Raw genomic sequence first — 58152 nt, 5'->3', positions numbered from 1 at the left:
TAATATAAAGGCATTTAGCACATGTTGGCAAAGTGTCTGTGTCTGGTCTGTCCTTTATGTATTTTGACTACAGAATTAGGAGAAGATCCAATTACTTTTTAATTCTTCATGAATAGTTCCTGATAGTCGACGTGCATATATGTTACTATGATATTATTTATTAAACATTTAACATTAAACATGACCTTTGTTTTCGTTTGATATTTTCCTGGTTGTGAATGTGGTGCTTAGTTGTGTATGATATTTTTCTAAGATTTTTTTTTATGTTTTAATCATTAAAAAGACTTCAGAAACAACCTAAAGGCAGACAAACTTTCTAGCACACGGTGGCGCTAGAGACACATCTCTGATTTGCTTTGCCTTCCCTTCAGGCGGCAGAGAGGAGTACAAGGACACAAGGTACAGACAAATTGTTCTTGTGGACGTTTTGGAGAGAAAAAAACAAGAAAGGGACAAGTATAGTTTAAAGTTAAAACACCATCTATTGTTTCTGATTTACCAATATTGTGATATATTTTGATATAGTGTTTTGAATGTTTCCACGCTGGTTTGCCTACAGTGTCAGTAAAAACGCAAAACACTGAAAAACAGACACTCGAATCAAACTATAAGATCTACTGCTTGATCATTCTACATGTTTTAAATTCAACAAGTTGTAACTGGTCTACGTTCATTTACTTGCATATGTACAATATACCAGAAAAACAGCTTTATCACTCCATAGAGCCTCTTAGAAACTATTTATTCCTATCAGATTATTTTGCTATTTGCTACTTTTGTATTTGGGCCATTATGATGTATGCATTTTGAAGAAAGTGCATGCGTTGAAAGTAATAGACCTTTAGATGATGTAAGTGACCCGGCCTTCTTTGCCATGAATGTGAATCTGTAATGGATGGAGAGACCAGACGAGTAGGCTAATAAAAGAAATATGTTACAGTAATCTAATATACATGAACAAGTTAGTGCTGAAGGGCCACATTTTCCTTTTGTTATGCTACAACATGAAACAGATGTTGCAGTTTGATTCAGAATGGACAATTCTTCTTTGTGACGCATGCTACTTGTTTCCTCTCCAAAAGGCTCAGGAGAATTGCTTGAGTAGTGTAAATTTAATTAAATAAAATGTGGAGTAACTGTGACAGGATTATTGACAGGATCATTGACAGGCTGATTTGATTTGGAAGGATAACTGGGTGAAGTAAAGCATGCACCAGGTGACTGCTGTAAATAATGGTTGGCTCAAATCTCAGCAGCTAGCAGTGGTGCTTAAATGCCCAGGGGAGGTTTCATAATAATGGCAATGGAATTGAGAGGACAAAAGGACAGGTCTTTGTCTGATGTGAAGAAATGAAAATAATTTGACCTGTATAAGATCAATTTATAGAAGCGCAATTTTGTTCAATGCCCAAAGCTATTCAATCTATATTACTAAACACACTGGGGAACCTGCTCTGTTAACACGGAATCAACTCACATGAAATCAACACTTCCATAATCTAACATGTTTACAAATGAAACAGGATATATATCAGGAACAGTGCTGGGCAGATTACTTATAAATTGTAGTTTTGTAATCTAAATTACTAATTGTAATGTATTCTCTGACTATTCTTAATTACTTTAGTCATTACTAGTTTATCACATTGTTTTGAATAGGATAATCTTGTACCATATTGATGAAAAAAATACAAAGAGAAAGAAAATATATTCCATTCTTTGTTTTCAACAGCATGAAGTGCATTAAATATTACATTACGTCAGGGTTTCCCAGACTGCGGTCCGTGATGTAACTGCAGGGTAACTGAGTTTAATGAAAAGCTATTAGGTATTTAAATCATGAAAAAAAATTATTAAATAATTTTCAAATAAAAAAAATACTCAAAAAGATTTTAACAAATTGTTTACCTACATATCTGTAATATGACCATTAACCGACATCAGAGAACTGTGAACTTTATTTTATTATTATTTGTTATTATTATTGACATGATTTTATTATTGACCTAACTTATTAACTTAAAATCTAAGGGCTTAAGAGAGGGTTCAACTAAAAAAAAAAAAAAAAAGGAATGCCTGCATTGCATGTAAATATGAAAAGATGGGAATTTGTACATTTTAATGTGTTTAAAGACAAAAGCCTTCCAAAGACAGTAATACATGGTTATAGGACTCACTGAGTGATAATTAAAATAAAATTTAATGTGTTCGTCAGGAGCTGATTAGATATGCAATGTTGAGAAAAACACTTGTTAAAAGTGAAATAATTTGTGTGAATCTAGTGATCAAAAGCTGTGGGTCTCAGTGTTCAGTGATATAGGCTCATGACTAGTGGCGGGTCTGAATGTGCAGTTCCACAAACCTAGAAGAACTTCTGAATGAATAAGGAGTAGACTAGACTTTTATAGAAAGGAAAATTTAAAACATAACAAAGAAGTAGAATCAATGAGTTGTAATAATCAATGAGGTCTAATTACAAGAATTACATTTTTGTAATCTGATTACGCAATCCAGATTACATGTAATCAGTTACTACCCAGCACTGATCAAGAAATGTTAGATACCAGAATGGAACCAGGTGTTTGGAGGGAAGGGTATGACAGGTTTTCATAGGCCAAAAAAGGAAAAGTATTTTTGGAGGTGGAGCAAGGTATTAACAAGTTAGTAAGACAACCATGTTTATTTGGTATAACATACGCCAATGAATCATGCACAATGAGACCAAGAGTGTGCACAATGTGCACTCTTGTAAATTTGAATTACCTGTGGGTTTTAATATGCTTTTTTCATTTAATTTACATTTATTTTGACCACAATAGTCATCAAAGCAGAACAACTTATGTCTAAGAGGACACATTCAGTCGCAGTACATATCTTAAGCAGCTAATGCTTGTTCTCCACTTGCTTCCTATGCGTGTGTCTCTGCATTGAAATTCTATTAGTTTGTTTCTGTTTTATTAGCTGTTACTTTCCCCTTATCCTCTTATCTCTGTCTCCTTGTCCCAGTTATTGATCTCACAACTCTGGTTAATTGATCAACCAGCCTTGGGTTTGTCGAATTGTTACAGTCAGTCAAGGACTTATGGATTTATTACTGTTATTAATGAGTGGATTGTCGAGGATGATGAGATGGTCTAAAACCAGTCACTCTGTAAATTACCAACCAGCCCTCGTATTGAATGCAGAAAGGATCTTGATCACTCAGCCTTCTCACATCACCGTGGCAACATGGTTCAGTTTAACCCAGGAGAGGCTCAGAGGGCAGATTGGATGACACACACACAGACACACGACTCGGTCGCTTCAAGCAGTGATTTGTAAAACATGTAGCAACCCTCAGCCCGTTCACAGGTTATTTGATTGCTTGTTGAATAGAGAACACTTTCTCATATAATTTCACCGCTTCTTTCTGTAAATTAAAAACAGAGAAATAGGGCTGTCAATGGACCTGATTTTGTTAATCAGACTTCATTATTGTCTGAATGGAGCTACACTCATATTTTGAATCAAGATTGTGTCCATACGTGCTTGTGAGAGACGTGTACATTATGGAGGGAGATTTCAAGTGGAAGTTTGTTCACATTATTAGTTTTTAAACTGATGTTTATACAGTACATGCAGTGAAGTCTAATTGACCATTAGGGAAAAAAATCAATTTTGAATTTAATTGAACACCCTTTTTCTTTCTTTTTTTACCAAATATTGAATTAAAAAATGTACATGAATTACTTGGTAGTTGGTATGGCAGCAGCACTCAAGCTGACATTATCATGTTATCCAGCATGGTTTAAAATCTAGATCTTGTTCTGAATATCAACAGGGCTGTGAATTGGTGGAGGGAGTCACTTGTTTCATTCTTGAAACAACCTTGTGTTTTTTTTTTTTACATTGTTACTGCATCCCAGTTTGCCTGATTATACCATGTCCAAAAAGTATGCACTGTTGTTGTGAAGAAAAGGCAGATGAGAGTGTAGCAGAAGAGTATGCAAGCTTTTTTATGTCATACAATTGCACTGCCACATCTTTACATGCATTCTGTCACTGTAAATCAGCCTGTCAATGATCCTGTCACAGTATACATTCTCATATACACACTCCACATTTTATTTAATTAAATGTATACTACTCAAGCAATTCTCCCTAGCCTATTGGAGAGAAAACAAGTAGCATGAGTCATAAAGATGAATTGTTCATTTTGATTTCATGCCATGGTGATTTTAAGAGTGTTTGTGTGCGTTCAGGATGTTCTGCTCCTCTCCCTCCGTCTCGTTTGTTCCGGCTGATGCCATACAAAGACAAAGGAGAGAAAGAGACAGATGAGATGATATAAAGCAGGTAGCTTCATGCAGTAGCTTTTTCTCTCCTTGTTTTGTCTTACAGCAATGCTCATGCCTGCCTCACTCCGCTCAGCATCAGAAAGGAATATTTTTCTAGGGCATCTTTTCCCTCCATCTATATTTCATGTGTTGTTGTTTTTGGGAAGAACCTCTCCCGGTGTGATAAGGGATTTCAGACGGATTTGTTCAAAGCCGTGTTATGTTCGATGTGAATGAGGACAGCGTTTTTTTTTGTGCTGTCCATGCTGGGCAAAGAAAATAATGAGCTTTAATTTTGCGTTCAGTTTTCACATATAAAACCATAATGAGAACTTTAATGAGATCTCTCTCTCTCTCTCTCTCTCTCTCTCTCTCTCTCTCTCTCTCTCTGAATAAATTTTAGATATGCGTTGTGTAGGAAACACGTCATTCTCACCACTTTATCACTTGATCAGAAACATTTTTCAGTTGCAAAACATACTTATGAATTCACTAGCGATTTTATTTAATCTGAAGAGCCCGTTGCTCGGTTCTTCTGAAATAAGGCAATTTCTTTTCATTCTGTTTCTCATTCATATTGTGTTTAAACATGCTTGCTAATGACCGCAAGCTTAAAGTAATTTATCATGTGACGTGTAGTGTGTTCACATATTCATTCACTCACACACACACACAGCTCCTCCAGGGAGAGCGAGCCAGCACAATCATTTTTAGCTCTGGCAGGGCAATATCTAGCAGGTGGGAGTTTTTTTGTTTTTTTATCAGTGGGATTATGCAAGTAGCTCATCAGTGATGCATTGCAGTTACTGCTGGTATCCTGTGCCATTTTCAAGGCTGCCGAGCAGACAGACAGACACTGGACCTGTCCATTCTGATTATACAGACATAATAAGACTGGGTACTGTGGTAAAAGAAAGATGACTTTAATATGCTCTTATCAAGTACACTCTCTATTTTGTTTTCCATTTTCTCTCTCTCTCTCTCTCTCTCTCTCTCTCTCTCTCTCTCTCTCTCTCATACATTCATCAGTGTGTGTTCATTTGGTGTGGTTTGTGGGAGGTGCTGTTGGCCTGGATATCTGTCACTTCCTTGCTTGCTCTTGCTTATCTATGTGTCATCTATCATGTCTGACCATGCCTAAAATAGATCCATCAAATCTCTGAAGCAAACACATGAGAAATAGCACATTTTGAGAAGAGTTTTTATTTCACTCCAACATAAGGTTATTTGTTTCAAGCATATCTGTGGGTTAAAAAATAGAAATACATTTTTGTCTGTATGAAATCAAGAGTGTTACGCAGCAAGTCATACAGATGGATCAGATTTCAGTGATTAACAGTGATCCCTCTTTTGTAAATGATGTAAATCCGATAACGATTGCACCAAAAAGATGACGGACGGGCAATTTGAGATGTACAACAAACATATACAGCTGAGTGATTTGATTTGCCATGTGGTTGAATGACTACTGTGTTGGTTTTAGCACAAAATATGCATTCCTTCCAAGAAGCTTAAAATGTGATGCATGCAATTTGTTTTAGTGGCATTTGGATGCATTGGTTAGTGAAGCAGTTGTGGTTAGTATTTGTGTTTAAGAGGCCTAAAAATTTCTGTTATTAACGTCAGTTGTTAGGCATGTAATCTGTAGAATGTGCACTCCTGGTAAAACACAAATACATTTCTGGAATAAAACAGGGCAATAGAAGATATTTTGAAGAATATGGGTAACCAAACAGTTGATGGGCCTGATTAACTTCCATAGTATTTTTTTTCTCGATACTATGGAAGTCAGTGGGGCCCATCAACTGTTTGGTTACCCATATTCTTCAAAATATCTTCTTTTGTGTTTTTGTGAAAGAAATTTATACAGGTTTGGAACAACATGAGGGTGAGTAAATGATGACAGAATTTTCATTTTTGGGTGAACTATCCCTTTAATGAGACAAAATGTCAACATTTTACAACATCAGGATCTGTAGCCCGATAAGTGAAATAATAGTATAGATTTCCTGCTATTTATATATATTTAAATAAAAAAAAAAATAATAATAATAATATAGGCCTATATATATATATATATATATATATATATATATATATATATATATATATAATTAGAAGACAGTGATACATTTACATTTATTTCTGTATGCGTGCATCTTGAGAAGAGCAAAGCTGCCGTATTGAGACCCTGTATATTTATTTAATTAGTGCGTTACTACTGTAAATATACTAGCCACAATCTACAGTTAGTGAGCATGGCTCCATCATTCCAGCTGTGACAGTGGGACGAAGAGGATCCATAATAACAGGAAAACAAAAATGTTTGATATTAATCTTAAAAATGAAATATGTTTGAATGTTTTGGTGTCTCTCTAAGTGTTCCAACCACATTAGACTAATTTCAGGATGGCTCCAACTCGGACCAGTTTAAAACAGCATTGAGTATTTTAAACACACATTAATAACAACACCAAAGTTAAATGCAGCACTGCTTACATTAAAATACTCTAAACTACTGTGTAACAAGTAGTTTAGCCTTTACCTGCAGAGAAGTTAGTTTCATATTACGAAATGATAACAGCTGGGTTCATTCATTAAATCTACTTAAATATTTAGTATATTGGAGAACTACATATTTTTGCACAGGAATAGAGTACTATTGTAAAAACCCAAGGACATTGCGTATAGGTGGTGGTTTGGAGAATATTAACATTCTTAGGTGTATAGAGGATGCCACATTGCAATTTGCTTGCGTGGATTATCTAGCATCTGATTCCAGTGCTGTAGGCCGGTGCCGGAGGTGTGGAGCCCCAGCATGCAGCGGCCCAGGGGGTGCAGGGTCCCGGGACTGGCCAGGTTCAGTACCTCCAAATCCACGCTGGATTTAGCCAGTAGCTCACTGGGTAGCTCCAACATCATCATCTCGTTCCAGACCGGATTCATCTTGTGCTTCACTCTCCGCGTCTGCTTCTTCTTCAGCTTGGCATTTTGATGTTTCAAGGTCAACTTTACTGATAGATCTATCAGAGAACATACAGGTACAGTACTCTCTTTATTACACCTAAAATATTGACATTAATATTGTACTGTATGGATTTATTTAGGACAAGCGGTTTGGAAAATTGATGGATATATTTAATGTGTGTACATGCACACTACCGGTCAAACGTTTGGAATAAGAAAGAATGTTTTTGCATTTATTTTTTATCAAACATTCAGTAAAATCAGTTATATTGTGAAACATTATTACAATTTAAAAGAACTGCTATATGGATATATTTTATCCATATAATTTATCCATATAATATAATCCATGTAATTTCCTGTGATGGCAAAGTTTTCAGCAGCCTTAAGTGGAAGTTCTATTAATTTGTAATAATGTTTCACAATATTACTGATTTTACTGTATTTTTGATTAAATAAATGCAGCCTTGGTGACTTTCAAAAACATTCAAAATTATTAATCCAAATATTGACCAGTAGTTTATTATTGAACTGCTGAATCTCTTTTTCACATCCATCTTAATAGTTGATTTGGAATAAATTTTATTTTTCACATTGATTTGAGTGTCGTTATGATGGTATGTTTGTGGTAAATACCTATGTTGTCTTTCAGTTTGTCTGACTGAAGTCCTCTAGCCTTCATTACTACCACCCCAAGTCTATTGGCTGCTGGCAGATAACTGAGCGACAATAGTAGCTCTCCAGCTGATGATGTCACTTCCTGCTGAAAAAGAAAACTTTGGGTTGAAAGTCTTGAAATGCTTCTTGGGTAAAAGTTTTTGAATAAAATAATTAACGTTAAAATACATTTTTGTGTCAGGCAATTTTACTTTTTAACTCTGTGTTCACATAAAAAGAGATTTTAGAATTTGCACAATCATAATTTCTTCTTGCAGGGTTAATGAACTTGACTTTTGATTGCATAAAGAATCATTTCATGCAAATGTTTTAGTAATTTATGAAGCAGACTGAATGTGACCAGTTCCTCTCTCAGGGCAAAAGGTGGTCATTTTAAATTGTCAATTTGTCAGCAAAGCCCTCTGATTAAACACTCTGAATTATGGTATTTCATAACCATCATGACCTTTTTCAAATCTGCCTCTGCCTTCAGTTAGCCCCACTTAATCAGCTGCATGAGCAGAACATGACATTTTACTGAAATATAATCTGGTGCTTTTGATTCAGGTCTGACAAGATTGGATTAATCAAACCGTTGTGTTTGATATTACTCCAGTGCAGTGGCGATGAACACAGTGACAAATAATACTGATAAATATTATTCAACCGAACAACATGGAAAGCTTTAAGGTATGCAATCATTATTCATAGTCATATTAGCATCTTAGGCATCATAAACCAAAGCCCTATCCTGAATAATCAAACATGAATCATGATAAATAAGAGTACACACAATAATAAAGTGTGAACATCTTGTCGTATCTGAACAAATACATTATGTGTGTGAGTGCTCATTGCCCAGTTCAACCTGCGTCATCCTCTTCATCCCTGACACGTTACATACTGTACATGCAAACAAACACACACACACAAATACCTCTAGGCCCGCTCAGGCATTACTACCGCTCTCTCTCCCTTTCTCCCTCTCTTTCATCCTCTCTGCAGTCCAATGGTAGTTAGTAATTCCTGGCATGTCTGTGTGTGTGTATCTGTTAGAAGCAGATCTCCTCTGGGAGGTGTGATGACGCAGATAAAGATCTCCTGCTCTGGAGGTCTATGACATCAACAGATAGCACAGCAGTGGGGGTGGAATGCATGCGTGTGTTTGTTTATGTGTGTGTTTAAATCTATGAGTTGGGACCCACGAGACTGATTTTAAACAAACAAGGTATGGAGGGAGTACAGTATCCTAAAATACACTCAGATCTATTCTCCTACCACCTCTTATGCGCAGTAACCTGCACATATGTGGAAGTCCAAAAGAAATGTCTGAGCTCTTTCTAAACTGTCAATATGTGCTCCTGTAGAAATACAAACACAGTAAGCATCCCATAATAAAATCTTCATCTCACACCAAGTGTGTGACCATGACAATTGAAAAGTGTGTCAAAAGTATATTACCTCTATTGCTGTACTGTATATGTTTTAGTGTTTATATGTTTTAATATGTTTTCACTCATCAGTAACATTCCAACACAGAACTCCAGCATGATTGCCTGGCTGACTTTTTTCAACTCTCTGCCTACAAATATATGTCATACACTTGCACACAAGTTCTCAGTCAGGAATAGGATGAACACTTTTTAAAGTCCAATAAATATAAATCAGTTATAATTATGTACACTCATAGTCATTGTCCACACTAATGTGATTTAATTATTTATGTTTAAATTCCTATTTATTACATAGCCCTCTGAAATACTCTATTCTGGTTGGTCAAATGGGATTTAGCGGGTACATATTTGGGTCATTCTTGCAAAGTGTCTACTTTGCAACAGTTGAAATAAACTTTAAATACCAATAAATCATAAAATGTTTGCATATGTGTATTATGTTTGCTTTGGCAACGTCCGGATTTTACATATTTTAATCTATATTTTGATAAATAAAGTCTTATTTCCAAAATGTCCCATGCTCTTTAAACTATCATGATGACAGACTCCATTTTACAAAAGGCTGGATTTGTACTAATTTGTCTGTGGTGTTACTGCCTCTCTTGGTGGAAATAGTGGTAACACCACAGCACAGAAATAAATAGTTACAAGTGCGTATTGTGTTTAATTAAAATTAATTAAATTTATCAAAATGTCCTTAAGCTTCATTTTTACTGAATATATATTAAACATTTTAAATACATACCAATAAATGTTATTTAATATATATATACTGTACATTACAAATTCTGCCTCTCATTTGCCACTCTAATTAAAGAATGACTCACACTGATGAGGTTTATTTTGTGATAATGACCAGCTGACAAAGTTCATATTGACTGTATCATGAAGCCGAATTTCAAAGTTCTAAATGTGCAATGGCCATATTATGCTCTTTTACAAAGTCTTGAATTTGTTTTTGGGGTCTACTAGAATAGTTTTTCATGCTTGAATGTTCAAAAAACAAAAAATGCAACTCTGAATCTGAGTGGCTCCCATCCAGCGCCTGTGAGATGATGGCAGCTCTGGCTGCTAAGCCTCACAGTGCCGCTGGATAGACCGTCTCCACCTTGCATGCAATGGCCATCCTGCAGGCCAAAGCGCTCAATGGATGAGGGTAGTTCTGAGCCGGGGTTCTGCATGCCATTTTTATTCCAGGCAAGCTGAATCGTGCGGCTGACGTGCTCTCACTACAGCTCACGTTCCCGGGAGAATGGAGACTCCATCCACAGGTGGTCCAGCTGATTTGGAGGTGCTTCGGGACCGCACAGGTAGATCTATTTGCCCCCCCCCCCCGGACACGTCCCACTGCCAGTTGATCTATTCCCTGACCGAGGGTACCCTTGGAACTGATGCGTTTGCGTTTCCCCCAGTGAGCCTTCTTGCACAAACGCGGTGAAAGGTCAAGGAGGACGAATAGCAGGTGTTGTTAGTTGCACCGTACTGGCCCAACCTGACCTGGTTCCCAGAACTGATGTTCCTCGCGACAGTCCCTCCCTGGTGGATTCCCCTGAGGAAGGACCTGCTTTCTCAGGGACGGGGCACCATATGACAGAGGTCTTAAGTGACCTACCTCCAGCGGTAGTTTACACGATCATTTCAGCTAGAGCCCCCTCTACGAGGCACGCTTATGCTTTGAAGTGGAGTGGAGTCTGTTCACTAAGTGGTGTTCTTCCAGGCGGGAAGACCCCAAGAAATGCTTGATCGGCTCTGTGCTTTCCTTCCTTCAACAGGGCTTTCAGAGGAGGCTATCCTTCTCCACCTTGAAGGTGTATGTCGCCGCCATCGCAGCACATCACAATGCTGTTGATGGCAGGTCACTGGGAAAGCACGACCTGGTCATCAAGTTCCTGAGAGGCGCCAGGAGGTTAAATCATCCCAGGTAGGGGTGTGACGGTTAGTATATAACCGTGAGACCGACGGTTATAGTTGAACACCGTCATTAGCTGAACTCTATTACTCTATTACACCGTCATTAGCTGAACGTCATAAGCATGAACTCTATAACCGCCAAAACCGTGTTATTAAAATATTTTTTACAAACATTTTTTATCATAGAGAATGTTTAAATACTAATTAAAAACAATTGTTAACAGTCTGTGTTATTAATGGTCTACGTCGTTTCCAACTGTATTTGATTCTTTGCCAAGTACCCCCTGACCGACCGCCAATCATTTGAGATAGAAATAGAAGCTATGATATAGTGATGTGCCATCATTATGAGATTTATTAAACTAATGAAAAACATTTGCAATAATAAACATTAGCAATGAACATTTGAAGTCGGGAGACATGGTTTTTACCACTTAATGAAGTTTTGTTTTGTAAATCGTCAGACATGATTTTACCACTTCATTAAGTTTTGCTTTGTAGAAAATCTTTCTTTAAAGTGAATTTCGTTTTGTACAAATATAGGAGACAATATAACCGTGACATGGAGGCTCCGATGCGCCGCATTATTCACTTGCATTGTGAAGTTGAACTAGAGCGCATATCATCGTAAATTAATGAAACTCAGCGTAGGTCTATGCCTCATACATTAGCATTAAATATCTTTGCTGCATCCATTCTAGAACAGACAAGGACTTTCTTGCGGCTCGCATCAGCAGAGCATTGCATCGTCCATAGACCACAAAACACTCAGCGGATGGCGGGCGGGTGCGGCTTTGAAATCTGGTCAAAAAACGTTGGTGCGGATGATGAGTTTTGTGATGCGGTTGCGGATGAACTAATACCCCATCCGCGTATCTCTATTGATAACAACATTGAACACTACACAAATATTAATTTTATTCAAACTAAGTTGTCCTATAACAGACGAACGTCGGCGTTCCCTTCCTTTGGGTTTGGGCATGGTTCCCCAGCATTTTGGTCATGGCTGAAAAAACGGAAATTGAGTTCCGAAGCACTCTTCCCTGGGGTAGGAACAGCAGCTTCGACCGCCCCCACAGTAAACCCTGTCCCTTCCATCCCGCTTGGTATGGAGGACTATCCTTTGGGCTTACATGATGGTGTGCTGGGTAGGTTACGACTTTGTGAGAGCAGTTTGCCAAAAGGGCACGCGGCAGCTTGCCAGCATCTGCGTCTCCAACACTTGTAACACAGTTCAGTGGCCATGGCGCTTTCCATAGGGACCCCATGACGTCAGTCCGACGTAACGTCTCCGTTCCCTCCTTCAGGGGGGTTACATTAGTAACCTAGACGTTTTTCGCCGACTATATAGTAGGGAAGTATGCAATTTCAATCTGTGAAACCCCTGCTTCCGAAAAGCTCAATGTGGTCTGATTGGTCAACTGCTTCCAGCATGTTTTGGAAATGCCACGCCCTTACCATAACTGTGAGTTTCAACACGCTATTAAAGCAAAATCAGGCTTCGCCCCCTTTTTTTGCATATGCCTTGGGCAGGAAATATTTGAATGAGGAATACTGTGACGTAAATTCCTGGAAGAAAACTACAATCGAGGTGTTTCAGGGAGTTCAGAAACAGTGCTTACTGATATAGAGAATAACTCCCGTTGGAGTGGACTTTGTTCTTTGTTACTTTGCAGACCTTTTTCATGCTCAAACAGCAACATTACACATAGTTGAAAATGTAAAAAAAAAAAACATAATAGGTCCTCATTAAGATTTAACTTGTGCACATTTGTAAGCAATGTTCCTCACCTGTTTGGGTGGCTGTAAGTCAACCCAGCAGTCAGCGTCCAACATCATGCTCACATCAGCCAGCTTAAAGCGCATCGTGCCCAGAGTAGAATTATGGGAGAATCGATCACAGCAGTGAAGGGAGAGGGCCACTTCTCCATCTAGACCATCCATGTCTTCTGTGCCCTCCACAGGGAGGGCGAACACCAGCTCCTCTTCCCACTGCACATGTGCTGCGAGCTTGTGGACTGCTGTCTGCGCGTGCTTCTGCTCTTCAGAGACACTCACACACCCTGAAATATAACCCTCACATCCTGCATCCACTGATATATTCTCCGCTGCGGAAAAAAGGAGAATATGAGTCATATTATAACAAGGAACAGGATGACAAATTGAGCCACATGAAGCTGCTCCAAACCTCAGCGGCACCAAGCATATCTCTTTTTCATAACTCCTCACTTTTCATTCCTTTCTACATCTCAACCAGCATGACTGATCATCTCTCTCTTTCCTCTTTGGATGTGCAGAATAGAGGTTTTGAGTTTAAAGCAGATTTACTCTCATTACAGATAATGATGCATATCAATCATGGCTGCAACTATTGAAATGGTAATTATGTGACTAAGAGGCTTTAAGCTGCCTGAAAGAGGCTTTTATTTCTCTCAAACATCGGTTTAATCACAGAGAGTTTTGAATATCAAATCCTCCCTCTGGTCCAGCCTCAAAAGCAGACCAAAAACGCTGTACAGTGACACTAAAAACACAACACACCTGTCTGAGCCATAAGAGGATTACAATTACAACACCAAAGCCTGCTTTTTACAGATATCTGCTCATGTTCTGTGACCTTCTGGTGACCTTAAAACTGCTCCTCTTAGAGCTTCAGGTGATGTGTTTGGTAAGGCTTCTTTTTTTTTTTTTTTTTTTTTTTTTTTTTCAAAGGCAGAGTCAGTCTTCAGATTTTGGCTAGTTGTAGTTCTAAGAATATGGCATAGTGTATAATGGTCATATTCTCTGACTTTAACTAGTTTTAAAATCTTACCTGGTCGACTGACATTTGTTAAGACATCTGCTTTAAACATTAGTCCTCATGATAACTTTCATTAACTTTACATTAAGTAAATCCACTTCAAAAGCTATTGGACAGCAATGCCATAGAAATATACAGAGCGACCGCAAAAACGGAAGTTAAAAGACAATATTCTAAAGATGGCTGCACCCTTGTTTCTCTGGCGCATAAGGTCTATAGTATTTATAAAAAAAATATAATTTTTTTTATATTTTTATTTTTTATATTTTCAGCTTTCATTTTAATTGTAGTAATTTGGTTATGTGCGTTTCTTATTTTCATACATTTTTAAAAAATATATATTTATATTTAGTTTATTTTTATTTGAGTTTTAGTTTTGGTCATTTTAGTACTTCAACTTCAAAAACTTTATTTTTTAAGATAAATTTAAAGTTTAAAGTTTTTCATCTAATATGCTTATTTTATTTTATTTCAGCTTTATTTCAATTAACAATCCTTTTTAATAGTTTTAGTCAATACCAACACTAATTTGTTCTTCACGCAAAGATATAGTATGGCGACAAAAGTTATCATACAATCAAAGTTATCATAAATGATCATCACCAAAGGGATGCTACACAATATCCTGAGATTCACCTGCGATCCACAGGTGCCCCACTATCTTTCTAGAAACAGTAGAGTAGATGCATGTTTGTTACCTTCTACAATGCTGATGTGTAGCTCTCCACTCTCTTTGTGTAGACTAATGGAGAAGTGCAGTTTAGGATATAGGATAGAGCTACTTGTCGTCATGGCACCGGTTTGCTCAGATGTGCAGGGCGTTTCATCTGTGGAAGCTGATGTAAAGGAAATAAATGGGAGTGTAGATTCAGTTCTGAGTAAATAAAGACTATTTTAGGAGAAGGGTTCTTACTAAAATCCAGTACAACATGATGGACCATAGTTAGTTCTGATCCTCCTGGGAATTTCTCTTTTTGTATGCATTATTGGTGGGGATTTTTCAGTGACTCTTTCTGTAGGTTACATTTGTAAGTAATTATTTGAAAGTGACAGCTTTTCTAAAGAGAGTCATGGAATCATTTACTCATCTGATTCAATTAATATCATCGATTCGTTTATGATTCATTTGTTAGAAGCTTGAAGACATGTAGTTTCTGGAACTGTTTTTCATTGGTAGATCAAAAATAGACAATGTAAATGGGAATAGTGTGACCAAAAATGTAAAAATCCATAAAAGCAATAAACTCGGCACATGCAGCACGACATTCAGAACAACAGCAAACATGTTGTTAAATTCTTTGAGATAGATAGCACTCACTTCTCTTTATCTCTTTCTTTCTCTGCATCATAGTGGGTGGATAAAATTAAGTCTTTCTCATAAAGGAGGGCCTTGATCATGAATTATAATGTTGTATGTAACCTTTACTTATCGTGATAGATGCTGCACTATGAGTCAGACCAATGTGTGCGTATGAAAGTATAACGATAGCCTCCGGGCAAAATCTGTACAGATTTTAACAGCATCAAAAATGTTAATGGCCGAAATTTCAGTTAGGGGTGAAATTCATTAAGGGGTGAAATGACTAATAGTTCACAATTCAAAATTTTCAAGTGGACTGGAATGCACAGAGAAACCAGGCAGTCACACACACACACACACACACACAAAGCCTCCACCAGTGATATTTTAGCTGTCATATGCTTACCTTGCCACGGGAGGGAGAAGACCTCACGTTCTGTTGCCTGGTTACAGGTGTCGAGCTCGGCAGCAGACATGTCGTTGGCAGCTCCATGTTCTTTGTAGTTTATCACCTCTTGAGAAGTCACAGAAGGTTTGGGCCGGTAGATTTTAGGGAACTTCAAAGATGCTTGAGGCTGGATGGGTTCGGTGCACTTCTGCACACTGAACTAAAACATGTACATGAAGAAGAGAGAGAAAATAAAAATGATGAGCTACAGGGAAATAATATGATTGGCCGAAATTTCTTAAAATTATAATGGGATATTCGGAAAATATTGATCATGCCAAGTAATAACATTCCAGTAATACTTGATCTTAACCAAAAAGTATATTCAATAAAACTAGACTGACCCAATAAAAAAAAAAAAAAAAAAAAATCCCAGAGGAACTGAAGATAACAAAAAATAAATTCCAATCATTCTACCATACTTAAACCTTACATTATACAGTACTCTGCTTTGATTTTAACCACCATCCAATGTCATAGATATGAGACAGGGGCATTTCACTAAAGGGCTTAGAGTATGAAAAAACATGCATGAATGAAAACTCAACACCAGAATACTCCATTTCCCCCAGGTGGACAGTTAACATGCTGAAATAGTGCACAGAGAAAGGAGCGAGAGAGGATATTCTTATCTTCCCCTGCCCCCTCATCATTAATAATAAATACTGGTGCAATGAGACTGTGCTCGCCTATTTTACAATTCGATATGAAACTGACCTTAATACTAAATATATACTGATACATGCACACACAGTCATATGATCCTTAGATACTTAAATTCTGTCTTCATTGTGGTGGTCTTTTAGACAAAATCAGAAAACGAGTTAAGGATCAGTTTTTGCTCATGCATTTGCCACTGATGCTCTTGTCTGCCCCAGCTTACATTTTAATTGGGTATATCTTTAAAAGAGGTTCAAAGACTTAAGATGGAAATCTACAGTATCCAGTCATAAAAATTGAATTTACTGTGTAATGCGGAATGTCACGGAATCAAATAGCGAAAGGGATTTGTGCCACTGTTCTAATGGTTTGATGTGGGTGTAACGTTGTCTGTGGCTGTTGCGCACAACGCAGGAGATTCAAAGAAACAAACAATGTTACAGAAGACTGAACCTCAGAAATTATTTGTTGCCACCTATTCTTGTTTTAAAATGGACTTACCAGCAGTTTGTTTCCATAGTTACTGATTAGTTTCACCTGCATTTCATTTAGCTCCCTTTGTTTGCCCTGTGTATATATAGCCCATAGTTCCCTTGGTTCTTTGTCTAGTATTGTCTTGTATTGTTTATGTACGAGCTGTCCTGTTTTACCTGGATTGTGTCATTTATTTGGAAGAAAAGACTGCAGCAAATCCCTTCTTCTGTTCATCATTCTCTTGAATGTGACTGTGTGGCCCTTTTATGATATTTTGTTATTTGACATTTATTTAATTCACACATACATATTCTGGCCTGTATATGAAGATTTGTATTTTTTTTTTTTTTTTTTTTTTTGGAACTTAACAATGTGATGATTCATGAATTTTGTATTTTGTTTTGACAACATCGTGATGACCAAATGTCCCCAAAAGGATAGTAAAATTTGAAATTATGCACATTAACACCTTCATTTTATGAACACCTTCAATATATAATATTTCAGTAAGGGAGATAGGAAATATCATTAGCTCAAAATAAATCCAATTCAAGTCCATGGAAAGCCCCCGGCATGACAGAGGAATGATCATTTGTGTATGTGCAGCTATGTGAGTCGTGACTCTAGACTGTTTCAGGGAAAGCTTAGCAGATACCGAACAACACCAGTGTGTGAGTATGTGTGTGCACAAGCATCTCTGTCTGTGTTTTTGTGTATGAATGACAGTACACATCATTTCTAAACTAATTACCTCTTATAAAAGCACTCTGGAGAAGATTCTAATAATAACATGCTTGTCCCTCACCAGTCCTAAACCTGCCTGCTACTGGATGAATTTAATGTTCTTTGACACAATCAGAGATTTAAGAATACTGATGGCTGATTTTCATCCTTCTCTTTTAATTTGCAGCTCTGCTTATGTTAATATTTCTTCCTCGAAGAGATAGAAATTATATTCTATTTTTTATGACCACATAAGATGCAGATTCAGAAGAAAATGGGCTGTAAAAAGAGACAGTTTGGCTCTGGTTTCTCTCTTTCTCTTTGTATCTTAAAGAAACATCTTTTGCTCCTCATTAGGAAAGTATCAAGCATTCCTCAGAATGAACTTTATTTACAATACATATATATCATGAAAACTGTAATTAAAACACCATCCACAAATCATCTCACCCCAGTTTTTCTGATCCTACCATGCACCAGTAAATAAGGTGTCATGTAGACAGATACAGTGGCCATTACATTTGATTTACTATGTAATATATAGTATATTTGCATCATAATGTTTCCTGTGGATCATTCAGAGATCAGAGTTCTTTTGATACATGCAAATAAATCCTTTTTAGTAGCCTACAGTAGGCTATCACTGTTTCTGCCTCAGAGAGCTAACCTGTGTTATGTAAGCACCACTTCCATCCTTCCATCCAGGTGAGTCAGAACATTTCATCTCTCATCTCTGTTAGTGTTTTTTTTTTTGTTCTTTTAATAATCTCTTTCTTTTGTATGTATTTAAATGTCAAATCTGATAGCTGGTCCATGGCTGTGTGTGAGTGAGTCAGTCTTACCTGTGTCAGAGTATGCAGGATACTGGGTTTGGCTTTCTCTGGATCAGTCTCGTCCCCTTTCTCAAGTTTTCCCTTCTTACAGCTCTTACAAAGCAGGGAGAGACCACACAGTGTCAACACTCCAGACACGGTACCCAGCGTAGCCCCCAACAGCGCTGTCGCAGACACGATCATTCCCACCAATAAACAGACACCCAAACACACCGAAGGAAGTGCAGAGGAGAGAAGAGGAGAAAACAGGAGGAACAATCCACTCTTCAGTGATGTGCCTCCATGGTGAGAGAGGAGGAGAGAGGAGGAGAGTGGAGAGATACTAGAGACATAGGGTGGCACATGTGTGATGCACTGTCTGAAACCAACTCAGCCAGGCAGACGGAGCAAAAGGGAGAGAGAGGAGGAAAGAGAGGCAGACATAGACAGAAGGGATGTAATCAAAGGGGAGGGGCTTAGATGTCTGGCAACCCCTCCTCAATAAGAAGAAGTCTGTCACTGCAGCCCACCCCCTTCATCACCAAAGTGGCTGCACGTCAGCCTTTACGTCAGAGCTGCATGAACTCACCTTCACACACTGGGTGTGCTGTAGCAGAGCTTCATATTCACACACAATATAGAAAGATTCTTAAAATAATGATGAATGAAACGTGGGAGTGTTGTTATGTATAAGACAGGCTATTTTATTTATGCATTTGGCAGGCGCCTTAATCCAAATCAACCTGTACCTATTGCATTTTATCAGTTTATGCATTCCCTGGGAATCAAGCCCATGACTTTGGCGTTAACTTATTAAATTTTCATATTTGATATCTAGGCCTGTATACATTTTTGTGATGCTGCTTGGTACCACCACAGGAGCTGCATGCGCACTAGTTTTGGGAATACACTTTACTCTCTTGTGTGCAAATATGTGTGCATTATGTTGAAAAAAATTTAATATAACATTCATATTGAAACATTGGTTTGTTCTACACTTTTACACATTTTGTGACTTATAATAACAGAAAAAAAGCCTCTTCTCTGATGCTTTCACTACAAATACTTTGGACAGATGCCTAGGCTATAGGTATTTGTCATTGTGAAACATCAATGAAAAAAGAAAGAAAGATGAGGAGAAAGACATTCTCTGTACAGACTAGGACTGTGTTAGGCCTATGCCTACAAATAATTTAAAGCATGACATACTGATTGAACATTAATATAATTTCACGAGGCAAGGTCTTACTTACGACTGCTTTTGGGAATATTTGTAAGACTTCTCCACTCATGCCTAAAGATGGAGCCGTCTGTAATCGAAATGCATGAAGCTGCAATGTTTGATCGCTTTGACCTTGAGAACGCCAGAGAGAAAATGGATCTGTGACGCCATCTTGAGGTGATGTAAAAGGTAAACGCCTCATTGCAGCCTAATAACGCAAATGCCTACCTGAATAAATGGTAACATAAAACAACCCTTGCTATTAAAGGACATATATCTTATTCTACCGCTTGATGTATTAGTAAGTTTAAAAAGCAGTTCCTTTAAAAAAGACGAGAACTTAATGGTTTCGTTAACGCTTGTCGAATGTGCATTCCGCCGGAATACGCAGACGCCGGATCACCTTATTAACCCTAGGATACGTATGTCATCTCTTTATAGGAGGCATGAGAAATATTTTTTCTTTTTTAGTTATCATTATCAGAGTTGAGTCTGTTTGGAGTTAAAGTATGTGGGTCACATGACTTTTTTCAAATGTTCTGTGCTTGTTTTGTAAGTTTGACCTAAAGCCAACACATCCACCCATGGTACAGGACATTCTGACTTTGTAGAAAGTAGTAGGCATGTATTAATCTTACTTTTATTAAGCCAAAAAAAAAAAAAAAAAGGTAAAAAATAGGCCTACTTAAGATGTTGAAAAAGAACTGTCATATTTTGCTCATGCTGTTATTTCCCGCATTTTTAAAAGTCTGTATCCCCTAAGATATGTTGCCACATTAGGGTAAGAAAAAAGGATTATTCACATTGCTGACAATGAGTGATGTCTCAAGGTAAACTGCCAGTAGAAGCCTCTGGGCCCCCTGTACACAGTCCCCCTTCTCAATCTATTTTATGTTAAAAATTGAAACACATGAAAAATCTAACCAAAGTCTTCAGGATTACTTAGAAAATTGCATGTTGTAGCCTATCATCAGTTACATTTTATGATGTATTAGGGATGGAGCTAAACCCTGCAGGAGAGGTTGAAGACGAGTCAGTTAAGCAGTGTAAAAATACAATAAATGTGTATGCCTCAATTTTAGGACACTTAGACATGTCATACATGCAGTGTATTTCGCATATTATTATTATTATTATTATTTATTTCATTTATTATTATTATCATTAAAAAGCCAAGTCTGTAAACACATTGTTTACATTGTGTTAAATGTAGGCTATTACTGTTTTTATATAGCCTACAGACAGGCTATTGGATTTTTTGTTTCAAATATTTTTTCCACAAAAGAATAAAAAGGAAATAAAACTTAAGGAACCGGAATCGTAGAGAAATCGAAAACAGAATCTTTAAATAGCCTACCTTACTAGACCATACATTTTCACTTGATTAACAGTGTGGCGACATGTGCGCAATATTTGATAACAGAGCAGCGTGCGGACACGCCTTCTTGTCATCGCAGTGAAGGGGGCGGGGCTTCGCGTCTGCATTCGCTACCAAGATGGCAACGTCCATAGCGCTCAGCCTGGATAACTTACCGTCTGATCCCTTATTGCTGGTGCTGTCATTTCTGGACTTCCGAGATCTGACCAGGTAGACATTTTTCTTGAACCATGCCGTTAGTCCGTGCAATTGCAAAGATGTTTTAAGCATGTTTGTTCCTTGAATGAGCTTGAAAAATAATATCCGCTCCACAATTAGCTGGCAATGCTAACAGGATAGCTTATGATATTACTCAAGCAAGTTCTTTTGATAGACAGTCACGATTTTACCACAATAATGTCCGTTTTCAATCATTAAATAAAGACACTAATCTGTGTGAGCTGTTACACCCGATCATCTCATGCATCTTATGCTTGAAGATAGAAGTGCATGACTTAATGTAAGTTGACAGTATGGTGCAATAAGTGGAGACAGGCAACACAAAAGCATTATTTCTGCTGCAATCGCACGCTGATGGTAGCTGTTCGTGTTTTGTGGATCGTAAGTTGAGTTGTGCTTTGATGATAAATATTTTGGTCTGGGAAATGAGCAGGGAGGATCACGTGACGCTGGTCAGCTGGAAGTTTGCGTAACACCGCCGGTGCAACTAAGTTTTCCTCATTGTTTATAGAAGCTACTGTAAAGACAGAAGCTTTACGTGCGCCTTTTAAGACTGTTCTTAACTGAGTAATCCACTATAGCTTTTAGGCCTATGTTATGTAAAGTTTGCATCCTCAGGAGACTGAATGTTTAGGGGTGATTATTCAGTTTTTCAGGAATTTTTCTGTTCCTTTACGGTGGTGGTAATAATAATAATAATACAATTATTCAAATACTCAATCATCACTTGTCATCAAGTTTTAAAATATACATAATAAAATTTACATTTATTCATTTGGTAGATACCGGTACTTTAATTGTGACTTACATTGCACTCAAGGTCTCCTAACAATATTTTTTTGTTTGTTTTTTTGCCCCCACCTGGCACTTTTATTATGTTCACACATATGTGATGTGTGCTTGCAGAGAGAAAGGCCTCGGACCTTTGCATGTGTGGATAAATGTACACACACACACACACACACACACACACACATGTGCACAACCAAACTTTTTTGAGTATTTCAGGCTTTCTTATTTACAGAGGTGAACTTTCTCCTCAGATCAATGAGGCCTACAATCAATGAGTTTCAAAAATCAATACAAAACCTGCCCTAATTGAAAGAAAACAAGTTGACAAAAAGATTGAATCCAATATTTGGTGATAATATAGCATAACAAGAAATTTATAAGCTATTTTTTTTGTATGCCGGTCATTTTTGATTGGGGAACAAGTGTGGCGTTGTTCCATTTTGTACAAAATAAAAGCATTTCTATGGAAGTAAAATAATGTCAAATGTTTTTGAAATAAAAAGCCTATTGAATTGCACTACTTGAAAAAAAATAGGCATTGCATTAACCATGCTTGCATTTTAATGCATTGTATTTTTAGGGCTTGCATTTTTATGGGCTGAAATTCAACATGGTTGAATATTTAAGCTGTGAATATTTCAATTAAAAACATTTCAAACACCTTTTCATTATTAAAAATTCAATAATCCATATTCACCTTTCATATTTCACTTCCAAAATATTCAAACTGTTTAAAAATACAACCAATAATATTCAACAGGCAATTTTCGGGCCATTTTATTTCGCTTTGCAAAATTCGCTTCCACAAATTCAGTGGTTCAAATTCGACAGTAAATTCAACATTGACGTCCAGGAACTGCAGGAAAAGCAATAGATTACCGAGCATACTCTCCATCTGCTGTTAGTCAACCTCACCATCAGATGGTGCAAAAGCGCTTGTTGTTGACGAAGACATTCATTCATAAAATGGAAATGATTATCTGTGTCAGTATGTGCGGAAAAGATGATAAACACACAAAAGCTGTGTGTTTATGTTTCATTCAATAACTTCATTGTTACTTTCCCTGTGTATTCTACATGTCATCAGCTTTCTCTACCATGAACAGGATTATAATCGGTTTCCCTCAATACCTCATACTCAAGGATTCCCCTTCAGTTGGGACAAAACGCTTAACGTAGCTTAATGTACTAATACAGTGATATGAAAGATCAATCTTGCACCTTATTGGGGAAGTAGGCTGTAGGCTACTATATAGGCTACAGAGAAGCATGGACTCAGAATATGAACTTGACGCGCAAAGTTTCATGCTGAGCGTTTCGTGATATACTGGCGATATACATATAAGCCTACTGGTGATATACATATACTGATATACTATATATAGTATGCCTACGTGTATTGCATTAGCTTAAACTGTCATAGCACTTGCATATTGTTGTCCTATTGTTAATTTAACTGTAAATCACTTTGGTAAAGCGTCTGCTAAATGACTAAATGTAAAATTGGCTTGACATTGGACATTCGCACATTTAGGGACCGTCTCTAAAGTTGCATACAACATTGGCATACATGTTTCTAACTTCAATAGCAAACTTAAATTTATTTGAATAAATATCAAAAATCCAAAGGGTGCGCATTATGCCTGACACTACATGAACACTTTACAGTTGGTTTTATGACTGCAAGTCGTTCTATTAAAATGCTATCGGAGTTAGAAACGTGTATACCAAAGTCGTATACACTTTAGAGACGGTCCCTAAATGTGCGAATGTCCAACATCAAGCCATCTTTATGCCAGTCTATCACTGGGAAACGCTCAGCTTTGCGTGTTATTCTGAGTCCATCTGCTTGCCTGCGAGTTTGGTCTTTTACATCACTGTAGTCCATTAATCTACGTTAAGCGTTGTATATGTCCAGAAGTATTGAGGGAAACCCTAATAGCCTGCATGCAGCACATCGCCACAATATAAAGTTAAGGCAACTAAACAACCAAGAGAAATATGTCAACCTCAAAAATGTAACATTGGATCTGTACATCCGCATCGGGGAATAACATTATAATCTCGTTCACAGTAGAGAAAGATGCATGTAGGCTACACAGGAAAAGTAACCGTGAAGGCACTGAATTTAACATAAAACAGCCGTCATAATAATCACAAATACACTTACATTGCTGTAAATGAGTTTTATGAATGAATGACTTGCTCTAATTTTGCTGGTCTTCGTCAACAACAAGCGCTTTTGCACCATCTGATGGTGAGGTCGACTAACAGCAGATGGAGAGTATGCTCGGTAATCTATTGCTTTTCCTGCAGTTCCTGGACGTCAATGTTGAATTTACTGTCGAATTTGAACCACTGAATTTGTGGAAGCGAATTTGCAAAGCGAAATAAAATGGACCGAAAATTGCCTGTTGAATATTATTGGTTGTATTTTTAAACAGTTTGAATATTTTGGAAGTGAAATATGAAAGGTGAATATGGATTATTGAATTTTTAATAATGAAAAGGTGTTTGAAATGTTTTTAATTGAAATATTCAAAGCTTAAATATTCAACCATGCTGAATTTCAGCCCATAAAAATGCAAGCCCTAAAAATACAATGCATTAAAATGCAAGCATGGTTAATGCAATGCCTATTTTTTTCAAGTAGTGCAATTCAACAGGCTTTTTATTTCAAAAACATTTGACATTATTTTACTTCCATACATTTCAAAGCAAACTTCCTGGTTAAACATTAAAGCACACTAGTGTGATAAACAGTGCAAATTATTTCCATATTTTGTTGACTATTGACAAATTTATCGACAAATAATAATGCATTTTTTCATTCAAAAACTGAGGTACATAAGCTCAGATCAATAAGGCCTATGATCAATCAGATCCAAAAGGAAATATAAAACCTGTCCTAATTGAAAGAAGTTAGCAAAAAGATATAACGAGCCATTTACACACAATTTCCGGCCATTTATGACTGGGAACATCAAAGGTGCTCCCGGTCAAACACAGCAAAAGGGTCAGTAGATGAAGCATAGTCTGAACTGAATATGTTTACATTTTTTCAAGATCTCAAGTAGTCGAAAGTTCCTGTTGTACCGAATCTGGTGTGTTCTTTTCTCAGCTGCAGTTTTGTAAGTCGTCGACTCAGTGAGCTGACAGGTCATAACCCCCTATGGAAGAGACTTTGTCAGAAGCACTGGCTCCTTACTGAGTAAGCGGACTCAAAATGCCCTCAGAATAATTTCACTAATTTATGACACATGCATTTTTCATCTTTTTAAAATATTTTTTTTGTAATTAAAATATGGTGTTGACTTTTTAAGGGCAGACAAAACCCACAGAGGCCTGTCCTGGAAGGAGCTGTTTCGGGAGTATTATGCTGATCTGGGCCGTTACATTGACTATTACAGCACTCTCAAGAAAGCTTGGGATAGCCTGAAAAACTACCTGAATCAGAAATGTCCTCGAATGATAGCTTCACTTAAAGGTCTGTCTGTTACCAATCCAGTCATATTTTGAGAAACTATGGGTTTTAATTTTGTTTTCCTTTCTCTGAGAAGAGGGAGTAAAGGAGGAAGAGCTAGAGGCCATTGAGGCCCAGATTGGCTGCAAACTCCCTAATGACTACCGTTGCTCCTATAGGATACACAATGGACAAAAACTGGTGGTCCCTGGGTAAGACTTCTGAGAATTTACTGAATTTACTTTTCAACTCTTAAAAGATTATTAGAATTTATTTAAATGCTCATAAATTATCTGAATAGCATTTATACACGCAAGCAGACAAACTTCTCTTGCTCTTCTGCTCCTCTCCACAGGCTGATGGGCAGCATGGCTTTGTCCAATCACTACCGCTCAGAAGACCTGTTGGACATTGAGACAGCGGCAGGGGGATTTCAGCAGAGGAAGGGGATGCGGCAGTGTCTTCCACTCACGTTTTGCTTCCATACCGGCCTTAGCCAGTACATGGCGCTGGAGAGCACAGAGGGACGAACACGCAGTGAGATCTTCTATCAGTGCCCGGTTAGATCACTACCCTCAGACCACAACAAACTACCATGCATGAACACACACTCATGCAAGGCTAGTGAACCATTCTGAAAGTGCAGATCATCTTTTAAGGAGGCAGCCAGTGGTTATATAGTAGCTAAAGACCAGATGGTAAATGTTAAGAGCCTCCCGACCGCTCCGTGACTCCTGACTGATAGGAGCTGAAGCAGTTCACCACATCAGATACGATTCTGCTTGTGCATGTGGAGGTCTCCGCTAGATAAGAGAGGAATTTTTCTTGCATCGTTGCACTTTGACCAGTGAGGGGTGCTCTTGTCGTCTTGTCTAATGCAGCCCTTCTTGCTCATTCTGTTTTACGCTTTTTCTTCACAGGATCAATTGGCACAAGATCCCTCTGCGATTGACATGTTCATTACAGGTAACATAGAACAAAAGGCTGCATTAATGGATTGCCGTTTTATGGACCGATTCAGATTGTATGAACTCTTCTCTCTCCTTCGTTCTTTTTATCAGGTTCTGACTTTACTGAGTGGTTTACCTCCTATGTTGACAATGTTGTAACAGGAGAATACCCCATCATCAGAGACCAGATCTTCAGGTGGTCCACCTTTTGTTATCTTACACTTAGTAAAGAAATCACAACAGCCTGTTATAATGCCTCTTTACATTTTACCCCCTTTATTTTTGCTCAGATATGTTCATGACAAACGCTGTGTGGCAACCACTGGTGACATTACCGTATCAGTCTCTACCTCCTTCCTGCCAGAGCTCAGTTCAGTCCATCCGCCACACTTTTTCTTCACTTATAGAATCAGGTACTACATAAATGCACACACATGTTAATTTGGCTTTGGTAATCTAAATCAGGCTATTTGTGTTTAGGTTGATTAAAAAAAATCGTTAAAAAAAACAAAACAAATATATTTGCAGAAAAATGATTCTTTTCAGAATTTTTTCAGAATTTCACCAATAAATTGTGACTCTTTTACAAAACAATTGATCTATCTCTAAATATAGCAAAAAAAATTTACAGCAAAAGCAAATGCTATCATTTTGGCATTGGACTACATAAAGACTATTAAACAGAGAAATATTCTCATAATTACAGATTTGAAGTCATGTCCCCAAGCAATGTCATCCCTTAAAAATGATCACCTTGCTCTTGTAATGATTTTTTATAAACTGCTTGAACTAGAGGATCATCAGTTTAATATCTGTTTTTGTTGGGTACCTGGACACTGTGGAATCAAAGGAAATGAGGAAGCAGACTCTGTCAAAATTTGCACAGTTCCTCCTATGGATCTAAAATCAATAATTAATTTCTATATTAATAACAAATGGTAAACAGAATATGATTTATATACTATGAACAAACTTCATGAAATCAGCCCCAATGTTGGAAGAAGTTTCTATCAAATCTCAATCCAACATGTTCTCTCTGTCAAAACTCGTTATCATTGAAGCATGTTTTATTAGATTTAGCTGGTTTTAACCCTTTGAGAGAATTTTTTATAAATTAATAAATAAATTGTAAACACCTGATATAGTTTTACCATCAATTTATCTCACCATGAAAATAGCCCCAGAAGCTGGCATGGCGTTAAAAACAAACAAACAAACAAAACAATTGAGGTCAAATGCTCTGAACAAACATATAATCCTCTGACGTGATCCTGCCTGCCATTAAAAATAAATGTGCTTGTTCTTCTGAAGTCTGTACAGAGACGCAAACAAGCTATTTAAACAGGATGCTTCAAAGTGAATGTTCATTTGTCTTGATGTCAGCAGACTTGAGCGCACCAGAAAATAAACAGTGCATCTGTATACTGTATCCAGCGTAGACAGCATCAGTGATTATAATGGATTCTATTTGCTTTTGATGTGACTTAACATTCGTGTCCGATGTAGACAGGTGTCAGGGTTGTTCAAACGGCGTAAACTCATTAAACTAATTAGTTCAAAATGCAGTGAAGCCCTTCAATGTTTTGCTCTGAGATGCAAAAATAGTTATGCAGTGAAAATTTGCATTCATTTGAAATGTTTTGTTGCTGATATAAAACAAAAAAGGACAATATTGATGGCATTGACAGTAAAATGACTAAAATGTAACTCACAATGTTAACTTAGGGTTTATTTAACTGTTTTTTAAGTCAATATGACATTTGCAATCATGATGATATTCAGGAATAAATATAAGATAAATATAAGTACATTTGGTGTACAACCCCAAATGAAGAAAAGTTGGGACATTTTGTAAAATGCATTAAAATCAAGAATCTGTAATTTTGTTTCAACTTTATTTAACTGAAAAAGTACAAAGAAAAGATTTCCAATGTTTTCACTGAACAACTTAATTGTATTTTTTTTGTAAATAAAAACACATTTTGATTTTGATGGCTGCAACACACTACAAAAAAGTTGTGACAGAGGTAAAATAAAAGTGAAAAAATGATAGAATATCGAAGTTAAACTCTTTTGAAACAGCCCACAATAAGTAGGTGAATTGGTAATAGGTGAGGGTATCGTGATTTGGTCATCTGAAGGAGCATCTCAGTATTTCCAAGCAAAGAGCTTGGGTCATGGGTCACCACTTTGTGCCAAATGTCATGAGATAATTGTCAGACAATTCAAAAATAAAATTTCTCAATGCAAGATTGCAAAGAATTTAGGTCTTTCACCATCTACCATACATAATATTGTGAAAAGATTCAGGGAATTGTAGTGGATTTTTTCTAAACCCGACTATCTAACGTCTACAAATCGACACTTAATAAATAAAACTGTTGCGTCTACTCATCGACACAGAGCGTCTACAAATCGACACTTAATAACCTTTATACTCTAGCTCTTTGCGTCTTCAGTCGACAACTGGCCGAGTCTCTTACCCTAACTTACTTGCTTCCCTAAACTGACCTGCTGCGCAGCAGAAATGAACAGACAGACATCAGCAAATGTCCTCCAAATGCTTTATTAACGGCCGGGAGAGTCTTCGAGCAGTTCTCAGAGAAACTCTCCCAAGAAGAATCAAGGCTGGAGGATCACAGACAAATTCCATTGAGAAAATCCCACCGTAAACAAGAATACAACAGTTTTTATAGTATAGCGGTATGGCATAAATGTATGCTGCATTACATAATTTCCCCACTATTTGATTGGTTCTTCATATGCAAACCCCTCTGTTACTAGGTAAAGCAAACTTTGTTTTAATGATGACTTCATCTGTTAATCACAAGATTCTAACAGACTGTTTAGTTTCATTTCCCAAACTATGTTATTTTTACATACATACGCACACAGTCAAAGTAAAAAGTTTTCCATTGGTTTCGTCACAGTACATCCTGTTCCCATGTTAGATGTTAAATAAGGTTAGATGTTAGAAACATGGTTAGTTTAATACACAGTTTAAAATTTATACGACAGAATCCAGAGAAATCTTTGTACATGTAGGGCAAGGCAGGAAACCTCTGTTTAATGTGCGTGACCTTCGAGCCCTCAGATGGCACTGCATGAGAAACCGTCATGCTACTGTGTTAAATACAGCCACGTGGGCTCAGGAGTACTTTAAAAAACCGTTGTCTGCTGCTTGCATCAAGGAATGCCACTTGAATCTCTGTTACACAAGGAGAAAGCTATACATCCGTTCTATGTGTCCAGTGATGTGGAGGCGTATATTGGGATTGTACAGAGACATTTAATGGCATCAAGATGACATCTTTCCTGGGAAGCAAGACAATGCCAGGCCTCATTCAGCATGTGCTGCAACAGAGTGGTTTTGTAGAGTCTACACATAGGGTGGATGTGCTTGACTGACCTGTCTGCAGTCCAGATCTGTCTCCTTCTGAAAATGTATGAACCATCATGAAAAGGAGAATCAGACAACAATGACCATGGACTGTTAAGCAGATGTCTTGTATCAGGCGAACAAAACTGCAACAATGAGTTCCCTCAATTCCCAAACATTTAAAAAGTGTAATTAAAAAGAAAGGTTATGTGACACAGTGGTAAACATGTCTGTCCCAATTTTTTGGAGTGTTACAGCCATTAAAAAAAAGAATAAAAATTTACAAAATACAATTAAGTTGGTCTTTTAAGACAAAAACTCATGGGGGGAAATGGCCCTGTATATCTTGCATTTAGGCAGCATTCTACTTGCATTAAATATCACATAATGATATCACTTTCAGTCTCAAGGCATGTCTTTGTTTGGATTTTGCAAAGCAAGTGACATAATAATGGCAACTTGCGTTTTGTTAAAACGCTAGTAATGATATTATCATAGACGATTCATACTGCCACGCCTCATCCATTTCTTCTCCCAGTGCTGCTGTCTAACCAGAAAGTAGAGGTGTCAGTGTGGAATTTGTAAATAAAGATCAAGCTGCTTTCTGCTGTAACTTGCTGTAATGCAACGCAGCTGTACTAAGACTTGACATAGGATGATACAATGAGCTGAACCTATGACCTCTGAGCTGTGCCATGCAACAGGATTGAGATGGCAAAGTCGGCCCTGCCAGAGAATGCATGCCAGCTAGACAGTCGGTACTGGAAGATCACGAATGCAAACGGAAATGTGGAGGAGGTCCGAGGCCCTGGCGTCGTGGGTAAGAGCCCATCCCTGTAACTAGTAAACTAGAACAGTTCGCACTGGTAACAGATATGTTGAATTATCACGATGAGACATTCTGACAGTATCTTTCTGACCATATAATGTGACAATTGCGCTACTTTTTAAAGAATGCCCTGCATCTCTTTGTTTTTTGCGTGTGATGTACGATGCAGGCGAGTTTCCAGTGATGTCACCCGGTAAGGTTCACGAGTACGCCAGCTGTACCACGTTTTCCACCACTTCCGAGTACATGGAAGGCCACTACACATTCCACCGGCTCAAGAACAAAGAGGAAGTGTTTGACGTATCAATCCCACGATTCCACATGGTGTGCCCACCATTCCGTGAGTCAATGGTGCGGTCGGTAAGACGCTATTTATGTCTTTCTGTTTCATCCAAGAAAAATGAATATCCAAGGTGCTAATGTGTGTACATTTGCCATTTTAGATCCCTCATTCTGTGTTTTTCTCTCTCATTTAGAGCTCAGTCAGTGAGGTGTCTGCTCCTTATGATGACGACAATTCATCAGACACAGATGACTATGAGGAGGGAGAAATGCGTGGCATGAACATGGCTGACCCAGGAGGGCGCTGCCCTCGGCACATCTGATTCACTTTTTCATGCCCCCCGGCCAACACCCGCCCACAGATACTGATGCACAGACACTCTCGCACAAACAGGAGAGCAGGACAAACGGAGCTTTTAGGCATCCATTGTTTATTGTGATCGCCTTTGTGCCTGTCACCTCTTTTTCCAGTTTGTGAGGGCATGTGTCTGGTTGTGGCGTGGTTGTGTCTGTGCGCGCCTGTGGACGTGTGAGATCATTGTATGCGTGTTTGAGTCTGCAAGTGTGTTTTGTGACTGAGTGGGAGTGAGGGAGTTTATTGAATGTGTGTGAGATTCTGTGAGATTGGTTCTTCTTGCCTAGGATTCACAGTGACCTGCCACTTACATAAAGGGACAGTTAAGCCAAAAAACTGTATTTACTCACCCTTATGTCGTTCCAAACCTGTATGTCTTTCTGTCTCCTGTCAAACACAAAAAGAATATATATATTTTTTGTCCATGCAATGAAAGTCATTGGGGTCCTGTGTTGTTTTGGACCCCGTTGGTTTTTATTGTATGGATAAAAACAGTTCTTCAAAATATTTTCTTTCATTTTCCACAAAAGTAAGTAAGTAATACAGGTTTGGAACGACATGAGGTTGAGTAAATAATGACAGAATTTTCATTCTTTTTGAACTATCCCTTTTAAGACCATAAGTTGCATTAAGAGCATGAGAAGAAAGTATGACACTACTGTTAGCATAAAAGTACACACACACTGAATTGGGAATATATATTGCATTCTTCACAGAAAGGCAAAATGGAATCAATCCCATTCATTTCCTTCACAAGGCCTCAGGTATTGTGTAGCGTGTATGTGCTTGTGTATATATGTTTCTGCTTGTGTCGTCTGTACAGAGGGTTTCGGGGTCAGGCTGAGTTGTGAAGTGAAACTGATTTATTCAAAGATGAGTAAAAAGCACATAGACCCAAACCAGCCAGTTCACGCAAACATCAGCTAACCTGCGCAGTCATTACTTTCTCTAGTGCTCTGTGTCGGTTAGCTGTTCTGAGGTGCTGATGTCCTGTTCTCAGAAACGTACGGATGCATTTAAACAGAAGGTCAGTTAGAGCACATTGGTGTAAAGGAGAATCGTTTTAGATCATCTTAAGGGCTGGAGGTTACACAGACTCCTGTGAATAGCAAGATAAGAATTTTATAAGTTTATGGCATTATGACCTTTTCCCTTAAAATCCTGTGTAAGAGGTAAACGATCAGAAAAATGTCTTTGTTGTAATTTACAGCTCAGTTTTTCAGACTGAAATATTGGCAGACTAAAGAATTTCTCAGCTTTTTTCTCCCTTCCTGATAATGGCAATGTAAGTTAATCTTGCCTAAAGATATGTATGATTTTGATTTTCATGTTTATGACTGCAATTTTACGTTATCATCTTTGTAAAATAATGCTGTGCAGTGGGATTTTTCAACAGTTTGCTATTATGTTCTCTGGTTAGCCCTATCGAACCTCTCAGATTAGTAAATAACTCTTGTTTTTTATTTTGTATGAGGTTTTTTTTTATTTGGTGTAAATAAAAAAAGTAATGGTGTATCAATACCGTGTTTCACTATCACATTATTTGTTAACATTCGCCTCAGGATACTTTCTATATCCAAATACAAATGCGCTGTTGATCAGAATATTTTTCTCCAGCCAGCCACAGTACTATTGTCTCATGCTCTGGAAAACCTCTGTTTGAAAACACTTATTGTTCTCACAACACAAAACATAGAGTCATTTCTCTCACTCTGACCCTAACCCAAACCCAAACCCTCCCTCTTAGTGTCAGTTGTCATGGCAACATGTTGAAGAGCCCTTATTGTAGTCAGACTGATGTTTCTTTGTTAAACCTTTTTTTTGTGGCCCTTATCTCCCATCTCTTTACTCATTCATTCTGAACTATTCTGAAAGGAAGAAACTGCGACATTTCTGTAACTTATCTCAAGTACTTTCACAAACAATAGTTTTGCTTAATTCCCTCAAGTGACCACACTAGGATACATCAGACATATAGAGCTTATGTAGCTCCACCCCTTTTCAGTGCTGCATTCGTTGTGTTCTGTCTTCCGGTTTGAATTTGCACAGCATGAAGATAAGAACTTAGAGTTTTATGAATGATCCACTCGTTTTAAAATCTTCCCGGTTGACTGATATTTGTTATGACATCTGCCTCAAACATTACAGAGCTCATGTTAACTTTTGTTAACTCTACAATAAGTAAATCCACTTCACCAGCTAAATACTCTTTGACAGCGATGCAATAGAAATATACTGAAGTTCAAAGACAAAAATCAAAAAATGGCTGCACACCAGTATTGCCTGTGTGCTGAGTAATTTTGATCATGTCTGTTCATGCAATGAAAGTATAACAAAAACATCTCTTCAAAATATATTTTATGTTCCACAGAAGTAAGACAGACATACAGGTTTGTAATGACATGAGGGTGAGTAAATGATGACAATTTTAATTTGTGAACTATCCCTTTAAGACCTTACAACTGAAAGAAAATGCAAAATTTCTATTGTGACAGCCTCACATTCTACATCTGTTCTTGCGCCACAGAAGAACGAATCCTTATGTGACCCCATGTCCAGTAATTCAGTAAGCCATGTCTTCTGAGGCATGACCTAGATGTGTGGTCAAGGGGTTGTGGAAGAATTAGTTTGTATATTGCATAATTAATTATATTATAGAAGATTGCTTATACATAAGAACATTTTATGCCGATTCAGCATTTTTTAAGAAGGGAAATAAAAGTTTAGGAAGAATAAGAGACTGATGTTATGTGTGTATAATAAAGTCAGTGCTGAATCAACAGGGAAGCGTCAACAGATAATCAGAAAAAGTTAAACACAAGAATTGTTACAAGAGAGAAGAATAAAGTAAGTGAACCAATGAGAAAGACATTCTTTGTGTTTTGTTTATGCAAGTAAGAATACAAACATTGTGCAAGTATGTTGAAGGGACAGATTTTGGCTCATGGCTGATTAAACTAAGGGATGGAAAATTTCATTGTACAAGAGTGAAAAAGATTAACATTCAGCTTTTGACTACAGGAATTGAACAGTTAAAGAAATCCCAATGCTGTAGGCTACTATCAATATTATACTACTGAATAACTGTTTCAGGGTGACTGTCCCTACTGCTAGTACATTACTTTGTGATTAATCAATTATTTATGAATTCTTATAGGATGTTATTTCTTTATATTCAATTTAAATATTTTAGGACAGTATGTAATAAAAAGGACACAAAAGACTCGTTGAAGAGCATTGTGGGCGTGTTTAAAGAAGAGTGATCGGGCTCAAGCTCTCCAGTTTTCAGACGGGTTTGGATGTCTCTGTGGTTGGATTCCTTCTTCACACTGAGGTAAGACTACAGAAGAGGAACTGGTCAAGATAACAGCATTCTGCTTAAGGACATTCTTTGCTTGCGGCCCGGGCTGATTTATATCGCAATGTGCATTAAACGCATTTAGTCTTTCCATAGACGTTTTTTTTTAAGGTTATGGTAGACAGTTATGATAAAATGTGTGACATTTTATTTATTTAAAATAGCCTATTGGTTTATGTTTCATACAACTATATTAAATGTGTAAGAGATATGTTAATACTATACATTTTTACTAAACTCTGGAAAGAAAATCAGTTAATTCAAAATTTTATAAAAGTGAGACAAGCTGTCATTGGGTCAGTGACTCTAAACACAAAATCTTCATTTTTTAAATTGGGATTTTGGTGTGAATCCTATCCAAATTCAAATTTAAATGAAATTGTTAGTTAAACTATTGAAAAATAAAACACTGGCATACAGTAAGAGCAGGATCAAGTATTTGTGAAGGTCAACTTTACATTTTATTGAAATGTGTTCTCATTCATAAATGTCACGTCGTACTAAGTGTATAATGCCATAAATATAAATATGTTAAAAAAAAAAATTGTTATATGCATTGTTAATTATTATATTAGGATGTTCATTCAAGGCTGAATGAATTTCAAAGGACAAATAATATACTAGGATATTATAATAATGTATAAAGCTAAAATATAAAATATCAAAAATAATATAAATAATAGGTGTAGTTGCAGTAATAATGGAAGTAGTTATAATATAGGTCAGATCATTGGCCAAAACAGTTTTAGAGACTAAATTGACTTCCATTGTATGGACAAAAACAACAACATATCTCAAAATATCTTAATTTATGTTACACGAAAGAAAGTCATACAGGTTTGGAACAAAATTGGGGAGTAAATGACATTCTTGGTTCAAATATACCGTTAAGCATCTTACTGAAGCAACTGCAGGTGAACCTGTAACAAGTCGAAACACTATTTGAGTAGCTTTATCCCCTTTAAGGTTTAATCATATTCTGAATGTGAGGGCTTGAGACCATGTTGGCAAGTTTAGGATAATTTTTTTTAAATCTAAATTTATGATGAGCATTCAATGACATCAGTAACATTCAGACAATCTCCCCCTCTCTCTTTCTCTCTCTCTCTCTCTCTCTCTCTGCCACGATTAGACTGGTAAACTGAAGGCATTATGAAAGCTTCTGTTGGAGTGTGTGTGGTGTTCGTTCTGGCTCTGCTGGGGTTTGGTATGTATTGCCATTGATCCTTTTTTCACAGTGTGTTTTTGTCCTATTTTGGAGTCTTATTCTTGCAAAGAATAAAGTTCTCTCTGTCCATGTGTCTCTTTAGGCTCTGCAATTAAATGTTACCATTGTAAGGACTACTCGGGCACATGCTCTAAAATTCGAAACTGCTACTATGATGATGCCTGCGTGTCCGTCTACGAAAGAGGTGTCAGCTCACTCATACTTAAAAAAAAGTCTTTCTGTAATCCATTCCCATGACCCTTTGACTTTTCATGTTTTATTTTTTTAAGGTGGCGACACATACCGGCAGTGTATAAAGTACTCTGAATGTCAACACAGCGTCATCGCTGAGAAATTTCCCAAACTTTCCAGCTTCAAGTACTCCTGCTGTACCTCTGACCTGTGTAACGCAGCTCCAGTGTCGGTGTCCAGCCGCTCTGTGGTGGGAATACTGCTCTCACTAGCTCTCTTCTGGTGGGGTGTCCTCTAAAACATCACAAACACTAGGGCTTCTGCATTGTTCCTTGTAAAGTTGGTAGTGGTATCATGCAGTGAGAATGCAGAGATCTTCTATATCTTGAGTTAAGTGGTCAAAGAAGCATTCACAGCTTACATCTCAGCTGTATGTTAAAACTGTGTGTGCTCAACGCTAAAGCTTGTAAGCTAAAGCTTGTAATTTTATTTTTCATTTTGCACTTAATAGTGAAAGGGAAACTGTGAGTATAATTTATTGTGTTAAAATATTGCTCTCATTGTGTACGTGTACTCTTTCACAGCTAATCCTTTTATCCAGAAAAGTGGTAGGCCTACAACTGAGTGGGTTGTGAGGATTCTGATGCTGAGATTTCAAAGGGTTAATGTGTCATATCACTGTCATTTGCATAAATGCCCTTTATACTACCTGCTTTTCCTCTTTATGAATGTCTATTTTAAAACTTAAAATCTCTTGAAAAACATTGTGTGATGTAGACATGCAGTCTTTTCAGTGTACTGATTAGCTTCTTGTTACCACTATAGCCAGCAAAACTTACTGAACCTTTATGCGACCAATAAAAGGAACATGCGGTTTTATGCTAATTGAGAGTTTGAGAATTCTGTTAAATATTTATGATTCCACGTGTATCTCGTTGTTTCTAATTTATCTGCAGTGCTATAAAGAACGCACGCACGCACACACACACTTTATCTACAGTGTTCCTGATTCGTGAAAAGTCCCAGTCTGCTAATATTGTGAAAAAAAAAAAAAAAAAAAAAAAAACAATAAATATACATCATATAATCTTTAACGTTCTTTCTTTCTCGGAATTCCAAATCGATGATTCTACCACAAGTGAAAATCAACAAGACAACAAGTGTAGCCCACACTTTTCACATGTAACTCGATTTTGACCTGTTTTGTCATTTTTTGAGAGTCTTGTTAGTGTAATAGGCAATGACCCTTTCCTGCCCTCTGGTTGTAGTGTGGATCACATCTTCCAAACTGGCATAGGATAATGTACCCAAATACCTGACTTCCACAACAATCTGACTTATATTCTCCATCTCTGTCATCACCCTCACTGCTTCTATATCCTCCTTGATCTTCAACTTCTTCCTTTCTTACTACGACCTCATTTTCTGATGCACTGCAGTCACAATAGCCTACTTTCTGGAAAAGGTACAGCTTTTCCACTCTGTCTTTTATTAAACTTACAAACAGGCTATACTGCCTACCAATTCTGAACAATAGTGCAGCTACACAGAAAATAGGTGTCCCCTTAAAGGACTTTGCCATTTATGCATGACGCACAGATTTTTTGGTCTTTGAGTTATTGTTTTTACAAAATGTGCATTAAATAACCAAAAACCTTAGAAAAAAACATTTGGATGTACAACTTTTTTTAAATTTGATTTAATTTATATAGGCTACTGTATATTTTCTAGTCTAAAATGAACTCACTATGGAGCTTTGACATGTGACCTAACATGTGCTAATGTCTCCTTCACTTTCTTTGTTGCCAAAAATGTAAATAGATTTGAATTTCATTGGTGAAAGGGGATGTCATATGATATAATTATTTCTTTACTTTTTGGCTGAACATTAGGCTATATTTTTGTATTTTAAATGAAATGGCAGAGGGTTAAATTAAACACATCCGATTCACACATGATCATTGCACTGCACATTGAAAAAGATTGCACTGCCATAATAATAATAATACAATTCATGTCATAAATGTGTTTCAAAATAGACATGAATTGGTTATTGAGGTTAGTTTTTTCTATAAATCCAAGGTGGAGGATTTTTGCAAATCCACTGTAAAATAAAAAATTTGGATCTCTCAAATCTGTGGATGTGGATGTGGATGTCTTCAGTCCATTTATTCAGTAATTTGCTGTACTGCCTTTGATGTTCAAATGAGTTGCACCCCCCACAGATCATTTTTCCCACTTTCCTTTTCCTGGAACACAAAAGGAGATATATCACGAAATGCCCTGCTTTTTGGCCATTCAGCAAAAGTGCATTTTTATTAATAGCTATAAGCGCTCAATAGCAATTTTGCTTGCAATAAATGAAAAGGAAAGCTAGGCTAACAAGTAATGATCCGTTTCTTAAATAATTCTTAAATTATTGTTAGTTTATCCTGTTTTCCTAACATGTTTTGCCTGGGGTATGACAATTTATAGTTTGACCCACTGCTTTTGGATCAGAGTGTGTTTAACTCATGTCATACATATGACCTCGTGACTTCTTTTAGACCCTTACTGTTTGTACAGCTGAGATCAATCAGAGGCAAGAGAGGAAAACCAGTGAATGTCTTTCTGGCACTGAAAGGCTAGTGTGAAAATGTGTATTCTACATAGGCTATGGCATGCAGTAGCTAATCAAGGCTGTCACTTAAAATCACTGGGCGTGAGATAAAATTTATAGGGTGGGCCTCCTATTGACTCAATGTTTTTTGTTTTATTGAGTAATTGGTACACTATAGTTCAAGTGGAGGTGCAAAAAAAAACAACATTTTATCTGTAAAACTGCTAATAAAACTCTCTATGAGCAACTTCTGCACATATTAGGGCTTTTCACACATGAAATAGTTAACCCTGGGTCATTCTAAACCCCGGATAAACGGAATCCTGGGTTATCTTGCTTCACGTTTCACACTGTATATACCCAGGGTTAACAGTTAATCCTGGGTATTCATAAACTGCCGTTTTACACTACACATTCCTAAACCCCGGGTTAAAGTCCTTATTTGCATATTTGCGGTGTCAGTGTTACTGACTGGACAAACCCAGTAAAGGCTCTATCATTGCACGTCATCAAATTACACATTGCTGACTGTAATATCAAGTTTTTTCTAAGTGAATTATAAAGGTAAAAGAATGACGGTCTCTTCACTCCAATTATCGCCTTTTCCATCGCCATTTGACATTTTTCCTATTTTTCCGCAGAAAAACCTGGGGTTAAGCGCAGTGTGAAAAGCCCTATTCAACTTAGTTTGAGAAAACACAATTGCATTTTTAAATATTTGCAGTGTGTCATTGTGTTGCCTCATAAATCGCTGTCCTGTTGACCTGACAAGATTTTCTTCAAGACAAAAGACTTTCCCTTTTTTTCCTTCTTATTGAGACTCTCAACATGCAAAAACACACAAATCCCACATTAGGGAATCCTAAATGTGGAAGTGTCTAAACAACACTCAGACCGTTCAAACTGTTCAAACAGACCCTCAGACATGCAGCTGAGCTCACATAGAACCAACACAATCAATGTATTGGTTAAACAGAGGCAGGTGAACAGTTCACATGAATGTATATCAGGTTATGTGAGACTGATTGATAATGAGATTTGTTTCCATTCATTTTAACATTGTATTTCACATTAATTTGCTGTGTTTATTTCACATTAATAATGGCATGTTTATTGTTTATTTTCTGAAATTCACCAAATCAAATTCTTATTCTCATATTCTTGGAAAATTTCTTACATTTACCTGTCAACCACTCTCTGTGCCAGAACATTATAAAATACAGCAAGTTCATGTGATTGTATTCTCTGAAATTAACAGGAAAGAATTGTTGAGAAATTGTTACTTTAGAAAGTACATATGTTGATAAATGTAAAATGTTTTTTTTAAGCTATTAACGTGTTTCAAACTCTTAAGGAATGTGCTGATATGCAAATGTGCAAATAAACAGGTCTAACTCTCACTTGTCTTGGTATAAAATCACCCTCCAGTTTGATTCAGTGAACACAGTCTGTACAACAATGGGCCACACATAATGTCTTTGATTTACTGATCTTCCAATGTTTTAGGTAACCCATTGTTTGTAAGAATGCATATTATATTTGCTAATACAACCTCGTGTCTGTATTGGCCGGAGGTTTTCTGTTTGCTACGGTAAAAGACATTGTCATGTGTATAAAGCTTCTTTCAAGCCTGAGGTGTTCTGAGTTTGCTTAGTCTGTTTAAGAGCAGGAGGACTGTTTGGATATCTCACAAAACTGCTGCGGGGTGGTCCTGTGAGAGAGGAGGAGGACAGAACAGAAACGGGAATGGACACAAAGAGGAGAAGGTCTTTAAAGAGCACTTCCCCTGTATGTGAGAAAGAGAAGGAAGCATTCAATTCTGGGAGAGGAAAAAGTTAAGAGAGAGAGAGATCATGAGAAAACCATGGATACAGAGTGACATATGTTCTTCCTTCAACAACACAATCTGAAAACACAGAGAGACTAATCGCAACAAGGAACTGGGCACATTTAATAACAGAAGCAGAGACAAATCCTTAGGAAAAGCAGGTATGAAATTCTTTGGTTCATGTTGGATTTTCACCTGAGCATTGCTTTTGTGAAATAGATTTTATTGCAGCTTTTCCTATAAATGTATAGTATGTACATCATCTGGAATTTATTCTTCAGGTTCTATATTAGACAAAAGAGAAGGTTTGCCATATAGTGATCAATTTAATAAATATTCTGTTTTATTGATGTTTATTCATTTAGCAGACACTTTTATCTAAAGTGACATTACTAGCAGTTTATCATGAGCCACATTGTTTCAAGCATGAATAGATTAGTACACAAGATAAAGTTAAATGCAAAAAGTGTAACACTGCATGGTCAAAAAAAGTTGTAATTATTATTAATTAATAATTATTACATTGATTCATATGTTTCTGGCATGTTATATGTTTGGCAACAATTCTTTTAACCCTAACTGATGCAGTATGCTTTTCATTTTTTAAACAGCTATGTTGGAAGATGTATCCCATGGCCATATTTAATGATAGCAATATATTACGTAATCATTGAGCTGACGCTTCTAGCCAAAGTGACTTTACAAATGAGGAGAGCAAATTAAGCAATCAAGCCAACAATAGGGCAGCAATATGCAAGTGCTGTGACTAATCCCAGCTGTCTAGCACAGTACATGTAGCAAGGTTGTTTTTTTAATTATAGAATAGTAAGTGTTAATATGGGTCAAGTGTTCACATAAAAAGATGCGTCTTCAGCTGTTTCTTGAAAATGGCTAAAGACTCAGTTTGATAATTGAAGAGTCAAACCACTGGAAAGAGTGGTTCAGGGAGCATGAGGAATCATTTTCACACACGAGTCCTGACTTTAACACCATTGAAAGTGTTTGGGATGTGTTGGAGTAGACTTTACAGAGTGGTTTGACACTTCCATTGTTAATATAAAAACTCTTAATGAAAATAAATGTTGTGATGTTACATAAGTGTCGAAACAATTCCACAACGAATGCACAGTACAATTAAAGCTAAAGAGTTTGTGACTTTTTTTTTTTTTTTGCCTGTGCAGTGTATATAAGCCACTGTGATACGGTTATTTACGATTTGACAATGTAATCTATTTTTAATGCAGTTTCCAATAATCTTTTTTCTTCTTCTTTTGTCTATAAGTGATATCCCACAGAAATCGAAGAAGATTGAGGAGGAAGGAAGAATCACTGACTCTTTCAGCTCATTCGTGGGAAACTTCCAAATTTGGATCAAACAAGAATCCGGGGGAAAAACAAGGATAAAGGTCATCCAATCATCAATTCAGAAAGATTTTGCATTTTTGATTTTGCAAAGATTTAGCAAAGTTTTGCGTTTCTTGAAAACCATCACTGCAAAACATTCTCCCCCTCTAGATCCCTTAAAAACTCAGAAGAAACTCTCAGTTCTGTATTTCCTGCTCATGTCATTTACTTGCTTTCTGCAGTAGGTGCAAGTGTGTGGCTCTCAGATGTCTGGGTCTCTGCCCTTCCCTTCGCCCTCTCCCTTTCCCTCATGCGACTACAGTGAATGGTCTCCAACTTGGGTGCTGATTCCGAGTGTGTACCTCTTGGTGTTTGTCGTGGGCTCCCTGGGTAACGGATTAGTGCTATGGGTGTACCTGGACCGCCGAGTGAGAGGCCGCGGGAGGATTGGCAGCTGCTCCAAATCTTCCCAATCCTCTGATCCTCCTCCTTGCCGCTCCACATCTTCTCGTTCAGTGACCGAGTCTTTAATAGCCAGTCTAGCATTGGCTGACCTGGCCTTCGTCATGACCCTGCCTTTGTGGGCGACATACACAGCGCTGGGCTACCACTGGCCCTTCGGCCAAGTTCTGTGTCAGGTGAGCAGTTACATCGTGGCACTGAACATGTACGCGAGTGTGTTTTCTCTGACTGGGCTTAGCGTGGAGCGTTACTGCGTCATCATACGACAGCGTGGCAATGGACCAAAGCAGGGATGGTCAGCCACACGTGCCAAGTGGATTGTGGGCACCGTGTGGCTGACGGCTGGAATCCTGGCACTGCCTGCTCTGCTTCTGCGGACTGTTAGGGAGGTGGATTTGGAAGTGGGGGCTGATGGCGACAGGCAGGATGAACATGCGTTCTCCTGCTTGTGTGACATGGACTACTCCAGCTTGATCTCAAGTGAATTAGACCCTGCAGCTTCAGAGCAAGCGGAGCTGATGTGGTCAGCAGCTTTGGGGTTAAAATCAACTCTTCTTGGCTTTCTGTTACCCCTGGTAGTGCTTCTGCTCTGCTACGGCTGGCTGGGGCGTCTCCTTTCCCGACACTTCAGCCTAGGCCTGCGCCCCGATCATACGCGCCAACGCAGGCTCCTCCGCATCATCATCACCCTTGTGCTGGCCTTCTTCCTCTGCTGGCTACCCTTCCACACCAACAAGACACTCTCCGCTATGGTGGAACTAGGCATCCTTCCCTTTTCCTGCAGTTTCGACCAGTGGTTGGTGGCGGCCCATCCTTACTCCATCTGTCTGGGCTACATAAACAGCTGTTTGAACCCTCTGCTGTACGCTTGCTGTGACCCAGCACTCCGGAAGCACTGCAGCGGTCTGCTCGTGTGCTTATGGGTCAAATGCAGAGGTCAGAAGGGAGGAGAGAAGAATGAGCAACGCAAGAGTTCACCAATACCATCCGGGACACATGAAGTGACGGTTAGTAGAGATGAGCAATGAAGAGAGGCAAACAGATTGATTTTAGCAAACAGACTCTGGGACTGAGCTGGACCATTTCTGTGGAAAAATCTTTTTTTTTTTTACCCATTCATCTGTGAGATTTAGCATGAACTTCACCCCTTAAGAAAACAAATTGCCAACAGAATGTGGGAACTGATAATAAGACAGGATCCAGTGAACGTTTTCCCATGACATGATGCCAGGGTGCAGAGGAGCTAACAAGTTTTAGATAAAATGCACCTGTACTTCCCATCATAATGATGCAACTCAAACTGTTTGTGCAGTGTGTGCATGCTGATGAATTATGAACAGCTACAGTATGTTATTTCCCTTATATGCAATCATTTTTACATGAAAAATAAAATGTTGAGTCTATTTAGTCATATCATTGACTTCTAGGATCAGTAGGCATTTATTTTTTTATGTATAAATGTAAGTTTGTATATAAAATATACATATATATATATATATATATATATATATATATATAAAAATAAAAAAAAAGTTAAAATACTTTCTTCAATCCCAATGTAGGTTCTAATCTTTCCTATTTGTCTGAGGATCTCAAGCAGCCTTGGCACAATGCAGCAGCATTGGTGAAACCAATGGCATGAGTTTTGGATGGGACTAATTGTTTGTATGACCAAAGGCAGATTGGGAGTGTTTGAAAATTACAAATTGCACTTAAGATGTGGATCATTCACTACTGATTTTCCTAATCTCTAATAATAACAGTGGAGATATGCAGAAACATAACATTTCATAGAAAGAAGGCACAAACAAATAAATGGAAAAAAGTTTGGTGTTTTACTGAATTGAGAGACAAACATAAGGTTAACTGAAAATTATTCCATAAGTCATAACTGTGAGTACACTCTAAATCTGGCTGATCTGTCTACATCAGAACCAGGTAATTACTCAGAACATTACTGTATCTTAGCAGCACAGGTTCACAGCTGTGCCTGATCCTGCTGTTGGACCTCTTACACACTCACACACTTGCACACACATATGTGGATGCACACAGACACACACACACACACACACACACACACAGCCATCCACTGCATTAAGCATAGTACTGCAGATTGGCCTTCTTCTTCGCCTGCACCTCCAGAATGCCCTCCATGTAGTCCTCATGGTTAAGTTCAGTGGCCCCACGCCGCAAAGCAATCATGCCCTAACACACAAAATGGAACAATACATGTGTATTTAACATCATGTAATAATCAGGAGCAATGACTATTCCCATAAAAAAAAGTTAAGTAGAGCATTAAAGTGTTTGATTCAGATTCTGTTTTAAAAGCAAAAAAAAAATTTGTTTTAGGTTTATTTGTGCATTAAAACAAGTGATAGTCTGACGGGTTGTATCTTGCATTAAAGCATGTGAAAGGCCAGAGTAATTTTTAGTAAACATGTCTCCCCTTTTTGAAATCTAAACTTAAAATTACACCTGATTCCAGGGCCTTAACCACAATGCTTACATCACCACACCAAAAAAAGATATAAACAGTAAAGGTAAATTAATTAAAGTTTGCAATGATCATACTTACAGCCTCAACACACACAGCTTTACATTGAGCTCCATTGAAGTCATCAGTACAGCGTGCCAATTCTTCATAGTTCACATCAGGACTACAGCACACACAAAAAAAAAAAAACATTAAGGGATAATGCGATAAATGGTTGGAGAGAACAAATTTCAGCATCTTTTAGAATTCTAATTTAAATTTCCATAACAGTTGCACTTTAGTTTAACAGATGGACAATTTGACTATCATGCAAACCAAAATAAGCAATAAAACATTAAATAACTTCTGGAAGCTCATCCAAGCTTGTTTTGCAGGTTCAACTTCATGTCTTGCCCACAATAACTGTGTGCTAGAGCTGCACGATTAATTGTTAAAATATCTCGATTCAAACACCCACACGATCTTAATCCTAACTGATAACAATTCACCTGTGTCTATTAAAGCTTTGACAAAATCACACCAGAACATTCAAATCTGTGTTGGCGCTGCTGCTGACCCAGAGAGAGCCATTATCATGTATAAATATGAAGCAGCTTCACAAACAGTCTTTTCAACCGCACAGTATCATTATTTCTGTAAAATTATTATATTATATTATTATATAATTCAGGGCCGTGCACAGACATTTTGAGGGGCAGTGGCTTAAACCAAAAAAGGGGGCACTGTAAGGAGTTTGAATGAGGCAGTATCATCTTAATACAGAAAATTAAAAACAACTATTTTATATGGGCAATAAGATTACAATTAGGATTTAGTGCAAAATCAAGTTATGTTGTTATAATTACTCTTCCAATTAAATAATTCAATGTCAATGCCAGTTTAACTGTCTGATGCTCAGTGGGTTCTCACTCTCTGAGCTGCCTCATCCTATGGAAGTAGTATAGACATTTAATTTAATATTATACACTTAAAGTATAAATTGAAATGATATACAGGTTACAACAGTTATAAAGTCACACCGGGGTAAAATGCGCATTTGACTTAATTCTCTTTTATACCACTCAATGGCACAAATTCTGCTCAGCACTTTTTTTCATAAACGCTTTTGATGATGGACTTGGAAATTTGGCTGATCATTGACTTGATCAAAGTTGATTCTGTGCTAATTTAATCTACTATTTTATGTATATTTTTTTTATGTTTTAGACTTATGTAGCAATTTAAATACAAAGATCTCAAGAATCTTGTTTCTGTATTTTTAAAATGAAAATTATGACAGATAGCCTATATTTATTGAACAAACATTTATTATTTAATTTATCAAAATAACTCCAAAATTGTTATAAACTTTACTAAAGTGATTGGTTTGAACAAGTATCAACTTAGACATTATTAAAAGCATATTAATTTAGCTTAAGTATTTTTATCAATACTGTGTGTCTTACCATGCTGGTTTTACCCCGTGTGTACCTCCTTGCCACCTCATACATTAATAAGATTTTTAAACAAACCACCTTTCTGATTTATTTTCACACAAAATCTGTTGCTCCATAAATTTTTAAACATTGTTCTGCAGTCATACACTGGGAGTAGTGAAAATTAGAATTCTTGTTCAATCAAATTATTTAATCTAATCTAATATAAATAACACTAATAAATAAATCACAAATAAATAAATAACATTTTCTGTTGTTTGCAGATTTTGTAGACAAAAAAACAATGCCTTCACAAAATTAGAAGAACAGAGTGAGAAAGAGCAAAGACAAAGCCTATTCAACATGGCAAAAATTGAATCAAAGTTCTAGAAAGCCAGAGGGTAAATCATTATGTATAGAATATTTAGCAGACAGTTTTTCACACTTTAACTCCTGTAAATATATTTCCCATTATAATCAGTTGCCTTAGTTGATATAGTATCTATCTATAACATAGGCTACATCATATTTATAATATTTTAATGAGACCATATTAACATTATACATAATAAAAAGGTAATATACTATATATTATCTAAATGTGTTCTAATCTAAATTAATAGTACTTTAGTATAGTAGGTTACAAGGTGGCTAACGGCACAAAACACATTTGCTTTTCTTCCAAGAACATGGATGTTGCACGAGTTGTAACTTGTTAGCACTATTTGAAGACCAGGAGCAAAACATTTTGCGACAGAAATACAAAAACATATTACCAAAATACTAATTTTGTGGATCGACTACTGTCTGTAATGTGGATTGTAATTTGTAATCGACCTGTGAATGGGACGAAATTCTATTCTGAAACTGTCGTCGGAGAGCGGGCACATGCTTGTCTACGAGTGACGCTGCGGAGCGAGCAGGAAAACACGGAGCGGATTAGCGGAATCAGTGGATCTTTAGCGGAGCGATAACAGAACGTTTTTATGGGAATCTTCTGGAGGGTTAGGGAGGGGTCGAGAGGGGCACCTCAGCTGATGAGGGCAGAAGGGCAGTGGCTCTAGCCACCGGGCCACCCCCCTGTGCACGGCCCTGATATAATTCAAATTATCACAGAAGTACTGGGATAAACGTTTATAGTTTGGATATAAAAACTGGTGTCTAAGGTAGCGATCAAAATAGAGCAAATCACCTTTTGAAAGTAACATGGTTGCTTCAAATAAGATTGTATCGATTACATTGAGAAGTGCAGGTACGCAACAGACAAGTGACTGTTGGTGACTGTTAAAAAAAAATATTTGTCATTGAATCAAATATTCAAGAGATTTGTTCAAAAACACTGATTCATTCAGCAATGAAACAAGAAGGTTTTTTTAAATATTCATTCAAATTAAACATTTAATTAAATTAAATAGAATGCAGCAATTACCGGCAATATTCTGTCAGAACCTCAAGTAATTTACATGTTATTTTATTTAGTTGTCTGTTCAGAATCGTGATCTGTTTAAAAAAATAAATAAAAAATCATGATTCTAATAGTATCCAGAATCGTGCAGCTGTACTGTGTGCTCTACCACTACACAAGTGTCTCATCAGTGGATGACCATTTAAAAGCAAATCCATAAAAGCAAAAGCTCAAACTATTAATAAAAAAATTAAATCTATATTTTCTCATCACAACACCTAAGACCACACTGAGATGCAAAAGAACAAATGTTCCATACCAGACGTTCATCTTGCGCGAGTGGATCTGCATAATGCGAGCACGGGCCTCCTCGTTGGGCATGGGGAACTCGATCTTACGATCCAGACGACCTGAACGCAGCAGAGCCGGGTCAAGGATATCCACCCTGTTAGTGGCAGCAATCACCTTGGAGGAAACAAGAAATTGCAATATAAGGCTGACAGGCCCATGTTTGTGACAGAGTAGCATATGGGCACAAGTCTGTACCTTCACTTGCATGTTGGGCTGAAAGCCGTCTAACTGATTGAGCAGCTCCAGCATGGTCCTCTGCACCTCTCTGTCTCCGGCCTTCTCACTGTCAAATCGCTTGGTGCCAATAGCGTCCAACTCATCGATGAAGATGATGGAGGGAGCTTTCTCTTTGGCGAGAGCAAATGCGTCACGCACCAGTTTGGCACCATCACCAATAAACATCTGCACCAGCTGAGGGCCAGCCAACTTCAAAAACGTTGCCTGAGAAAGGACAAAAGTGAGGTAAAATGTGAGAGACCAACACAAAAACTGTAGTGAATGTTAATAAGCCACATTATAGCCATTTGTTATCCATCATAAAAGCAGCACAGCACTGATGGTTCTCTCTCGCTCAGAGACACTGCACCTTGGTTTGGGCTGCACAGGCTCTGGCCAGCAAGGTCTTTCCTGTGCCTGGCGGTCCATACATCAGCACTCCCTTTGGCGGCTGGATGCCCAGATTCTCAAACTTCTCTTTGTGGTTCATGGGCAGAACAATCGCCTCCACCAGCTGCAAAGAGAAAAGCAGTGAGCTCAGCAACTGCCAAACTGTCATTGTGAGCAACTTCTGGTGACTGGAATGAGGCAAATTATCAGCCAGTACCTCTTGGATCTGTTTGTCAAGGCCACCAATGTCACTGTACTGCTCTGTAGGCCTCTCATCCACTTCCATGGCCTTAACTCTAGAGTCATACTCAGTGGGTAGAGTCTCCAAAATCAGATAGGAGTCCTTATTCACACCCTGCAAACAGGTCCAGAAGCACTTTCAACACATTTCTAAGCAAAACAGACTTTTTAAACAACATAATTTAAGAATGAGTATCCTGAACAAATCTGTCAAGTGAAATAAATTTTCACTTACCACAAGATCACCAGGTTTCAGTTTCTCAGCATCCACCAAACCAATCACAGGCAGGAAATAGGTCTGCAATTACAGCACTAAATATTAGTGATGAACAAATGAATTCTTACAGAAACGACAAAACCAAAAATAATGTTTTGGTAATTAAATGTTGGTAACTGAACTTGGTATGATGTTCAGGGCGCTGTGTAATCGGGTGACGTATTAAACCAATAATTGTAAAGTTTGGCAACAAGCTGCCTCTCAATATCTCAGCCGATCAAATTTTACAAACTTTTTCTATAAATCCAAAACATTTGTTAACACGTATTCTTTACCTCAATGAGCTCATTGTTTCTGCCCTAAATTAATGCAGTGTTAAATTAATACATTGTTAGCTAACTGCATGATATATATGAACATTTCTGAAATACATAACTTGGACAATGTCACCTCTGAGAACAGACCACACGATTGAGGTCCAATTCTCAATATGAACTAGGCCTAGTTGCTTATTAGCATGTATATTATTAGCATATTGACTGTTTATTAGTACTTATAAAGCACATATTAATGCCTTATTCTGCATGACTATATTCTACATCCCTTAATCCTACCCAATACCTAAACTTAACAACTACATTACAAACTATTAATAAGCAGTAATTAGGAGTTTATTGAGCAATTGTAGTAGTTAATAGTGAGAATTGGACCCTAATCTAAAGTGTGACACAATTTTCTATTTCAGATGAATATTTTTGGTTTCTGAAATTTCAGTGAATCACTACTAAATACGTCATACATTTTAAAACCATTAAGACAAAGATAATAAAACCTACACAAAAGTACTGGAAAATGTTTGTAAAGAAGAAAAAAGCATGATGGTGAGCCACAGAAAAACAAGACTGCAGCTGTTCATAAAACCTCTTTGACTCACCTGCCGTGTGGAGGTTTTGATGACGGCACACTTGCCCTTCCTCTGCGAGTCCAGATCAATGTTGGCCCCATCCTCTTCCTGGTCATTAGGATCTACATCCAGCAGCTTCCATTCAAACATACAACTTTAAATCTCGTACACATACAGAAAGGCATTTAAAAAGCTCCCTACTGCCCCGTTCTGGCACATATTTATTTACCTCTATGACGTTAGAGACGAGGTAGGGCAGAGTCTTGTTCACTTTGATTTTCTCTGTGTTTTCCTTGATCTTGTCTTTCATGGCCTGCAGCTCATGAGTGACACGCAGAACCTCACTCTTCATGATCTGAAATCATACACATTATAATGACATGCAGAACTGCATGCAGACACTGAAAACAATCATTTGCACAATGAATATGATTTACAGTATGAAGGGTACCTTAATCTCACTGTCCAAAAGACGAGTCCTCTGAACAATCTCTTCAGTGGACATCTTAAGAACTTCCTCGCCGATGCCATCCTGTAAAATACAACGAGGTAATGTATTGGGTCGTGTGAAAAAGAATACTTTATGTATTAGCACGTCTGCCTCTGCCTGTCTGTTTTAAGTCTTCCAGACCCTAACCTCATAAACGTCCGATATCTAATCATTCTAATGAATAGGAATACTCGGAGAACATCTGATCCAACTTAACGAGCAGAAGAAAACACCGTTAGCTTATCTCTGCTAATGTTATCCTAGCAAGCTACCACCACACTTTTGCTAAAGATGTATTGTGATCTTCCTGTAATTTTGGAGCGAATTAAAATCGAGTCGATCTGTCATTATTTATCACGCTGAATGATCGTAGGGATGAACGCACACGCTTATAAAAAGGGAATGAAGCGAAATGAAATTCACTGTGTCATGCTATGCTCTACCATCAGAAAACCATCAGACACAATGCCCGTGCTCAAACATCATTTAAACACGCGTCTTTCAACATACAGCATGTTTCTCCACATATATACAACTTTAACTAGTTTTGGAAAATAGATTTGAACCTAAAGAAAACATAAAGCAGACCTCCACCTCATCCCAAACTGATCTGTCATTCAGCGACGACATCTTGAAACGCTTCTTCTTCTCAGGAGCGCGTGTGTGTGTGTTTTTGTTGATCACGTCAGTGAGCGTCACTGCCCCCTCCTGGCGCGGATGGAAACTGCGTGGGACTCATCCGTTCCGAACGCTCGCTCTGACTAGGGTCTCGTTTATGTAATTTGCACGTAGATCAGAGATCTTAAAACCTTTTTCAGGCCAGTATTTGTGAATAGCGAGACAGATTAAGCAGCACTCAGTACGTTTTACAAATAAAAAAGAATAGTACTGTATAAAGTACCAATCATATAATTATTTTACATGAATAGGGTTCAGATCACATGACCAACTGATCCAATTTGACCAAATAAAAAAATTCTGAGTGCAGTAAATTAGCCAAAATAAGTATATTGTACCATAATACTATTTTCCTGTGTTGTTTTCAAAGGCATTAAAATGTTGATGTACAAAGCCATATAAATGTACCTTTCATTTAAGTTTGACATAATACTCAATGTAGACATGACAAATAAAAATTTAGCTCAACTTCAGCTTAGCTTTGGTTGATACTAATTTTATTTAATGCATTTTTTCCCCCACAAACATTTTACATTATCAAACAATTGGCAAGACCCCCTGTTGAACACCCATAGTTATTAATAAATACCTATTTAATGAATCATCCCCATGATGATCAAGCATATGCTTGCTCGCATCATATGTAAATAATATGCTATTTGCAGTTCTTGTTAGACTGCATTTTGTTTTGTTTTCTGCACAATGACAATAAAATTAAAGATGAAGAAACACAATGTTACAGCTGTTTGCTGTATGTTTAGCACTAATCTGTTGTGCAGATGATGGACAGCTAAGACACAAAGACCAAACAAAGCATTCTCACATTTATTTGGGTCCATTTGAATGTCGTTAGAAATAAAATTTTCAACTGTTTCTGACTGGAATGAAGCTCTGATGGAGATGTGGGTGGAAGTCGACCTCCACACCAAACACTGTCCAAACTCACTCACTGATATGAAGCCACAGAGGCTTATGTGTCAAAATGACCAAGGTGAGGGTCAAGCTCAGCAAAGTTATGCAAAACGCATCAGGTAGACAATACAGTGGCTCAAAGTGCTGCATAAACTTCCTCTCACATAAACACAATTAAGTCTGTTATTAACAGGACAGAGAATTTCTTTTTTGTCTGTCAGTCAGTCAGTGCATGAACCAGTAGAGACAAACACAGATCTAGAATTACTGACGAGCATTATGGTCGAGCAAAAAAATAAAACAGTTGTAAGGGGCACATACAGTCAACAGCGCCCTCGAGTGCGTCGCTGAAATTATACTGCGATTTATTTACTTGGTTATGTATACAAATCCCTGGGTATTAAAATAAAGCTCTTCATGGTTTCAAATCAATGCAAATCACAATGTAGTGAAAAGGTACTGATAAAATTAACAGTAATAATCCTGAAGGCTGATGCAGACTGATTATCAAAAAAAGTTTGTCATCTTAAACAAGTGCATACGAAGGATTAGGAGTCCAACTTTGTGGGTCATCTCAATTATATTATCATAATTATAGACTATGCTGATAGCTTCCCATTCAAAAAAATCTCTTCTGCTCAATGGCATACATCTTCCCGGCAGGCAACTTCCTGAAGAACAGGCTGTTGCCTCTGCTCATGTTGCCCTGAGACACACAAGGAGAGAGAGAGGGGGAATCAGAATTAGATTATCTGACCGCTTCTTCAAATGGTAACAATTTCTAATAAATCTATGTGAAGTGTTTTAGGTAGTAGGTCACTTCTAGACATAGTGGTCAACAAAATATTTTTCTCTGTTGCTAAAGATGCTCTGCCACTCATCCAGTCAACAGATTAACTTTGGATGACAAGAGAAAACACTTCAGCAACAGGAGAAACAGATCCAGCTGACTAGAATAAAACTCTTTTTGGTTGTTTTATGCAGTCATGTAGTTAAACTCATTATTACAGTAGTGTGGTGCTTTAATTCTATTAGCCCTTTAACTCGATTAGCCTAGTCAGATTCCAATTAACATTAGAAGGTCATTAGCAGAAGAACGGAGACATTCAAGAACAGTTAACAAAACTCAAATCCCCATTGCAAGTAACTTGTTTAAATAAAATAAATAAAAATAAAAAAACCTGCTCACCTCTCGGCTCAGGTGACCCCAGCAGTGGAGCCAGTTGGGATAAATGGCAGCATAAGGTGGCAGACCTCCAGCCAGCCTGGGTCAGATCAGGAGAAACATTACTTACAAATGATTATCTGTATACCTGCATTAGTCTTAAATATGGTAAGGATCAGTCCAGCAAATACATGCCAGTAGAAGTAGTGAATTGATAACTATAGTTACAGAACTTGATCATGATGTGAAAGCGTTTAACAAGTTTAAGATCAAAAGCTTCTTACGAAGCTAAGAAACCAGATCTCTGACTATTGACTCAATATGCACGCAAATCTCCTTCCATTCACAAACGCTTCCACTAGTCACACAAAATCCCTTACCCACAGTTATTTACTGCCATCAGGTTGGACACCAATACAAATGGATACGTCAGCATACTTGCAAAAAACTGAGAAAATGTCAAAAAGAAAAAAAAATTAGAATGAGAGCAATAGCAAAACCTAGTCAGTCAATCAAAACAACCCTCTACAAACACATTAAAAATAGAATCACCATTGGCTAGTACATTATTTTTTATTTTACTCGCCAGACACACACAGACCCACATACTGTATATAAAGCAAAACATCTCTCTCCAATTAACTCTTTCAGCTGTCATCTGGTTTTCAAAAAACAATAATTGTCTTGCGTTTTCTACTTCTATATTTTAATTTAGGAAAAATGCTTTATTATAATTCGACTTATTCCACGCCTTGATAAATGAGCTTGCCATTCTTTTCCGTCAGTCCATATCTTCTAATGAGTAGGTGCCCTAAGCGCTTACTGGACAGTACAAAAAATATATCAGTGCTGTGAGTAAAATTACTGGTGAGTAAAATCAAACAATTTACCAGCCAATGGCTATTGATTGACAGACATACTTAGCTCAAAATTTGGAAGAATATGCGAATGATTTACATGCTTTGTAGAGGGTGGTACCAAAAGTGAATCAAACGATACTTTGCGCTTCCCACTGATCATGTGAATAGCTCGTGTCAGATGACTTACCCCGGTCACAGCTTGAGAGCAGTTCTTGATCTCTCCTGTATGACTCGTCTGAGATAAGCACAACCGGATAATTGACTCAGTATACACAATGCAACTACGATCGCTACATATGTACAACTGTTGTTCTAGCAGAACACTATGCAATGATGAAACAATAAATACAGAAAAATGAAAAGTATCTCACATACTTATAAAACTGTATATTTGTACAAATCTAGGTTCCAGATGCTTTACTGTTCATAGATGAGTTTGTGTGTGTGCTTACGTACCGAGTCGTCTATAGTGTATGTGTTTATGAAGTGAGCAAGCATGTTGCAGATCCACAGGGAAAGAGCATCACCCAGTAAACGAGGAATGAGGCCACTGTGGGTTGACAAACACATAAACAGTGAAGTTAAAGACAGTTTGGATCAGTTGTAAAATAGCCTGACAACATTCAGGAAAATGTTTCATGTCAAACCCATTCAATATTTTATTTCTTTATTTAGCACTTAAAATGACTAGCACGTTTGTGAGGTTTGAATGATTCCCCCTCCCCCTCATTTATGCATCCCCAACCTCAAGTGTTGCAGTTTTAACATGATGTCATGCATTTAGAATACCACAACTGATAAAACAACAGCATCATGAGGCAAACCACAGACTACCTGATTTGAAAGTGTCACTTTGCACTTACGCAAAAAAACCCAGGATTCCCTCTTCCCTGTAGATGGTAACTATGGAGTCAAAGACGCCACTGGAAGAAACAAAAAAAAAAAAAGATGAAATTTGTGATGCAGAGAAGAAATCGTGAAATCCCAGAAAAGAAAATGACTGACCAGTATTTGGCTTCTCTACCAATAAACTGGACCATGCATCTGAGAGTGATCACTACATGGAAAAAAAGACAACAGTGACATTCACAGATTGAGAGAAAAGTGAGATTCAAATCACAAAACATGTTATTTATTGTATTATAAACTGTATTTACCATGTAAAGGGTGCGTGACAATTGTAGCACATGAGCGTGCAATCATCTCTTTAGTGGTCTGAGAGAACAAATAAAATGAAAGGAAAGTAGAAAGAAACATCAAAAATACACACAAAACATTTCAGATTTCAGACAACAATGATCAGTGCAAACATGACAGCCTGTTTTGAAATATTTTCTACTTGTGTCATTTAGTCACATCTGACTTGTGACCAGGCCTCCGCTTACATACAAGGCGGCATAAGAGCCAGTCTTAAATTCTGCTTTATGCGTCTCACCTCATTTACTACATGTTGCAGAGAACCATCCTCTGCTTTCTGGCTGCTTTTCACCACCTGAGAGGGCGAAGAAATGAGATGAATGCTATTATATCACCAATCACACAACAGTGCAACAGTCTGCAGCAATGAAGCCAAAGTTTAAAACAAGAAATAATACTTCTGCAAACATGCATGTGTTCCTACCTCAATTTTTTCCTCCTGGCACTTCTGTGGGTTATAACAAAAGGTTAGAGCCAGATAAAAAGTATAAATAACCTCTGCTCAACTGTGCCCAGCCAGAAAATTACAAAAGTCACATTGCAACAGTCTGAACAGCACAGCCAGTAACACTCTGCACAGATCACAGTAACAGAAACCTAACTAAAGGCTGGAATACACAACATGACTTTTACACAAGACATCAAACACTTGCTGACTTAATGTTACAGAGAAAACTGGGCATCATAGTCTAAACAACAGGATGTGTAATCTTGAACGTCCAGACTTTCAAGCCATTCGAAAAACACAACAAACTCAAAAGAAATATGTGCCTCTTTGCTATTGGATATGAAAACAGTGAGTTCTAAAAACAGCTAAAAATATCAAACATGTTTGATGTCCTCCAAATGAATGGAATCATAGTCTGAAGCTATTAAAAAAAATGAAATAATAATAATAATAATAATAATATACAGTTTGTGTCCATCATACACTACATGATTTTCTGCTAAATCAATCAATTCAGACTTCCCAAAATCTGGAGAATGGCTATGACTTTCATCAACTACACATTCAGATGGCAAATGGGGGGGAAATCTGGGGAAAAGTAGTGTATTCCAGCCTTAATTTACATCCCTTTACATGCAACAATCGTAAAAGTTATCTGGTATCTTTCCTACAGTCAATACATTCTTAGCATATTCTGTATGATTCCTTTCTATTTCTGTTCTTAGCATACACTTTCTTATCAAAGAGGTCTACAAGAAATAAACCTCTGAAGAGCCTGGTGTGCATTTCGTACCTGCAAGACTTTACTGTGGACAATGGTGCCAATGGTCCCAGCACAAAGCCTTGGAGCGAGACCCTTAAACAGGCCTGATTTCCCATCGATTTTGATGATGTGTTTGGCTTAAAGATATAAATGAAAGCATAAGAAATGCATGCATTTTACAGAATTTTTTTAATTATATTGGAGACCATATAACTGAATGGCAATGTAGACACACTGTAGAAGCAACCATTCGCTTAATCTTACCATATGCAAAGAGCCCTGGAAGCTGGTACACTTGTCGGCCAAACATATTCCTGCCTAGAGTAGGAGGAAGAGGTTCATGTCCAACCTATATTTGCAAAGATACAAACAAGTTAGTGCACCATTAAATACGGATGTGAAATTGATACACAATATATTGTGATACACATGTAGACGCAAGGCAGTAGTATGTTTCAATATCTGACTTGGAAGAAAGACAGTCTTTTATAATTTTACAATATTGTGAAAACCTGTCACAATATATCAGAAGTAAACAATGTGAAATTGGGTATAAACCTCAATTAGCCTAGATTATAAAAATAAGAAATGGCTTGTGTTATTTAGCAGACTCGATTTTCTTCCACTATACACAAAACAAATGGGGTGACATCTGTGTTTGCCTACTACACCATAGATACATTTGTTATCAGACTGCAATACAGTGCAAATGTAAAGCACACCGCCTTTCTGTTATCACAATAACCTGCAGCAAACTTAATCAATAGCCAGAAAGACAGACGTGCTTTACCACAACCCTGAATGACACAAGACACTTATGTGAATATGCAGTTCGCGTTGTTTTCAGGGGATACAAGTTATACATTACAATAGTATGAGTTGTTGGTATATGTGCTAAAATTGCTATAAAAAAATATTTCTGACAAACCTTAAAGGTTGACCTTTCAGAGCATTAACTCACACATTAGATAGACAGCGGTCAATAACCCTGATAAAACCCTTAATAATAACCACACAATAATGAGCATCAACACCTTTATCCCTGTAAACACATGTACTGCACACAAAAATGCTCGTGTCTGAGAAGGAAATATTACCATATATACAGCTAACTGTTAACAAACCAACTGGCTAACATTTATCAACATGCTATCGAAACTGGTCGACAGCAGCGCATGTGCAGTCGAGAACTTGCTGCTGGTGTAATTTTTGCGTGTAATGTGTAAATCTTACCTGAACTAAAACCTTGATGTACATAAGAGGGTGGGAAAGGACTGTCAGTCCAGACCCAAGGAGGACTTGGCCACATGTGTCCGCCATTACCAAGACAATCCGAAACGTCCCCCTCCTTGACAGAGATGATAATACGCACAAAACAGTGTTGCCAGATCTCACAAAAAAAAAAAAAGAAAAAAGAAAAATAGGCCTAAACAGTCGAGCTCAGTTTTTGAACAGCCGGTGACTGCCAGATTTCATTTAATAATTTACCAAAAATTAAAAATGTTTCGCATTCAACTATCTAATGAAATTAATGTTTTTATCTCTCGCGCGCTAACACACCTGTAGACATATAATCAGGGTAAGTGAGTGAGGGGCCGGAAAAAGCTAAAACAAATTCAG

General features: G+C 37.5%; 6 protein-coding genes across 12 annotated transcripts; 3 read left to right on the top strand and 3 right to left on the bottom strand.

Annotated features, from left to right (window-relative positions):
• Positions 1-5499: 5499 nt before the first annotated feature.
• On the bottom strand, positions 5500-19458 carry syt13 (synaptotagmin XIII). 2 transcript variants are annotated; one of them, XM_084107916.1, is made up of 6 exons: positions 18553-19458; positions 15812-16013; positions 14804-14941; positions 13097-13413; positions 7920-8043; positions 5500-7339 (listed from the first exon to the last, which is right to left on the bottom strand). In XM_084107916.1, the coding sequence occupies exons 1-6, from the start codon at positions 18724-18726 to the stop codon at positions 7035-7037; spliced, it is 1260 nt and encodes a 419-aa protein (XP_083964042.1). In that variant the 5' UTR covers positions 18727-19458; the 3' UTR covers positions 5500-7034. The 2 variants fall into 2 exon arrangements, with proteins under 2 accessions (XP_083964042.1, XP_083964041.1); XM_084107915.1 differs by having other exon boundaries at positions 7920-8046; positions 18553-19443.
• A 1753-nt stretch (positions 19459-21211) lies between these two features.
• Positions 21212-32912, top strand: fbxo3 (F-box protein 3). Of its 3 annotated transcripts, none has more exons than XM_084110155.1 (11): positions 21212-21332; positions 25255-25344; positions 25457-25620; positions 25694-25808; positions 25952-26156; positions 26517-26562; positions 26658-26742; positions 26837-26959; positions 30630-30745; positions 30924-31094; positions 31231-32912. In XM_084110155.1, exons 1-11 carry the CDS (start codon positions 21241-21243, stop codon positions 31242-31244), a joined length of 1221 nt encoding a protein of 406 aa, XP_083966281.1. In that variant the 5' UTR covers positions 21212-21240; the 3' UTR covers positions 31245-32912. The 3 variants fall into 3 exon arrangements, with proteins under 3 accessions (XP_083966281.1, XP_083966280.1, XP_083966279.1); XM_084110154.1 differs by having other exon boundaries at positions 30924-31105; XM_084110153.1 differs by having other exon boundaries at positions 30924-31114.
• A 1729-nt stretch (positions 32913-34641) lies between these two features.
• On the top strand, positions 34642-37033 carry cd59a (CD59 molecule (CD59 blood group) a). The gene is made up of 4 exons (XM_084110193.1): positions 34642-34725; positions 35882-35956; positions 36060-36161; positions 36247-37033. Exons 2-4 carry the CDS (start codon positions 35902-35904, stop codon positions 36444-36446), a joined length of 357 nt encoding a protein of 118 aa, XP_083966319.1. The 5' UTR covers positions 34642-34725; positions 35882-35901; the 3' UTR covers positions 36447-37033.
• A 3548-nt stretch (positions 37034-40581) lies between these two features.
• aplnr2 (apelin receptor 2) lies at positions 40582-43765 on the top strand. Of its 2 annotated transcripts, XM_084109851.1 has the most exons (3): positions 40582-40736; positions 41858-41981; positions 42162-43765. In XM_084109851.1, the coding sequence occupies exon 3, from the start codon at positions 42186-42188 to the stop codon at positions 43407-43409; it is 1224 nt and encodes a 407-aa protein (XP_083965977.1). In that variant the 5' UTR covers positions 40582-40736; positions 41858-41981; positions 42162-42185; the 3' UTR covers positions 43410-43765. The 2 variants fall into 2 exon arrangements, with proteins under 2 accessions (XP_083965977.1, XP_083965976.1); XM_084109850.1 differs by having other exon boundaries at positions 41858-43765.
• A 432-nt stretch (positions 43766-44197) lies between these two features.
• On the bottom strand, positions 44198-51204 carry psmc3 (proteasome 26S subunit, ATPase 3). 2 transcript variants are annotated; one of them, XM_084108301.1, is made up of 11 exons: positions 51098-51204; positions 50471-50551; positions 50249-50374; positions 50050-50154; positions 49134-49196; positions 48876-49013; positions 48639-48782; positions 48248-48493; positions 48021-48166; positions 44963-45044; positions 44198-44589 (listed from the first exon to the last, which is right to left on the bottom strand). In XM_084108301.1, the coding sequence occupies exons 1-11, from the start codon at positions 51137-51139 to the stop codon at positions 44479-44481; spliced, it is 1284 nt and encodes a 427-aa protein (XP_083964427.1). In that variant the 5' UTR covers positions 51140-51204; the 3' UTR covers positions 44198-44478. The 2 variants fall into 2 exon arrangements, with proteins under 2 accessions (XP_083964427.1, XP_083964428.1); XM_084108302.1 differs by having other exon boundaries at positions 51104-51169.
• A 794-nt stretch (positions 51205-51998) lies between these two features.
• mtch2 (mitochondrial carrier homolog 2) lies at positions 51999-57922 on the bottom strand. 2 transcript variants are annotated; one of them, XM_084108291.1, is made up of 13 exons: positions 57766-57922; positions 56797-56881; positions 56563-56669; positions 55746-55769; positions 55560-55616; positions 55282-55339; positions 55130-55181; positions 54988-55047; positions 54581-54674; positions 54312-54359; positions 53645-53712; positions 53289-53364; positions 51999-52805 (listed from the first exon to the last, which is right to left on the bottom strand). In XM_084108291.1, exons 1-13 carry the CDS (start codon positions 57850-57852, stop codon positions 52719-52721), a joined length of 903 nt encoding a protein of 300 aa, XP_083964417.1. In that variant the 5' UTR covers positions 57853-57922; the 3' UTR covers positions 51999-52718. The 2 variants fall into 2 exon arrangements, with proteins under 2 accessions (XP_083964417.1, XP_083964418.1); XM_084108292.1 differs by having other exon boundaries at positions 55746-55766.
• Positions 57923-58152: the final 230 nt, after the last annotated feature.

Source organism: Abramis brama, assembly GCF_963993115.1.
Source record: "Abramis brama genome assembly, chromosome: 3".
NCBI classification, from domain to species: Eukaryota; Metazoa; Chordata; class Actinopteri; order Cypriniformes; family Leuciscidae; genus Abramis; species Abramis brama.
This window is presented reverse-complemented; position numbering and strand designations above follow the sequence as displayed.

Bases quoted from the DNA above. Each gene is read 5' to 3' on its own strand.
- fbxo3 (XM_084110153.1), top strand. From the start codon at position 21,241: ATGGCAACGTCCATAGCGCTCAGCCTGGATAACTTACCGTCTGATCCC. The intron at 25,809-25,951 runs GTAAGACTTCTG...TCCTCTCCACAG, and splicing joins CAAAAACTGGTGGTCCCTGG to GCTGATGGGCAGCATGGCTT. The intron at 30,746-30,923 runs GTAAGAGCCCAT...TGTACGATGCAG, and splicing joins CCGAGGCCCTGGCGTCGTGG to GCGAGTTTCCAGTGATGTCA.
- aplnr2 (XM_084109851.1), top strand. From the start codon at position 42,186: ATGTCTGGGTCTCTGCCCTTCCCTTCGCCCTCTCCCTTTCCCTCATGC.
- syt13 (XM_084107915.1), bottom strand. From the start codon at position 18,726: ATGATCGTGTCTGCGACAGCGCTGTTGGGGGCTACGCTGGGTACCGTG. The intron at 16,014-18,552 runs GTAAGACTGACT...TACATGTTTTAG, and splicing joins TCCTGCATACTCTGACACAG to TTCAGTGTGCAGAAGTGCAC. The intron at 13,414-14,803 runs GTAACAAACATG...TTTTTTCCGCAG, and splicing joins ACACATCAGCATTGTAGAAG to CGGAGAATATATCAGTGGAT.
- mtch2 (XM_084108291.1), bottom strand. From the start codon at position 57,852: ATGGCGGACACATGTGGCCAAGTCCTCCTTGGGTCTGGACTGACAGTC. The intron at 55,340-55,559 runs GTGAGACGCATA...TTGTTCTCTCAG, and splicing joins TGCAACATGTAGTAAATGAG to ACCACTAAAGAGATGATTGC. The intron at 52,806-53,288 runs GTGAGCAGGTTT...TGTGTGTCTCAG, and splicing joins GGGGTCACCTGAGCCGAGAG to GGCAACATGAGCAGAGGCAA.
- psmc3 (XM_084108301.1), bottom strand. From the start codon at position 51,139: ATGTCGTCGCTGAATGACAGATCAGTTTGGGATGAGGTGGAG. The intron at 50,552-51,097 runs GTCTGCTTTATG...TGTATTTTACAG, and splicing joins CAGTTTGGGATGAGGTGGAG to GATGGCATCGGCGAGGAAGT. The intron at 49,014-49,133 runs GTAAGTGAAAAT...ACCTGTTTGCAG, and splicing joins TGAAACCTGGTGATCTTGTG to GGTGTGAATAAGGACTCCTA.
- cd59a (XM_084110193.1), top strand. From the start codon at position 35,902: ATGAAAGCTTCTGTTGGAGTGTGTGTGGTGTTCGTTCTGGCTCTGCTG. The intron at 35,957-36,059 runs GTATGTATTGCC...GTGTCTCTTTAG, and splicing joins TCTGGCTCTGCTGGGGTTTG to GCTCTGCAATTAAATGTTAC. The intron at 36,162-36,246 runs GTGTCAGCTCAC...TATTTTTTTAAG, and splicing joins CGTGTCCGTCTACGAAAGAG to GTGGCGACACATACCGGCAG.